Source organism: Pezoporus flaviventris, unplaced genomic scaffold (assembly GCF_033815535.1).
Source record: "Pezoporus flaviventris isolate CSIRO_AGI_PZ_B2104156 unplaced genomic scaffold, CSIRO_AGI_Pfla_v1 ptg000007l, whole genome shotgun sequence".
Lineage (NCBI taxonomy): Eukaryota > Metazoa > Chordata > Aves > Psittaciformes > Psittacidae > Pezoporus > Pezoporus flaviventris.
This window is the reverse complement of record NW_026892555.1, coordinates 95,477,188-95,549,276: the sequence shown is the minus strand read 5'-3', so window position 1 is coordinate 95,549,276 and position 72,089 is coordinate 95,477,188. Positions and strand designations below refer to the sequence as shown.

General features: G+C 39.3%; 1 long non-coding RNA gene across 2 annotated transcripts; it reads right to left on the bottom strand.

The window, feature by feature from the left end:
* Window positions 1-24,059: 24,059 nt before the first annotated feature.
* LOC133267343 (uncharacterized) lies at window positions 24,060-56,633 on the bottom strand. Of its 2 annotated transcripts, XR_009742751.1 has the most exons (4): window positions 56,402-56,633; window positions 56,175-56,273; window positions 26,611-26,825; window positions 24,060-25,009 (listed from the first exon to the last, which is right to left on the bottom strand). It is a non-coding gene; the product is annotated as an uncharacterized LOC133267343 (long non-coding RNA). The 2 variants fall into 2 exon arrangements; XR_009742750.1 differs by lacking the exon at window positions 56,402-56,633 and having other exon boundaries at window positions 56,175-56,342.
* Between the last annotated feature and the right edge of the window lie 15,456 nt (window positions 56,634-72,089).

Sequence of the window (72,089 nt, the reverse complement as noted above, 5' to 3'; positions counted from 1 at the left end):
TTCCAGAGATTGACTGGACTGGCAAGTCACTTTTCTTCAGTGACTTACCAGCCAAATGACGTTCAGGGCAGGCATAGAAAAAAGGACACTTTTTCCCAGTGAGCTTTAAACTGTTCCTTTGCTTGTCCTGGATTCACTTTTACTTTGGAAATTTTTACGCAAGAAATGTCTATTTTCACAAGAACTTTGAAAGGCTGAGCTTGATTAGTCCCCATCATAAACACTGAAATATTTGGCAGAGAAAGATGGCAATGTGATAGTTTAGAATAATTCAGCCAAAAAGAAAAAGATAATAAAAGAACATCACACAGAAACAGCTTTTCTGTTTTTTTTTTTTTTTAATATGTAAAGGAAAAATGTGAAATGTCTTTCTGTTTAAGAAACTATTACATTTTTCCCCCCCGCAGGTATGCTTGATTTTTTGCATCAGATGTGTTATTATTAAATTATTTCTACTTACTGAATAATTATGATATTTGATATTTACATTATTCATCATAGCACTCAGAGGCTTCAATTAGTTTCAAGGTGCCATGTAACTTAATGGCTTAGTAAGCTTTTAGGCTCCCAGTATTGGACCTTTTTACAACACTGACAATAAAAGGTAATTTGAAGAACAGGGGTTACAAAAGCCTTTTCAAGTACATAGAGAAAGCAAGAGATACTGAATCTGAATATTTACTTAAGGGTTGCTTTATATTTGTTTTAAAATTATGTCTGACTCATCTCTGTCATGCTACGAACAAAAATATTATAGTAAGGGATAGATACCTGCCCTAAGACTGGATCAGCATTACTCTAGCATTTGAAAACACACAAAACCCCTGAGACACTATCTCCTCCCCAAAGAGTGTACAGATAGTTGTGCAAACAGGGGCACAGGAGAGAAAAAGAGAAGATTGAATGGCAGATACAAAGCATATCTGGGGCCGAATCCAAGTCCTTTAGTCATAGGCCCTACTCATTTTGCTCCTGCTGTCTCTCCTTGCTTCATGAGGAGACAGCACGACAGGAGCAGTCGTTAGTGTGAGATGTAATCAAACAGGTCATTGTAGGAGGGTGAAATTATGCTGCTTCTCTTAGTATGGGAGCACCATGTAAATGATTATGTCTAGTGTGGCAAAAAGACAGGAGTTAGTGTCATACAATAGAATATTTCTGATGCTTTAAACAAACAAAACCTTTTACATCTACATTTTTCTCCTTTATCACCCTTATAACAGTGTAAATTACCCATTGATATTCATGCTATTGTCAGAATATAAATTCACCATGAAAACGAATGTTTTTATACAGCTACACTTCTTTGAGATGTGACTTCATCAGCATAATTGGATGGCATTTTTATGTGCTGTATCTGAACTGTACGGTGTCATGTAGTCTTTTGAAGGAACAGAATCATTTACTTGTTTTATTTCCTGAGGGTAAAGTTTTTGAAAATATATGTGAATCCCAACACATGCATCCTCACTGGAGGTGAAGGCATTTATCTGGGATCTAAACTGATGTGGTCTTTCTGTGCAAACATGCTCCATCACTGGCTTACAACCTGCTCCAGTGAAACCTCCAAATCAGGGTTTGGCTTCAGCAGAGCAAGCTATCCCCTTGGACCAATGTTAAACTGCTGGCTCTCTGCATGTGTAGTGGTGCGGCTCCTGCGGCTTCAAGAGAAACTCACACACTTCTCTTAATACCTCTTTTAGGTAAGGAAATACTATCAGTGATTTCATAAAAGGGAAAAAGAAGGCACAGGATATATAATCTTAATTCCATGACTATTTACACATTCGTAATTCTCTTAAATAATGTCAATATCTACTAAAAAACTCAGTTTGTGGTGGGAAAACAATGGTATCAGGAAATGCATATATCAGACTTGTGTGGATCTGTACTGCTTAATAGATCCCAGGCCAGCATTCTGCAGGTACTGCCTAATCCTTCACATGCTTTCATATGCTTGTGAATAGCAGTAAAATTCTCCTCTTCCTCAGCTGATGTACATCTTTCATATTAGAATTATTGGACACCTTTTTTAATGTTTTGAAGTAGCTTAGATGTCACAGCTGGTAAAAACAGATGAAGCTTCACTGATTTCAAATCTACTAGAAAGCTGGTCCAATGCTCAAGTCCATTCTTCCATTAAGTTCATTCACAGGACCTGCCCTATCTCAATAACTGCTCATGAAGACATCAGTGTTGTGCAGGGTAAATAATTTAAATAGCCAATATGAAATATATACTTAGTTCTAGAATATGGGAGAAAATGGCAATTTCTTCCTTTACAAATTAAAGTGAAATATACCATGTTATCTACATTTTAAATTTTGTTTCTTGTGGTAGTAAATGAATAAATTGGGAAACACTCAAAGAATGTTGTGGCATTTATTACACTTTTTAATGCTGCAGAAAAAGCGGCATTATAAAGGAGCATTGTTTTGTCTGTAAACTTGAGCATCGCAAAGTTAAAAGTGCTTGAAAATGTGTACTATTTTATTTTAGCCCCTTACATACGATAGTCCTTAATTACCTACGTGAACTTCACACTGACAGACATTCCCCACCTCACTCAGAGCAGTGAACAGTCCTGAGTAAGTCAGGCTGGGTGGAGAAAGGGGCACTAACAGCTTGATCTCTGCACCACTATTCTAGAAGTTGGAAGATTTGCATGCATTATATGGTTTTCAGATGTGAATGTCTTTGGGTGCATCTAGGCTTAGAAATTTTGTCTTTTATTCATGGTGGTGAGGAAGGGAACAGGGCAGAGGAGGTAATTGAGTGCTGCTTGGAAATTTAGACATTTTCTTGCTCCTGCTGCAGAGTTTCTAACAACTCAAGCCACTTCCATGGTCACTAAGAAGAAGTTTTTCACGTGTGACTTGCGAGGTTTGGGATCCTAGGCAATATCATACTATGCCATACACAGAAATGCCAAGTTGCACACCTATGGCTGAAATCAGTGGGACTGCTAGTCCATGAAAAGCCCATGAAGGGCTAAACATATTCTTTTAACGTGCAGCATTACATAAATGAAAGTCTTATGTTTTTGAACTAAGCACTGAAAATTACTGGCTATTCATCTCTGTTTTGTTAACACTTTTCTAATACATTATGCTGGTAAGACTTTCAGAGTCAGCTCACACAGTGGCCTATGCAGTTGTGACTTTTGAGTGCAGGCAGGTGGGTTGTGCAAGGAGCTTTGCTGGAAGGGCTGGGGCATCCTGAAGGCCCCACAGTGCTTCTGGTGTGGTCTCCAAAGTGCCATACTGCTGGCAATGGACTTGTGAGGGTAAGGAAGCTGATAAACAACTTGCTAAAGAGGAACACATGGGTCCTTCGCCAAAATGCTCTCTCAATGTTTGCTAATCCGTCTGTTGTTATATGAAAGACCCACCACAACTAACAGCTTCTACAGTTTACAGTATGTCTTAATCACTGTCTAACGAAATTGCATGGCATTCCAGAGGAAAATAAGTAACACACAACAAATGCATTTGTAGGTGAAGAGGTGTGGACCTAAGAAAATAACTCATCCAAAGCAGGAAAACCTCCTGAGCAGCAACTGGAAAATGTTCAGGAAAGAACTTCTTGCGAGAGAATGTAAAGCTAAGAAGTGGAAGTAAAATTAGCACAAAACAGTTTTCTAGTAAGGCAAAGCCACAAACTGGTTTTACAGAATAAAATCTGTGGAAAAAGCAAACAAGTCATCTAACAAGACAAATAAATCATAGAATCATAGAATCATAGAATGGTTAGGGTTGGAAAGGACCTTTAGATCATCTAGGTCCAACCCCACTGCCATGGGCAAGGACACCGCACACTAAACCATATCACCCAAGGCCTCGTCCAACCTGGTCTTGAACACTGCCAGGGATGGAGCATTCACAACCTCCCTGGGCAACCTATTCCAGTGCCTCACCACCCTAACAGGAAAGAATGCCTTCCAGGAGAATGTGCTCCAAGATTTTGCCAGGCACAGAGGTGAGTCTGACTGGTCTGTAATTCCCCAGGTCATCCATTTTCCCCTTCTTGAAAATGGGGGTTATATTTCTCTTTTTCCAGTCATCAGGAACTTCACCTGACTGCCATGATTTCTCAAACATGATGGCCAGCGGCTTCACAACTTCATTTGCCAGTTCCTTCAGGACCTGTGGATGGATCTCATCAGGACCCACGGACTTGTGCACGTTCAGGTTCTTAAGATGATATCAGACCAGATCCTCTCCTACAGTGGGCCCAAGGTCTTCATTCTCACAGTCCCTGCATCTGCCTTCCAAGGCTTGGGTGGTTTGGTCAGAGCCTTTGCCAGTGAAGACAGAGCCAAAGAAGTCATTCAGAACCTCAGCCTTCTCCAAATCCTGTGTAGCCAGTTCTCCCGAGAGCTTCCTGAGGGGGCCTACGTTCTCCCTAGTCTGTTTTTTATTTGCTATGTACCTGTAGAATCCCTTCCTGGTATCTTTAATACCTGTAGCTAAGTTTAATTCTAACTGGGCCTTAGCTTTCCTAACCTGGTCCATAGCTTCCCGGACAACATCCCTGTACCCTTCCCATGCCACCTGTCCTTGATTCCACTTATTATAAGCCTCTTTTTTCCTTTGCATTTTCCTCAGGAGCTCCTTATCCATCCAAGGAGGTCTCCTGGCCCTCCTGCTGAACTTCCTTCTGGTTGGGATGCAACACTCCTGAGCTTGCAGCAGGTGATCCTTGAATATCAACCAACAGTCTTGGGCTGTATCCCCTGGAACCTTACTAAGCAGGTTCCTGAAGAGGCCAAAGTCTGCTCTTTTGAAGTCCAGGGCAGTGAACTTTCTGCACGCTCTTGTCACTGTCCTGAGGATCTCAAATTCGAGCATCTCATGATCGCTGCATCCAAGGCTGCCCTGGAAAGTCACATTTCCAATGAGCCCTTCCCTGTTGGTGAGCACGAGGTCAAGCACGGCACCTCTCCTTGTCGGCTCCTCTGTTACTTCCAGAAGGAAGTTGTCTTCCACACAATTGAGGAACCTCCTGGATTGCTTGTGCCGGGCCGTACTGTCGCTCCAAGAGATGTCAGGGTGGTTGAAGTCACCCATGAGAACACCCTGTGAGCATGAGGCTTTTCCTATCTGTCTATGGAGTGCTTCACCCACAGGTTCTCCTTGATCAGGTGATCTGTAACAGATCCCCACAGTAATGTCTCTAACGTTTACTTTTTTTTTACATTACACAGTAATGTCTCTAATGTTTACTTTTTACACACTTATCGCACTATTGTGTGTTAAGGTAAAAGAAACATTTGAACAATACCAATCTCACTGAAGAAATTCCAAAATTATGCACTGAATATTTTGGACTGGGAAGTCAGATGCGTAGAATTCGGAGATCAAGAACCCAGAACTGAGAAGACAGCCAAAAGGTCGTGACTTGAATTTGAAAACCAGTAGAATTTGCAAAACCAGTAGAATTTGCAAAGATGAAGAGCATAGCCTAGAGGAGGTTTGAAGTTTTGGATTGGAAACACGACAGGCAGAAAGGTCAGCAAACCGTAAGAGCAAGCACAAAGAAACTTGCAGGAAGTTTCTAATTAAAAAACTACAAACAGTGTTGATGCAGGCCAGGGCCTCAGGAGTGCCTTACCTTTGGATACATTATTTGTCATGTTTGACAAAACTGTTCTGCAAATATTTTTAGAAAAAAAAAAATATTGCTAAAAAGAAGACATATATACCTGCATGTTGCAAAGAAAAGTCGTAAAAACCCTTCAGGATACAATGACTGAAGCGTTAGCTTGAACAAAGAAGAAAATATAACTTCTGGGTGCTAGGGGCAGACAAACTTGAAGCAAAGGGTTTGAAGAGAAACTGTAGCCAAGCTGGTTAATACCAGCAAGTAAAACTCAAAACACAATGAGGAACTAATTTCCACTCTGGATAAATGCTAAGTAGGTATAAAGTTTTTTTTGTTTTATTTTGGTTTTGGTTGTTTTTTTTAACATAAATCTTTTAATTTTAGAGATAGCTTATGTAATAAAGGATGTCAGAGAATAAGTCTCAATAAGAGAGTTTATATTGCAGGAAAGCAGAATAATCAATAAAGATATGAAGCAAATTGTGGATAAAGAAAAAATGAAAAAATGTGTTAGGAGAAAAAAATAAAATTTGTGTTTTCAATCAAAAGAGACATGCCATAAATAACATATTATTAATGAAGAAGCAGGACAAAAAGAAATGAGAACAAAGGCTGGAGTGAGATTTTGTTTCTGTAAATATGTTCAAGAAATAATTCAGTGCTATGTTCCTGTGGCAAATAGTCAAGATTCCCATTGACATGACCAAATTACAATATCACTGAAACATTCCATCTGCTCAAGTGTTAATAAATAGTTGGAACTAAAGCTTATACAAATGATGATGCTAAAACAAGAGGCACTGTAAGTTGTTATTCATATAACAATAAATAAAAGCAGAAAAACTGTGATAGAAGATCCTACAGCTTAAAGCCTTTATGCCAAAAGTCAGTATATATTGGAAAAACAGGAACAGCTCATTAAGTTGCTCCTCATGCCTACAAGATGGGGATTCAGCAAAGGCAAACCTATGAGAGAAATGGGATATGGTTGCGGTTTTCCTTTTAAAAGCTGTTTCTCCTTATTTTAGTTAATGTACCTGTTGTTACCCTAAACCCAGAGCTTTCCTTAATCACCGCACAACACAGTGATGTTAATATCTACCCTCTTTCACTGGTTTACCTATTGCACATACATCTTCGGACCTATAATCAGTAGGATGATTTGTCCCCCCTGTTCTACAAGAAAGCCGCTGTAGGTTCTCACTCATCTGTTTAGAAACTTTCTTTTAATTTCCTGCTAACGATTTTTTTCCACAGTCAATTTAGCCTGTCTGTTTTTATGCCAACAATGTTTTCTTGTGTACATTGCTCTTCCCCCTATCTCCAATCTTTTCCTTTGTGTGGTTTATAGATATATTTTGATTTAGTCATTTATGTTTAATGTTGTAACCACAATAAATTTTAAAATAAATAATCTAGCATCTAAACATCTGTTCCCAGCACAAAGGTCTTTCCCAGATTCAGGACACAAAACTCCAGCTTCAGCACTGGAGTTGTGACAGGAACAATTCAATCACAGTGGGGTTTTTATGTGACTGTTATTTTTTCCCATTTGCTGTAACTGAAACAACTAACCTTTTTAGTAAGTTGCCTGCGTAAACCAGCTAAAAGATAATTCCAATGTCAACTCACCCATCTAGAACATGATACGCATTGCACAGCATTTCCTTCATGGGAGTCCCACAATAAAAATCAAGCACATTGCGTGTCAGTGGGTAGATCTCTGTAATAGATCCTCTGCTCCAATATAATGAAAGTAATCCCAAACCCTAATTGCTGCAGGCCAATATCTGCTGTGCTGAATGCATAGCATCTTATTTATGTTTAGGCATGCTAACATTATACTGATAATGTATGAGACTTGAGAAAAATGAATATGTGTTTTCATTCACATTAGGATGTAAACTGCTTTCCCTTCTATGGCATTAGCGGCACACTTATAACATGCTGGAAAAGTGGCTTTGGTGTGTACTCTTCATCTTCCTTGATACTGGAACATGGTGTCTGAAGGAAAACCATATTGTATTACCAACATGATCATGATATTTGTGCATATCTGTAGATAAACTGCAACTCAAAAATGATATTAGAGGAACAGCTTTAAGCAAACTTCCTAGCAGTAATTTTCTGTGGGTTAGCAAATTGCAGAATGCGGAAGGGATGGCACTGGAACAGCCATCTTCACTTCTGTCCCCAGTATGCCAGTGTCCACTTATTAAAATGAGATCTTCAGAAAGACCTCTGTTTCTTGGTCACAGTGTTGTAAGTTTTGTTTACTTCCATAAAGCTCTGCGCATTGATGTCCAGGATGGCAAATAAAAGGTGCTAGTCACATAAAACATTTTCTTATCAGGGTTCGCAAAACAGTCCTTTTTCTCATGTGACTAGTTAGATTTAGACCATTCAGAATCTTGCTTTTCCTCATCTGCATGCAGATTAGCTTCTCATATACACTGTTCGTCCAGTCCCCTCGCTAGCCCTGTAGGACAGCTTATTATGGTACTTTTAATGCAAGTGTTATCATGTGCCGGTTTCATCTAAAATCCATCCTCTATTCTTGTCCTCCTCTTTCTGCCATTCCCCAAGACGAGCTCATCTACAAAAGTGTAGATTGCATTTTAAAAGATAAATGGAAAGCTGTGTGTGTCCAGGGCAGCCAACTTCATCTATAGGAATGTGATTAGACTCAGCCAGTGGAAAGTGCAACTACTTAATGCTTTCTAACCTATGAAAGGATAGGGAGCTCCTAGGAGACGTCAATCATGTTTAGAAGAGGTAAAAAAAAAGATTACAATTCAAAGAGTTAAAACAAAGTTGACTTCTGAATACTTCTTTCTTCTTTTACCCTGGGTTAATGACAAAGGGGACTATATATGTTATGACTTATGGCATCACTTCAGCTTGTTTTCACAGTCTGCCAGCGGCCAGGAAAGTGTAGAGCAATAATATTGCAGTATTTATTCGAAGACAATAAGCAGTCATTGCTGAGCTAGGGAAGCCAGGCCATGTTTATCTTCATGGATTTAGTCAGCTGGGAGATGAATAAGAGCCAAACTTGAACAAGCAAACATTTGCCTTCTTCTTCACAATGCAGCTATTTCACTTTGCATGGCTGAAGACATAAATCTTTTTTCGGTGGCAAGCAAACAGCTTCAGATACATGGCACTAGCTAGGCGTCACAGGACATCAGCTGAATACTTGTGACCCTGAGTGCTCATGAAAACAATCACAATCCATCTTAAAACAAAAAATGGCAACAATTTTAAAATGCTTCAGCAGCAAATGATAAAAAGCTGTAATTCTTTCTGTGAATGGGTCTCTGACTAAAAATCAGCTGTAAAAATAACTTCTCTATTTTTCTGCTTACAAAAGGAATTATAGGAAATTATTGATTGTAGCAACCAATTGTTGCAGTTCAAATATAGAAATAAAGGTTCCAAGCAGGTATAAAGCAGTTTAAATTCTATTGATGCCTTCATGGGGTGACAGGGGATGTTTAAAAAAACAACCAACAAACCACCCATATAGACTAAACATATAATGATTTCATTGATATTTTCTTGGTGCAGGAATTAAAAATTCTGTACCTCCTTGGATAGGCCGGGTGTCTCATGTCATAAAGGATGGGAGTAGGGAATAGCATTCTGGGACCTTGATATTTTGAGTTATTGGGCAGTATCATTCAGGGAGCGTAAAGCTGCTGCATTTCCACGTGCAGCTCCTTGCTCCTGGAGTCATAGCAAGATGATATGAGCATTCACCTGTTTTAGTCCTAATATTTCCTAACAGTCTATCATACAGAGCTCTAAGCACAACTGAACAGCAATGCCTCCCTTGGTGTGCTTACTGCATGAATCAACAATTTGGCAAGAACTGAAGCAGACTTTAACCTCTTGCGTATTAGCTCTGGTCAGTATGTACGTGGTACTTGAGCATCATTTGCCCAGTCTAGCCTGGGCACTCATCTCTGTGACTCACCTCCCAAATTCTGTGGGAAAGAAAATTTGGTGTATGAGTCAGAAATGAAACTATGACCCCAGCAGTGTGTCCCCTAGTGTAGGTTATGTGTATACCAACCAGTCAGTCCATTTTCCCGGGAATTAAAATCCTGGGCCATGTAATGCTGCTTGACTGGAGCTGCACATGAGGAGGAAAGGGAAGAAAGCAGACCTCTCAATATTATTACTACTGCAAAGCCTTGTGGTGGTCTGCATTCATGTGTAGGTAAGCAGGTCTTGTGCTCCCCTAGATATTTTTTTCCGCAACAGGAGATGTGAATGGCAGGATGCAGTTTCTGAATGACAGTATGGAGAAGTCACTGAGTGGTGCATTGAACATAAGTGAGCCTTACATGGGGGTGTCATCACCAAGCTTCTCTGTAAAGCTGTGAGGACAGATAAATATGCATACTTGGTTTGAGGGACTCAAAGCAGCCAGAGAGATCTCTTATTAAAACTGACAATTCAGGCATTGTTCTTCTCACTGAATGGACATTTCAACTCCTGTGTTAGTGAATCCCTACTGCTGATGGCAATGGGGGAAAAGAGGGGGAAGAGCTGAGGAGGTGGAGGAAATGAGGACCCGGCTGTGAGCAAGTCTAAGAAGAAGAGACATTGTCACTGTGTTTCTTGTGGGAGTCAGCTGTATGCCTCACCACCTTGCCCAGTTTTAGAAAGAGAAGAGGTGAAGTCATAAACCCAGATGCATTCGAAACACACCAGGAATCACAATTCACTTTTTTTTTTTTTTCCTCAAAGTGGAAACTATTTGGTAACCATGCAGAAACATTTCAACCAGAAAAGGATTGTTTCTGCTTCTCGCTCCTTTTAACTTTCACTTATTTACAAGACATTCATTGCAAAGGATCCGCTTTAAGCAGCCAGACCCTGTGTTGTTGTAAATAGTCGGCTGCAAAAATGTCCAGGAGGAGAAGGCAGATGGTACGTCCAGGAGTATAACACAATATATACTGTGATCTGCCTACTGTGTCTACCCGAACTGTAGGTGAGATATTGTGTGAGCAGCTGTTAGAGATGTGGGAGGGGAGACAGCATGAAATGAAATGGATTAATAAAAACACAGAGAAAAGTACACAGAAATGTTTTCTAGTAATGAGAGTATAAAATCCTCAGCAGCTCCCCTGTACCAAACATAATGCTCCCCCTCATAATCACAGTACATAAAATAGCTCTCCCCAGCCTGTGGGGCTGCCAAATACACAAGCTAAAGTGCTGCGCTTTCACATCAGGAAAGAATAAGTGGCCTGGAGCCATCACTGTGCTGTTGAATTCAGGCTGGCATATATGTTAGGGCATACACTCCTTCTGTATTTTCAAGTGTATCTGCTAGATAAAGCAAGCTCTTTCCCTCAGACTGTATTTTAAAGGAAGTGAAGGGTAGTTCTCATCCTTCCACCATCTTCTCCATTGAGAAAAAAAGCATCCTTCTTTGCAGCTTCTTAATTGCTTAAGTAACATAGGCAGTCTCAGTCTTTTATCTGGAAATGCTACTGGTTCTGAATTGCATCAAGCAGCATTCACCTGAAACAGAAAGAGGTTCTGGATGAAAATCATATCTCCTAATCACAACTATCTGTTGGGAGTTTGGACCCATGTGAATGACAGAGCTGAAACCTATGTGGTCTTGAAAGGTAAAAAGGAAAAAAAAAAAGAAGCCCCTGGCCTCACTTTCAGTATAAAAAATACTGCTTATCTTAAAGTGCAACTCCGGGAAAGCAATTCTACCAGTGTAATTATTGGCATTATAGGATTACACATGTACAGAGCTTCATTGCATTACCCTAAACCCAGAGCCAGATTATTGCCAGCTCTGGGTTTAGGGTAACATTTGCACTTTTTTAAAGTCCTGCTTTCATTTGTGCAGGTACTTCAGTACAGGTTGGTCCTAACAATTCCCAGTATCCAAAGGCAATGCCCCATGATCTTAGAGAAGACATGAGTCTGGCTGTTCTTTGTCCCGCATATACTAAGATAGCACAGATATTTGAAATCTTTATTCAAGATAAGACTTTCTTGTTCCTGACATATGCACCTTCACCTGTGGGATCAAAGAACTCAGATGCTATAAGTGCAATATTTTGGTTGTCTAATTTAAGTTATTTCTAGTTCTATCAACCTTATCAGCTTTAGTGCACAAGTTTTATCTGAAAAGTAATTACATCAGATAGACAAGATTACCTTCCCTCCCCACCTCTTTTCTTCAGTAGGTGTCTGCTTACATTAGAAATTTTCTGGCCTGTTTCATGCAAGTGGTCAGGCTTGGTTATTGTGAACACCTTCTGAGTTCAAAACAGCTCTAAAGCATGTACAAGGAAAGTAGCTTTTCTTATACATATTTAATTATTTTTTTTAACATGCTAACTAAACAAAATCAAGGTTACACAAACCAGACACGGAGTCTACTCCACTTCAGTGTCTGGTGAGAAGGCCAGATACAGTAGGCAGGATGAGATCTGTGAGGAACAATATAGATTCATTACACATCGGCATAGATTCACTCAAGACACACCAATTAAGACCCAGTGAAGTGAGTTCTGCTTCAATATATTTATTTATTTCATCACTATTATTGAGTAGTTATAGGGGAGAAAATTAATGGTTTTTAAAAAAACACTCACGCTCTGACCAGGCAGCCATTCAATACTTCCCAGACCACACAGCCTCTATGGGGAGTGATGTTGGGCCAATTAATACTGGCAGTGCTGGGATGGAAATGGCAGCAGCACTGGAAGAGAGCTCAGGTGGAAAGCAGTAACCTTCACCCATAAAACTACATGAGGAATGACAGAGGAGACAAACGAATAGAAGTGGGACTCAATATGACTTCAGCAGGCCATTTGCTATAAAATAAAATAATGGAACAAGTATGAACACAGGATTAGGAACAAGGAGGAAAAGGGTGAGGATAATGGTCGGAAAGCAGTCAGCCTCAGAAGTGTGTTAGAGGGTGGTGGAACAAGTGTACAGAGGTACTACTTCCTAAAGCAGATGGAAGATGTTGGAGAAACCATGCGTGTGATTAAGATTAAGGGAAGACAACTATTTTGTTGCTGAAACAAAGTTACATGTGGAGAAGGTAAACACCTTTAGATAATCCTACCTGCTGAAGAACTATCTTATTGTATTGTATTTCAAAACATTTGTCAAGGTATTTTGAACACATTACTAAAAATATTTCAACTGGTCCATTTCTTGGTTTTGAATCATAGGATAAAAACATGGTAAAATTCCCACTGACATTAATTGTGCTGGAATTTTCCTTGTGACTGTTTCCCACCTACACATAGAATCACAGAATCATAGAATCGTTAGGGTTGGAAAGGACCTTAAGATCATCTAGTTCCAACCCCCCTGCTGTGGGCAGGGACACCTTACGCTAAATCGTATCATCCAAGGCCTCGTCCACCCTGGCCTTGAACACTGCCAGGGATGAAGCATTCACAACCTTCCTGGGCAACCTATTCCAGTGCCTCACCACCCTAACAGGAAAGAATTTCCTTCTTATATCCAACCTAAACTTCCCTCTACCCCTGTCCATCAGTTCTATAGCCCAATCATAGAAGGCCACCAAATTGGTCAGGCAGGATTTCCCCTTAGTGAAGCCATGCTGGCTGTCACCAAGCCACTCTCAGTTCAGTTACCACACACTTACATGTTGTCCATGAATATGTTATTAAAAAAAAAAAAAGAAGTACAGATAGAGCATCTTTACAGAACTCGAATTTTGTAAACATGTAAGTGCATCTTAATTCTACTTCCAGAAGTAGTAAAAACTATAAAATCAATTAACTACTATTAGTGAAGACAAGTACATCCAGGTAAAAGTGTTTGTATGACTGGGGTGTAATTATGTAATTGCTTTATCTGATGCAATATCACTGCATACCTTAAGATCAGGTTACACGTATTTTGTCTGTCTGAATGATCAAAGCTTGTGCAATTTAACTCCTAACTTGGGTGCAATTCTCAGCAACAGCAGTTACACAAATGCTTTTTATCAACTTCCTCAGCTTTCTGTTTCCCCGTGAAGATTTCTGCTGTGCCATTGGAAACATGTGAGATATTTCAAAGGTAGGATTTCTGCCAGCTCTTGATTTATTCCATTGATTACATTGTCATGTAATGGGAAGAGGCAAACCATTTTAACTGCTAACATAAACTGCAGTGGTGAGCTGGATTCTTATTTAATACAATAAATTTAGTTTTGTACAAGTTGTCTGATTCACTCCATGCATTACTACTACAGTACATTATATTAACTTTGGTTCCATACATTGTGTTTGTACCACAATGGTGACCACTAACTTGTGTCTGTCTAAATAATGAAAAGGGAGGAAAACGTGCAATTCGCTGCTGATTCTGTTTATCTATCATGATTTGATGCCAATTAGATACTTTGCATACTTCAATCTTGTGTTAAACAAGTTGTGCTTTTTGATGGTTACTTCTTCCGGTTCTCAGTTACTTAGATTTTAGTAAATCCTAAAATAAGTCTTTTCTAAACAATGTTATCCAGTTATCCAGTAATTAGCTCTGTGCTGATCCACATACTGTATAATAATACATTGTATTTATTACATTATGCTGATTTCACAGAATGTGTGTCATCTAAACATCTTTGTACATCTAAATGCAGGTTTCAGAAGGACGGTTCTGGAAGGCCCATTAAGGTGGGGAGTGTGAAATTAATAACAAAACCCCAGAATATTTAATTTTGTTCTTCTAAAATTTAAGATTCTGTGAGGCCAAGATAAGTCACCATGACCTCTGATCAACATGAGCTATTATAAGGAGGAAAATTACAAGCTACCAAATTACCAACCTGTCAGTTTAACTCTTACATGAATGCTTTTACCTTGTCTCTTTTTATAAAGTAAAACAGTTTAATTCACTGAGACACAATGAGAAACTCTACCTGCTTCAGAGCAAAAGCCCCTAAACAGTCCAGGAAAATGTGTGACCCAAACCCTAAAAACTAGAGTAGTCTTGAAACTTTGAACTCTACTTTCTAACAACAATCTTTGTTGTTACCACAGATTTCCTTAAACTCTAGAAGTGTTTGTACCAGGAGCTTTAAATCAAAATTTGCTTTTGATACTGGAAAGTGTCAAGAAAGAAGAAAATAGCAGGCTCTGTGCTTTTACCAGTCTTTCTTTTGCAGTTTTCTAAAGAAATTCCCTGTCCCATCACTTTTATTGATTCAGAGAAGGGAGCCTTGCGGGACTGCAGCATATACCTAGGTTCTTCTAAAGGAAAAAAATATAATGGAAAAAAAGTAAGACAGAAAAGAACAAGAAAACCCTCCCCCAAACTTTAAAACCTAAAGTAGTCTTCTTATTCTTTGGCACAACTCCCCTGGTGTTGACCCTACGAAAGGTTGGGGATCTGGAGTCAGAGTCAGGGACCAGCCAACCTTGAGTATGCTTGGTTTCAGATGCTTTTTTAAATCTAAACAAGGCAATTTCCCTCCTCCTCCCTTTTGTCAGATACTTTACTGCACATTACATTATTTAGAAAAATGTCACTGGAGGAACACTCTGTGTGGTCTCATAAAATATTAACGACTCCTGAAAAAAAACTTGAAATCAAGATGCTCTTTCATGCTGGGGTATGTACTCTCTTTTGTTAGCTTTTTTTCTTTCTTTCCCTTCATGGAATTTGAATTGCTTGGCTGTCTTTCCCTTGATATGAGCAGCTTCTTACATTTATCATATTCCCCTGAAAGAAAAAGGGGACTGCAGGGAACAAATGGTGTGATGCTGATGGTAACCAAGAAGTGACCTGTCTCTGCAGCAACAGCTTCTGCAGATCCTAAACTGAAGTCTTGTGCAGTCATTTATTTTTCAGGTTAATGCTGATGAACAAGAAAAGTGAAGGAGGGGAAAGAAATAAAAAGCCAGAACAAGCTGATTTCTCAATCAAACACAGATTTCTGGCAATGACTGATTTACTGTTCTAAAACATACCTGAAAACACAACAACTGGTTGTAATTCTTTTGAAGAATAGGAAAAAAGGGAAAAAGTACCCACCAAGAAAACCCCCATGTAAATTGAAAAGCAGTCTGCATGGGGGAAAAATAATCTAACTGAAAACTAAAGGAAAGTAAATCTTCACATAGTAAAGGCCTATAAATTTAGAGGTGGACAGCAGTCCTGAGTAAAGAATACCGACATTTTAAGTGAAACATTTGCTGGCAAAGTGGCCGTCGAAAGTGGTTATTGAACGTCTTGCAAGAGAGCAAATTGCGGACTAGAGGTCTTTCTTATATTTTGTAGCAAAGCCAACTTCCATTGATACCACCTCGATGTCAGCCCCTTTCTGCAGCCATTTGTAAAAAGGCTTGTGATGTGAGATTGACGACTTAAATACTTCATCAATCAATGCTTTAGCCAATGTGTTGTTCAGTGATTGGTGGAAAATTCAAGTAATCCATCTTACCCCATCACCCTTGTTCTTTATTCTCTTCAGGTATTTTCATTTTTCCCCTCCCTGCTTTATTTGTTCACTTTCACTACAGCCTGAAAGAGAAGCTGGGCTGGGAGGGAAGGGCCTGCTGCTATCTTTGAAAACCTAATCACTGCAGTAAAACTCTTCGGTGCAAAGTGCTACTGAATTAACTGAACTTTTAATGATCCTAGAGGTGGTCCTGGTGCATGTGGGCTAGCAAAATGCTGGGGAAAGCTGCAATTTGTGCCATTCTGTCAAATTAAATATGTCAAACATCCTGAATCATTTATATAATCAACAATAAGGCGCTTATTTCTGCTGAATTAATCTGCTAAGTAGCTTTAAGGAAAGAAATAGGTATGACACAAAGCTAAACAGTGAGTGTAAAGAAACAAAAAAGGGTTTAGGTTATTCATTTTGGCATAATGGAAGGACATCTTTTGCTCAGAGAAAGAATATCCTTTGCTTGCAAGTGAATATTTATGTTGATATCTGGTATTCCTAATTTTAATCTCAATACGGATTTAAAATCTTAAATGCCTACTTGAAATTTTAGTATAGATTATACAGCCACAGCATAAGCTTTATAGCAATCTAGGTGAATAGGCTTAACAGGCTTTATTCATCTAGATTTTACTTTTGCATGTAATAGAAAATGTTTATAACATAAAGGAACAACATTTTTTATTATTGTTTTTGAGATAAAGGTGATGGTATTCTTAATATATTATTTTCATATAGACAAATAGAAAATCAAATAAATACAGGTTTAGTGGCGTATGTTTTTAAAGGTGTCAGGTGGCAAAGCATTAATGCATCCACTTAGCTTCAGGCATATGGGTAGATCATTTCTGTTTTCTTGATCTATTAGAAGTGTATGACTTTTGAGTTAGTTTTTCAGGAGAGAAAAAATAAGCTATCTTTAGGACACACCTGTCATAAATTTATTGATTTGTAGTGAAAAGAGTTTATAAATGTTTTATAAAAAATATATTTGTCTTCAAATGTGTAAAAATAGTAACAGACATCTCAAAAACCTGCCATTTCAGTGGGAAATTTTAGCTCACATTTTTAAAGAATTTTTCACTAGATGTTAATTCAGATGCTGGCCAATATAAAGACAGCTATAAGCTTCTAAAGTTGGTCTTTGATTTATTCTAAGTTTCATGCATAGATTTTTATCGAACATAATCAGGACAGTTTGAATCAGGACTGTTGTCAAAAAGGAGAGAGCAAGTGAGCAAGAATCCACACTACCCTGGCTACTGCAGAGGACCAGGCAATCCACTCATTCCTCATTATGCGGTTTTAAAAATCAACATAAGAAAGTCTCCAGAGAGTAAATTGAATTTTATAACACCACTGTTTTCTTTCTAGTAGTTTAATTATTTTCCACTTTCAGGAAATTGGGTCTCCAAGGTATATGGGTATGTCAGTTTGGAATATTTTTATTCTGCAAAATCCCAGATAGACGTTATGATCTGGGCAAAATACCCTTTATGTTTGTCTAGCAGCAAAAAAATTAGTGCGAAGATAACTTGGAGCTATCTTATGACCATGTTTGTTCCGTGATTTAGTTTTACACAAGGCACACCTAAGTCTACAAAACAAATTTAACATTGTTCTGCACAGATTGTGCATAAAAGAATTAAGGGGGAGGAGGGGAAGAGGAAGACAACTACTAAAGAAGTAATAACTACAAAATCAGAATTGTGTGAGAACTAACAGACAAAACTTTTTATCTGAATCCACACTAAAATGATGTAGGGACTCAGTATCCAGCAAGTCATTATTGCATTATTAAGCATCCCGATTTTTTGGAGGTTTTAGTATTGGAATACTGAATAAGTCCAAAACGTTCAAAACAAAATAATCTGAATAAGTATTTTAAAGTCTTGCCTTGACCCATTATCAGGACTGTAACAAAAATAGGGCCAGTAGGGAAGCAGCTAATTTTATCCATACATTTCAGCTTTCATTTCGAAGCTCCCAATGCAGTGTATTGCTAAGTTGATATTAAGGGATATCCGATACTCTTTGACCTGAATAAAAGCAGATTTCTTTGTGTGCATGTGTGTGCTCATAAATGAGCTGGTTGGTGAATCATTCTTGTCATTAGAAGGTAGATAAACTGCAGGGAGGGAACAAAGTCATCATTTCTACCTCTGTGAAAATGATGGGGGTTTTTTAATTATTAAAATGCAATTATTTCCATTATTGATGAGCATGATACTCAGGACAGCATCAATACAAACTGTCCAGGACACACACTCACTTGGATCTCAGGCTGGTCTGCCTGCAATAGAGTATTGATGCCAGTGTTTGTTTCACTTCTAATTCAGATAATGGATGAGGACTTAAATACAATCCATGGCAAATTAGTACCTAGGAGATTGGGTTTATTAATTTATTTATTTATTTAATGTGTTTATTTTTGTTACGTGTGAGCCATTCCATGATGCTATAGTAGGAGACTTTCTGTATTAAGGCAATTGAAGAGTACTAGAATTTGAAACATAAAAGCTGATTAATATTTGAGGTACATTATCTAGGCTCTAAGAAACAAGCCACCAGTACAGGTGTCAAGTTGCTTTCTATCCTTTTTATTTTGAGCATTCTTTAATTTTTCCATATAGTACATGCATAGATACGTATTTGCATGCATGCATTCATTGATATGCCCATGCACTTCTGAATATATATATAAAAAGGAATTATTTTCATTTTCCAGGATTGTCTTGCTGCTTCTTTCACATGCTTGCTAATCACACTGACAGACATTATTCATGTTTTGGCTTTGGGAAGGGAGATGTCACTTTATTTTTTTGTACCTGGTGCATGAAGGCTTGTGGCTCTTAAATGTACCGAGGCTGAGGATGTTGGAGAGTTTCTGAGTGGTTATAGGTGGAAGCAGAAGGGAAGCTGGTGTCCTCTGTTGCCTCTCTCCACTTGGTCAATACCTCCCCAGAGCCTGTCCTGTCCCTGCTGCTCTCCGCTTAAACATTAACAGTTTGAAATGAAATGCCCATAAATGTCATTTACCCCATGGGCCTGCAGTTCATTACATGGGCATTGCAGTCTTTTGCAAATATGCAAATGCCTCACATGTTTGGATGTCCTTTGGAAAACATCCATGCCCTGTGTAGCAAGAGACCCAGGTCAAATGCTTGCAGGAAGCCTACACCTGACCTGAGAGCTCATGGTCTACACTGTGATAGTTACCGTGGTGGGTGAGACCTGAGAATGCCATCGTTTCCAGCCTCCTTTGCTTTGTTTCCACAGGAATCAAAACCCAGGCTCTTAGGGCAGCAAAAGGACTGATCCAAAACTACCCTTCCTAAACACACGGTGAGGCACAGGCCCTCTCATTTTGTGACAAAGATTAGCCCCCCTTCTAATAATTTTTTAAAACTGTAAACCCTTCCCCAAGATATTAGACAATGACACATGTAGGGCCTCAGTATAACCACACTTACTCTTATCAAAAGCAGCTAAAACTACATCTTCCAATAAAGCAAAGTCCATTTTTCCTCTATCTGTACCACAGATCTCATATAGGTCTTCCCTTTCGTGCTTTCTGCTGAAAGTTGAAAGCCTTTTCTGTACAAAAGCAATGACAAAAGCTGCATTTGACCAAAACCCTGATGCAGGCAGGTTTTGTTGTAGACAGGGGATTTGGTTAAATGCACAAAAGCAACTGTGCAAAGCAACCAGTACAATACTGTATATCAAGAGTAATTAAAAGCCTTCATTAAAAATGTGACAACCAAACCATTTTATATTAGACAGAGAAACCCCTATCGACATTTGAAAATAATGAATAAACAGAATGCCAATTCACAAACATTTGCTATTTAGACTTTGATGCATACTCTTAGCTCTAAAATCTGCTCCTGGATACACACAGGAAACTCCTATTGAAGTCAGTTGGAGTTGTTTATGTGTAGTTGGCAGCGAATTTTGGCCCTCAGACATTTTTTAGTGTTCATTTAAGAGAGAACAGGCTAGCATAACCCCCAGTTTAACCCTCCGATTGAAGGCATTGCTCTCAATAGATTCAAATGTGATGGCTATGGACAGTTATCTTAGAAAGACCGTACTAATTCTTACACAGCTTCGGTAAAAGCAGTTGCTGAATTTACTTGTATAGGAATTTACTGCTGATATAGACAGATAAGCTAGAATGGGATGAATTTTTACCCTCTCTTATTACATAATCTGATCCTAGTATTAAGCAAAACACAATATAATTGTTATGGCAGCCTTTAAGGTCCCCTGTCATAAACGACACTGTCATACATGTAGCAGAGGCATGGTATCTCACTTATGACAGAACAGCTCAAATAAGGATGAGGTAGGTGTTGGAGTAGGTGAAGCAGATCTAGAACTGATGCAGATGTGCAATGAGTGCATTTTCTGTACATCTTTCCAGATCTCTTAGATCCCATCTCTGCCCTTTGCTTTCCATCTTCCTAGCCCAGCTCCTTTCCTTTCTCTTGCAGTCAGGTGGGTACACCAGTGACAGTGGAGTAGTTAGTGGTGGTTGGATGACATGACTTTTGCTCTTGGCTCTGCTGCTCACCCCTCCGCTGCACACACAGAGCAGAGCCAGGGAATGGCAGGGCTGTCTCAGAGTGACAAGCGGCTCTCCTGAGCAATGTGTAACACTAGAGCTCCAGGATTTTGGGCGCAGGTCTGCTCCTTGGAAAGCTTTTCCTCTTGGTGCATCCATCCTGACTGACAGCTAGAAAGCAATGGCAGTGCCTGCAGATTGGAAGGATTCTTCATTATTACTGTAAAAGATCAAAATAATGCAGTGGGTAGAAAAAGAATTGCAGTCCTATACTGACATGGGAGCAAGGAAGCCAGCCAACAGTGGGTAGTGTTTAGTTCTGCCTGTCCTCTGTGTTCCTCTCACTTGCAATGGTGCTTAGGTTTTTCCACCTTGAGTACATTTAGTATTACACGTTTTCCTTTACACTTCCTGCTGCTGCATTTCCAGCGAACACAAGTGCATTGTGCTTGGCAGAGTGAAAAGCTAGGAAACCAGCTGGATAGTTTTGTGCACAATCAGCAATCATCACTTTTCCTTATGAATCAATAGGGATTTTCCCAGCCAGGAAACCCACAGGCATTTTTTTTTTTTCTGTGTTTGTAAGCCTTGGTTTAACGAAGCCTCCCACATCTGATATTTGATGTTGATGAGCCATAACCAGTGCAAGCATATGTGCATGGTTCACAGCATGCCTGAGCATCAGTGAAGTGCAAAGTGATACAGCTCTTGGAGCACTGTTGGATGTGAAAAGACTAAACAGAAAGTGAGGGCTACTTCATGTTTGCTTCTGTGGCAGCCCTTGAGTGCTTTTCCTACTTCAGCTGCAGCCCAAGGTTTTACACAAGCAAGGGAATAATGATTTGCTCACTAAAATTAGTGTTGTGATTGTAATGAAAAGGGTTAATACCATTTTTTATAAATGGTTTTAACTTCAGCCTCACTTTTAGGCATGAAAAGGAGCTCTGCTTCTCTCTATATGTCATCCTAAATATTGAGTTTATTTTAAATAATTCTGTGGCATAAAATCATATCACTTTCCTTACAGTACTTCCATTGGTGTTAATTGCTATATACTTATAGTAGCCCCCAAAATACAATTTAAATGCTCATTTTTTATGCTTTCATCTATTTTTTAATTCCTGTATTTTAGCAAGTACTAGCCAACAATAGTTTTGCCATTAGATTTAACAGTTAAATTTACAGTTTTAAACCATTTTTATGACATCCAGCTGCATCAAGGTGACAAGTCTACTGGTAAAACAACAATTTAAGTACATTTACAGTCAAAAACATTTTTTGTCACTCCTAAATTGACAATTTTCAATTGCTCCTTATTGTTAAAAACAATTTTTAAAATTACACAGTGAGAACATAACAGTCTCTGTCACTGTGTAATTAAGTCCCTTGAACTGTTTGCTATATATAGAAATACTGTATTATAAAGTGTTAGTTACAGTAAGAAAAAAAAAACCAAACAAAACAATTACATTTATAGTGAAAACCATTAAATTGATTTACAGCAAAACAGTTAATTCACTGTGTTTGTGCATAAAACTACTACTAATGTGACACAAAGTGTAGTTTTCATTTTGAACTCTGCAAACTTAGGAAAATTATAAACAGGAAGATACAATAAAGCTAATGAACATCTGAAATGCTTATATTCAATAAATAGCTTTATATTTAGAAAATACTTCTGCTGGAGAGACAGTTTGCTTGTTTCCAGTACAGTGCAATTCTTCAGTGTAATGAGAAATTTGGAAAAGAATTAAGAAGGGCCTGACACTTCCTTTAAGAGTCCAGCTTAATTGTAGGCTGAAATACATCTTTATTTCAACTTAATTTCAAGCATATTCCAGTGTTTTGCTGATCTTAGTCTCTTGAGTGTGGAAGCTAGGTGGCATATATCAGTGTTAAATATATTTACTATCATCATGTTTTATTTTTTACTGCGTCTTCTTTTGTAGCTAGTAATGAATATGTACATTTCTCAGCGTTAATCCTATTGCCCATTTTTAGGTGTCACTATTAGGTACACAAATGTTATTTTAAGGTTCAGTTGAAACATAAATGATTTATTTTCCATTTTATCTATTTTCAATATACTTTAATAACCCAGTACGTATTTGCCAGTTTGCCTATACTGTATACACAGAAACAAAACTAAGCAACATGCCATATAATTTTTAACCATGGCAAAATGACAATGAGTGTCATGGAACAAAAATACTACTATATATTAGCAAAGGAAAACCATACTTCCCTTCATCATAAGTATTTTGTTTTCTGCTAGACGCCTTCATCCCGTAGTAATCCATTAGACAATACATTAGCAGCAGCTTTTTGGAGAGTTTTTTTACTTAGAAAGAGAGACTCCTAAACCTTGTTGGTGAAATCAAACCCTTGTTACAGTCGAGGGAAAAGATACCTTTAATTTAGTCTGACCCATAGTGATTCGAAACTCTTATGTTCCTGAAATGCACTATTTTGTAGCTGCTCTTCTATTAGTTAAAAACATGTATGAATTAGCAGAAAAGTGAACTTGTGGGTGACTGTACATTTTTTTTTTTAACAGACATTTTACCCATTGCTTACAGTGATGACAACTTGCTTCCTTACAAGAAGGAAGAGGAATGTTCCCCTTCTCTAATCAGAATATAGTAGGACTCAATATTTGCAGCCACAGTAGCTGAAGACCTGATATTGAGATGATAGAATAATGTGCAAGAAGTAAATACTTGGCTGCTTTTATGCAAACATTGAGGAGCATTGAAGAGGTATTACCAGTGTACTCACATTCTAACTTTAAAAGGGCACTTTAATTTTTAAAGCATTTGCCCACTATAAACTAAACTTGCAGAAGAAAATCCAAATAATTCACCAGAATGAGAGAAAAACCTTGATGATATACTTGTTTCCCTTTTAATTTCATATCTGGCATTGTTTTACCTACATAACAATAGATGCCAATTAATAAAATTGATTAAAGACCACCCTGTAGATGCAACATCTGCTTGCGAATCACTGGTATAAAGAGCATGAATGAGGAGGGAAAAAAATATCAGGATTCTGTCCTACACTGGTAATGTATATAACAAACTGTTGAGCACAAAGCACAGACATGCTGGCAGTTATCAGCTCTTTCTCAAACAGCAAAGACACAGACTGCCCACTGTTCTAGGCTGCTGCTGTCCTACAGGAAAATTGAGACAAAGGTAAGTGATTCATTTGAAATCCAGATATTTCTCAACAAAACCTTTGATACTCTAGGACAGAAAGGGCAATTATGGGGAGAGTGATAGGGGCTAACAAGACCAATACTCCAGCTCATCTACTTTGGCATTGTCCAGTTTTCAAAACCCGAGTACCATTATGCTCGATTGTTCTAAGGAAAACAGGTTGTGGTGAATTTGTGTGAATGGTAACTTTTTGTTATCAGCCATTTTCCCTTAAGTATGAGATAGGTTATATATGCTATGTTTAACATCTGATCGTTAATAAATTAAGCTGGTTGAAAGTGTCTATACAAAGATGAAAGAAAAATACTATGCTCAATTAGAAGAAAAGATTAAACCCCACAGAAAATGCAAATTATTACTTTCAGACAAAATTTAGAATGAATTTTACTAGCTCTAGAACCATGCCGCATTCAGAATTTTAATAAAAATGAAATTAAGTAATTTCACCTACTTTAAAACACTGAGACTGGCAGTAATATAAAACCAATACGAAAAGAGTATGTTGGCCTCAGCTTAGATTGTGCCTATTTTAAAGGGTAAAAATTAATAATGATGCATGAGACATGGTCATTTTTCTTCTGTAAATCATCTGCTACAGACATCTGATTGCAACTCAATGAACAATATAGCCTGTTTCTCCTACATTGTTTAAGTTCAAACTATAATTTAAAAAATATTTTACTTTTTAGCAAAAGCAGGACAACCCCCTGATAATTATTTTTTCGGAAATGCATTTTTCACATAGTCTTATTTTTAAGGTATGAATCAGTCACTGGCTTAAATGGGGTATGTAGTTCTAATAATATAACTTAAAATCACTGTCTCTAAATATATGAAGTATGGAAAGGGTTACATTTCAGCAGGCTCTGTCATATCAACTAATGATCCTTTTCATGCCTTCTTAGTTCTTATTTTACTATAAAATTTTAAGCTAGAAATCACTGTGACAAGTTAATGACCTCACGTTTAATGTTTAAACTGGGATGTTACTTAGGTCACAGCATGAATGAAAACAAAAATCTTTTTATAAACTTCCTCTCTTTCAGGGCATGCAGCCTTTGCCATTCTGTCCCTCTGTGGGTGTCAACTGGTCCTTGGCAGTAGAAGACATGTTCTTGCATTCTCGGACTCCATGGTTGTCACCTATAGTGAGCACAACAGTTAATACAGTACAGCAGCACTGAGTTCTTCAAAAGTTACCCAGATTTGTTGATATGCTGCCCTGACAGACTTGCGGACTCACTCATTAGTTACACAGTAAAAAATTGGAATCCTTTCAACCACTACAAATGCCAGCTCCAACAGAAGCACAAGAGCTTCAGAGTGGATCAAACTAACTTTTCTGGTGCTTGGTATTGCTCACAAAATTCCTGATTTGTATATGTATGAATAAGCACAAAACTGAAAGACACAAGACTAAACAAAAGAATTTAACCTCTGGTTTCAGTGAGGGGAAAAAAAAAGGTGGCTGAAAAGCTAAATATCCCATGCGGACCAAAAATCCAGAGTCTCAGAGCCCCATGAATGCAAAGATGTTCACCTGAATGCCTAGCTTTCTTTTGAATATGTTTTTAAAATGGCAATTTTGATGAAACAAGGAGTTTTTCTCTCCCTAATATTTGAATTCTGCAAGAATGCCATAGGTTTAAAATGAGATTGCTGACCAGTCTTTTTCTTTCTTTTAGTACAAGTTGGAGCATCAGTGACACGGTATCCTCTTCAGATACTGGTGTGTTTATTAGCTTTGGCTCATGCTGCTGTGCCTTGGATGATATCTCCCCATGCTCTCTGAGCTGTAGCTGTTAGCTCCTGACCCTTGGCTGGGAATGCCTGGTAGACCAAGAGGCAGCCCTGAAGCCCTGCACATGTCCTCTCACTGAATCCGTGTGAATGGAGGAAGTAGGGAAAGGGATCTGCACAACATCACTTCTGAGAAATCACTTCCTCCCACGCTTTCCGAGCCTGAACACAAACGAGGGGGATGCTCCAGTCACACCGATTTCTACACGTCAATGCCTTTTCCTTTACCCATGCTGACTAGCTCCTTTTTGATCTTCGTGCATTTTACTTGCAATCTAGTATGTCACATAATATTAACAGACTTAATTAACTGAAGGAGTAGATCCTGCTCTCATTCAAGTCAAGAGGAGTTTGGCTTTGAGTGGAAAGGGGAGGGCTAAGATGAGGTAGGGTCAGAGGTCACCCAGTTTAAAGAAATTTATGTAGGCTCACTTTAAAAACCACATAAATCTTTCTCTCTTTGCATTGCAGATAGACAGCTAGAGGAAGTGAAAAGCATGGCAAAAGATTTGCAGGCAGCTTGTCATTTGGAGGCAAAGTTAAAAGAGCGGAAGCCCCCTATTGTAAGGTTTTTCCCGTTGCCATTGCTCTTTGTTTTTCTCTTCCCCTGTAGGGTGTAGAAGTGAGAAAAAACAGCCCATATTCACACTAAGATTATTGCAAACATGCAAAGTTCAGAGACGCCCAGAGATGTCATTCAGTGAGGACCCTCTTGGCTTGTATATCACAATCATGTAATGAGATTCTCATTCATCACATACCCAAAATCAGGTGTCTGCAGTTCATGTGCCAAGTGCCCATAACAAGGGTGCACCTACATTTCAGAGAAGTTATTGTGGCAGATATATCCCCACTACCATCAACAGAGAAGGTACAGGCTGTATCAACACTCCACTCCTATCATGTGGATGGAAGCACAACTACCACAAAAGGAGAGAACCTACCTTTTTATGGTACAACAGATGTACGTTTGGCCAAATAAAGGAGGGGAAAAACCACACATCCCTAAAGGCTACAGTACAGAATAAGCTTCTGAAAATGTTGCCTTGTATAGAATCTAGTCAATAGTGGAGAAAAAAGAAGCATGTGGAGTGTTGTCCAGCAATCTGGATTCAGACTGCAGGCTGGGGTGTGGTCACTCTTGGAGTAGCTTGATCAGCTATAATCATAGAATCATAGAATCACAGAATAGTTTGGGTTGGAAAGGACCTTAAGATCATCTAGTTCCAACCACCCTGCCATGGGCAGGGACACCTCACACTAAACCATGTCACTCAAGGCTCTGTCCAACCTGGCCTTGAACACCACCAGGGATGGAGCATTCACAGCCTCCCTGGGCAACCCATTCCAGTGCCAAATCACCCTTGCAGTAAAGAACTTCTTCCTTATATCCAATACAAGCCTCCTTTATTTAAGTTTTAACCCATTGCCCCTTGTCTTATCACTACAGTCCCTAATGAGGAGTCCCTCTCCAGCATCCCTATAGGCCCCCTTCAGATACTGGAAGGCTGCTATGAGGTCTCCAGGCTGAACAGCCCCAGCTTTCTCAGCCTATCTTCATACCAGCCCCCTGATCATCCCCGTGGCCCTCCTCTGGACTTGTTCCAACAGTTCCATGTCCTTTTTATGCTGAGGACACCAGAACTGCACACAATACTCCAGGTGAGGTCTCACAAGAGCAGAGTAGAGGGGCAGGATCACCTCCTTTGACCTGCTGGTCACGTTCCTTTTGATGCAGCCCAGGATACGGTTGGCTTTCTGGGCTGCAAGCGCACACTGAAGCCGGCTCATGTTCATTTTCTCATCAACCAACACCCCCAAGTCCTTCTCTGCAGGGCTGCTCTGAATCTCTTCTCTGCCCAACCTGTAGCTGTGCCTGGGATTGCTCTGACCCAGATTGCTCTGACCTTGCACTTGGCATGGTTAAACTTCATGAGGTTGGCATCAGCCCACCTCACAAGTGTGTCAAGGTCCCTCTGGATGGCATTCCTTCCCTCCAGGGTATCAACCGAACCACATAGCTTGGTGTCATTGGCAAACTTGCTGAGGGGACACTCAATCCCCCTGTCCATGTCAGCGACGAAGATGTTAAACAAGACCGGTCCCAACACCGATCCCTGAGGGACACCACTTGTTACTGGTCTCCAGCCGGGCATTGAGCCATTGACCACAACTCTTTGCGTGCAGCCATCCAGCCAGTTCTTTATCCAACGAGCAGTCCACCATCAAATTGATGTCTCTCCTGTTCAGAGACAAGGATGCCGTGTGGGACAGTGTCAAACGCTTTGCAGAAGTGCAGGTAGATGACGTCAACTGCTCTACCCCTGTCCATCAGTTCTGTAGCCCCATCATAGAAGGCCACCAAATTGGTCAGGCAGTATTTCCCCTTAGTGAAGCCATGCTGGCTGTCTCCAAGCACCTTGTTGATTTTCATGTGCCTTAGCATGCCTTCCAGGAGAATCTGCTCCAAGATTTTGCCAGGCACAGAGGTGAGACTGACTGGTCTGTAATTCCCCAGGTCATCCGTTTTCCCCTTCTTGAAAATGGGGGTTATATTTCCCTTTTTCCAGTCATCGGGAACTTCACCAGACTGCCATGATTTTTCAAATATGCTGGCCAGGGGCTTAGCAACTTCATTCGTCAGCTCCTTCAGGACCCGTGGATGGATTTCATCAAGTCCCATGGACTTGTGTACGTTCAGGTTCTTAAGATGATATCAGACCTGATCCTCTCCTACAGTGGGCCCTAGGTCTTCATTTTCCCAGTCCTTGTGTCTGCCTTCCAAAATGTTAGGAAAAAACAAAAATGGTAATAATTGATATCTGAAAGAGAAAGGATGAAGGACTGATGAAAATGTATCTGTTTATGCACACAATCTGCTACCATAGCACAGGGTTGCTTAGCTTATATTCAGAGACAGAAATGTCATAGGAAAGGGTGATCTTTTTGTTCTTTATCCTCTACTCCCTGCACATTTCAATGTGTACACAGTTTGTGGAGGAGAAAGTTTATTATTTATATAATAATATAACATTTGTTATTTATATAATTATTTTTATTTATTCCTGAAAAATCTGTCATATTTTACTTCAACATGTACCAGCCTTCCAATGATAGAAAGCCAAAATGCAGCAGCAGCAAAGATAAAGCCCATGATGTGAATGCAGAGGACCTTTGTCTATTGAGGATTTATGAGTATGTAGTATTTGGCATTTTAAGAATCCTTTGGCACATTATTCATAGACAAACAGACACTTGAGAGACGAAAGTTAAAAAATATATGAAAAGAAGACCTGATTTTTTGCTCCAGGCTGTTTTGTGAATGCTGTTCAATTTACACCTGTTTAGTAATTTATCCAACAGCTGTGGCTACTGTGATAATATGGAATAACTACAGAAGTTTAAACTAAATTTTATCTTGTAGATATCTATGGATAATCTCATTTTGAAACAGCAAGAGCACCTAACTTACTATGACACTAATACTATGATGATTAGGATAAGACTACTATAACTTCATCACTTTGATTCTGGCTTTATGGTTAGACTAGTGTGTCTAGTGTAGCCCCTTTTCTGAAACACTTTCCTATTTGCACAAAGTTTATTTATAACTACAGGCATTTGGCAGTGCTGGTGGTCAAGGAACTGTGGAAACTGCTGCTGTCTGTGAAACTTTTCTTCAGATTTTTTTGTTACTTAAAAAAGTTTCAGCCTTGTCACGTTTTCAAGGCCACTGTAGGACAGCATCAGCATCAGTACCTACTTCTCAAGTCTGCCAGGGGAAGATGCTGATTACTGTAAAAGGGAAATGTTTCCTTGATGCGGGAGTGATGTGGAGGGGTGAGGGAGCTAAGGGTCACGGTTTAGCACTAAAATGGCTGCCAGGCTTACAATGGCAAGTACTAAGGAACTCCTGGGTATGATATAGGTGGCTGTTTTTTTCTTTTCTGACAGGATGTCTATGATATAATTACACTTTCTTGACATTAGGTCCTTTATTTATGGGAGGTTTTTGCTCTTTCTAATTTAACTAGGGAATCTTTTTCCTAACAATCATTGACAATTTTTAAAAGAAAGACTAAGTAATCTAAAAGTAAAATCTCTTTCACCAGGGAGAGTGAGTGGCTCATGTGCTGTTTCTTCATTTTCTGCCACTACATGTTTTCTGCTTCGTTCACTAAAAGACCAGGGTGGTGGAGCCAAGAAAAGACAAAAGCCCAACCCAAACAGAAAAAAGGAAATGCCTATTTATTTTTTTTCCCTGAAAGTACATATTGAAACATGCAACCTTTTTGCATCTTGGAAAGAATATACTATATTTTGTCAATATGCATTTATGAAGGAAAATAACTAACTGGCTTTATCCTTATTCTGGGAGATTCAGCTCTGAGCCAGCAGCAACACATTCTAAAATAATAACTGTTGCCACTATTTAGGTTTAGCAAGCATTCAAAATGCTACAAAACCCAACTCCTTTTATTTGTTCATTGAAACTTGGGCCTTTTATCTCACGGATATATCCTCTGGAGCTGAGATTAGGAAGAACAATCCCACTGCAGATCTGACACAAGGGAAGAATTGCCTGTGTAACGAGAGTACACAGCACTGGCGGGCAATGCCCAAGGTCTGCAATTTTAGTTTTAAATTATTTGAAAGATTTGTATTATATGCTTTGTAGTATAGGAAAAATAAAATTTCATCATCTTCAGTATATATATTGTTGCTCTAATTTCTTGAATTTGCTTTCTACTCCTTTGTTTCCTTTCTCTGCATCAAATTGTTCGATCAGCTGTTACTGGATTTGAACTCTTAGTTTTTAAAGCAACAAGTATTTCAGCCCATATTTGTTGAACAGCAACTCAGCTTGTTCACAACATATATAATGAAATACATTTCTCTTCCAAAATGCAACCAGGCTACTTAGAAGAAGAATAAACAGGAGCCTAAAATCAAGGGCAGAAGCTCAGAATATGCTTGTAATGTCAACAGCATTTGAGCTTTCCCACCTGGCAATGTAGAGTCCACTGCTGTTACAGAAATACAACACAGAACACTCCCAAAACTGGCAGGAGGGTGCTTCTGAGATAACTGTGAGCTGCTGGTAAAAGTGGCCTTGTTTTTCCTCAGCAGAGACCTAACTCCTAACCCAGGCATATGTGGTAAGAGCACATGGCAGAAATTTTGCAGGTGAAGTGGGCCAGAACTGTAAATGTAAAGCAGAAAAAGGAAGACTGTCTCTCTCACCTTTCATGAACAATGGCACTTTTGTCATTTTCCACACGCCCTAAATAGACTGGATTCAGTAGCTTTGAATTCATGACATTCCTTCTCACACCACTCTCCAGCTCATAATAAGCCAGTAGCTCAGCAGTCTTTTTTTTTTTTTTTTTTAAATTGGCTAGGAAGGCAGGCAAGCTTTACAACCAAAACAATCAATTTCAAGCTGCTGAACCCAATCAGGCTGGTTTGAGAGTGACCCTTTAAATTGAGTGTGAAATTGGGAGATGGAGCTCCCCTTTCCTACTCCAGAGCTGGTGGAGAAACCATCACTTCCTTTTGTAAGTGGGTGCATTAATAGTTGTGCTGTTCTTGCAGACATTATGTGCTAACAAAACTATGTGTGCCTGGTTCTGTAGCAGGTTACAGGGGAAAAACAAAGCAAAGGCCATCTGGCTCCACCAGTTTGTATGTATAATGTCCAGATACTAATGCTTAATGCACTTGTAAACGTAAGTTGTCTCCCTCTCAGGGTCTGATTTTAATTTGGGTAATATTCCCGTTAATAATAACATCTAATTACAACATCCATTAAAAGTTAGTAACATTAATTTAACAGGGAGAAAATCTAATAGAGTTCTTAGAGCGGTATTGGCATTTTTCCATTAAATTAATGTTACAAACTTTTAAAAGGATGTCTTAAAGAGGCATCGTTAGTGGTGGGAATATTAAACAAATTAAACTTAGGCCTTTAATATGAGGTGGGAGCCTATTTATGAATCCAAGCAAAGGTGTCTGCTGTGCCTTTCAACCCATTTAAAATGCTTGACAGGAAGCATAAGGTTGCACAAAATTTGCAGTACCTAAGTTTCCCTCTAGTAAAAGCTCAAGTGAATGACCATTTTTTTTTACAGTATCTCTTTTGCTGGCCGTGTGGTCCACACATTCCTTGCTTGGCTGCTGCTGTTTTGTCTTTTCAACAACGATGTTCTGGCCTATTAATTTTCCTCCTTTTGGTTGTTTAGGGCTTTTTTTGTTTAAAGAGGGTGGTCATGAAACAAAAGGTTTAATAGTTCCTCTTCCAGCTAGGCAGAGGTCTGGATAGTTCTGAAATAGACTCATGGGTTTGGCTGAAGAGGGGCAAATTGTATCAGGGATGTAGAGGTTTTGAAAGGCATGTACTTATCTAAATCCAGACCTCATCTGCAATAAGACAGCGTATACATTTTAAACATGAGCTTGTTCGGATGGCCAATCTGAATTGCAAAGAGATTAATTTTTTAAAGATTATTTTTGGTTTACAAGCTGACTATAGGCAGAACACTTTATAATGCAAACATTGGATTACGCAGATTATATTCCTATTGGGGTGAAGACAAAAGGAAGAGGTACATATGAGAGAAGTTAGATTCTTAATGTAATACTGGAAGACGATGAGCAAGGGACTCATGCACAACACAAGCTTCTAGCACAGTCTCTGATGAAATATTTTAATACAGATAAAAAAAAGATTAATAAAGGAACAGCGACAGAGAAATGAACAGAGGAGTGCAGCGCGGTCAGACTCGGCAAGCTTTAATAGCGCATATTCTCAAAGTTTTAGCCAGCACTTTGCTGCTCCAAGGTCTTCTAAGCAGACATCAGCTAATACACCACATTCAGAGTACCTGGAATAGATACCAGGATAGGACCAAGGCATGAGCAGCTTGTGTTTGACATGTCTGGGCTTGTGCAGTGCTTCTGACTATGTATTGTTAGAAAATTATTAAATCCCTGCGTAGAGAGGTCTGACGTAGTGTTAGAAACAGAAATAGGCTTGCGTTCAACCCTACAAATCTTCACAAATCATTGTATTCATGTTCATTAGGCAAAAGGCTAAATTTGTCTGTGAATTGTTTTATGCTTACCCTGATATATGGGCATCCTTCTCTTATTTGCATGTTTGCCTGCAACACCAGATTTCAGCCTGTGACATCCAGCTGTTGGGCAAACCATATGGACTCATTCCTGTCTCCTGTTTGGGCACCAGAAACACTTTATCCTAGTGCAATGTGCAACTAATGAAGTAGTGAGAGAACTACAGATTACCAAATAGTTTGTAATCTTGCTGAAGCATGCATGCTGGCTGCCCCCCTGACCAAAATCTACCCTACTAGCTATTAGCTCTCTCTGCCCTGGTGTAGGCAGGATATTATGATCCTTTCCCAGTGTTGGGCTGTGTTGACCCCATAGCCAGGATATTGTACCATTCTCCTCAGTCTTCGGGGCTCATTAGCACTACCTAATGGTATGTCTGCATTTTGGCCTTTTCCAGGCAGCTGCAGTGTGATCTCCTGCCTACCCCCTGGGCTGGCACAAACAGCTTCCCTGGGGGATAGCACATCCTGCCTTGGACACCCAGCCCTTAAGGAGCACACGTAGCTTTGCATCCCCATCCTGAAGGCATTTTGATTAGGAAACCCAGCCAACAAACATGAAAAAACAAGAAGAAACCCACAGCCACCTAACACTCTTAAGTGTTTATGACAAATAAATACTTGGAGGAGGGAGAGTTCCCTACAATTTGAACAGCTATTCCTGCGAATAAGTTGTCTCAGTCAGCAACAGCATTTGACTAGTTCTAATAATTAGTATTATTATTTTTATTAGATTCAAAATAGATACTTCTTATTTACTTATTTTTTCTGATCTTATTATTCAAGACCATCAAAACAATAAAAAAAAAACAGGAAAAAATCATGTTTTGATTCTGGTTTGTAAACTGAATGACAAATTGTAACAAATAAGCTTGCACAGTGAGTGTGGTGTTCTTTGGTTTGGTTTTGCTTTTTTTTAAATTCTTTTTAAAAATCCTTTTGTATCTATTTACTCACACTTTTGAGCTGAGATGAGAAAAGTGGTTTTACATTACCCAAATGCTGAAATACTCAGTGTCCAAGTAGTTTAGTGATACTGTTTGGAAGAGGAAAAAAGCCTAATATACCATTAAGCAGATCGGTTTTCCTTTTTTGTTCCACAATAAGCTGCTGTTAGTTGGGAAAACATACAGCCACTTGTATCATCCTACAGCCAGAAATATAAGCAGCAATAATATAGTGTAAATTTATAACCAATACAAGGTTACAAGCAGACTGTGGAGACGTATGTTACGTAAAGCAATTAGATTATGATTGTAGTGGTACTAGAACAAAATCATTTACAATGTTAAGATTTTTTTAACCAAGACCATTTTACTTCCAAGCTTTCTCCTAATACTCCTTAATATATTTGATTTAGAATATATTAGTTAAACTAAATCATCAGGTGAGTTTCATGCTACTAATTTTAAACACTCAAGACTAAAAAAGAAAATCATGTAGAGCCATTGTAAGGGCTGTTGTTTGCTTTTATACTTCCCCCTGTTATATCCAGACATTAACTAAAAATTATTCATCAAAGGATACCTCTATGTGCATGTTTATATACCTTCACATATGGCTTCAACATGCCTGTGAGACATAAAGAATAATGGATAAAATCCCTGAGAGCAAACAGTAAACAACCTTCGATACTGTCCTCTCTAACACACTTTTTTCACAACGAAGTAAAGGCATTCTTACAGCACCTCCACAACAGGGATTGGTTCAATCAATAGGGATAAGCTACTGTTAATTAGTCTGATCTACTTTAATAACTTTATTCAGAAGGAAGGACGGGGGGGGGAGAGGCTAGGGGAAACTTCCCTGCTGTCAGTATTATACCCTTTAGAGGAGCCTTATATCAGCAATTCAGTGGGAGGAAGTCATGTGGAAGCATTTCTGTATTGTTCCCATGAGCATTCATCTCCTAATTTGCATTAAACTAGTGGGGAGTCGACACTGGTTTGGGTCCATACCTGTAAATCTTCCATTATGAGATGAAAGTATTAAAGAGCGGCACTCAGACAAACTTGTTTCCTCCCCAGGTTGAACAAAAGCAATCTCTAATGCAAATAAGATTAGCTGCAGTATTTTTTTTTTTTTGGGGGGGGGGGGGGGGGGATGCTTTTGTGGTGTTTTTATTTTTAAACTGGGAACTTGTCTTACGCAAGATCATACATCAACCTTTGCTGTCTACCTAAAGACTTCAGTCAACTTTTGCCAAAAGAAGTCCTGAAAACACCAAAGCACCCCTTCTCAAGGCCTCCTCCCCCCCCCCCCCCCCCCAGCCCCAGTCCTGCAGCAACCACCATGTGTTAGAGGAAGAAATGCAAAGCAGCAATGCCACAGATATTTCCAAGGGATAAATTCTCCAGTTGTGTAACTCAGTGCCCTATTGATTTCCAGAGGATTACTCTCATTTACTTGACACGCAGTGCTGGCCCAAAATGTTCCCGTTAGGAAAGTTTTTAGTTTTCATGGCTGGATTTACACCTGTATATTTCTCAGAAACAGAATCAGTCAGAACAAAGCAATTAATCTTTTTCTTTGTATTTCTTGTGGTGCTATCTCCATATGTGTTTGTGCAGTTTCTATCTCTCCATCTATCTATAATTATACAACTAGAGCTTGGCTTCGAGGGCATTAGCAGTAAACTATTGTTCAAAGGAGATTGCAGATTGCTTGGAGCGGGGAACTGTCTTCTTAATTAGTCTGGAAAACATCACACACACTTATGGCACTATAGCAATAATAAATAATAATAAAAATAGTTCCTGAAAGGGGGTTCATATTGCCCAAAGGCAAAGGCTGGGCAGCTGTTGGGTAGTTGATGGTTCCCAGCAGTAAATACGAGTGGATAAAGCATTGTTTCCAGGAGGGATCTTGTCAAGCTGCAGATTCCTTCCCAGCCTGATACCTGACAGTACATCTACTTCAGGTATATTCACTGGAGATATTTTCTCTGATAGGATATAAAGTTCACTCTGCTTTTAAATGACAAGGTAAGAAGTGAGAAGTAATAAGGCAACTTCCCAGGCTGAGCCAAGCAGTCTGCTGCAGAAGTGTCCTTGGTCTGACCTTTATAGGCTTCTTTTTTTTTTATTTTTTTCCCTTTTTTTTTTCCTGTTTAAGGGAGAAGGAGTGCAAAGGCAATCCAGGGAGACTGCTCTTAGAACCAGCAATATAGTGACAGCCTTTGGAAACAGCTATGCAAGGAGACTGACAGATTCATCAGGTACAGTGTGGCTCTACTGCAGGTCTGCCTCACTGAAATGGTTTAAGCTTTTTCACAGCTGCTTAACCTAGGGGAGAAAGGGAGGGGGCAGAGAGAGGCTGGGAATTTCAGTCTCAGAGGCAGCAAGTGTCAGCTCCTCTCTCCCGTGAGAATAGTCCTAGAGTCTGATCTGTTTTGTAATGCAACAGATAGCCTGCCTATTAAGTGCAAACAAAGGCTATATTAAAAAAAAAAGAAAAAAAGGAGAAAAAAATAACCTGGCTGAATACAGGTTGTTTGGTGGAATTTACACATTTCTGTAGATGAGTTAAATTGCTGGATACTGGTGATGTATCTCAGCAAAACCCATTCACTGGAAACCAGCAACAAACATAAACTTAGAACCAAATCCTGCAGACCTTACTTAGTGACTACTTAGGCAATGCTCCTAGCAACTTAAGTGGAAGTTTTGCAAGAGTAAAAATGATTATATTTGGTTCATGAGACAGTAAAGCCCACATCCAAATATACCTTCACAGTTTCTTAGTTATTCTGTTTCTACCCAGAAGTATTCCATATGCACTTTTGAAATAAACTGTTTATTATTCAACTGAGGTAAATTCATGTAGGATCCCTTAGACCACTGCATCCATACCTGACAAACTTTGTATTTTAGGTGAAGCGTGGTGTCCATGGGTTGATATAGCAAATATTCCTTTAGCTTTAGCAAAGGCCTGAATTTTACTCTATTTCTGAAGCAGATTTGAGGAATGACTGTTTAGTGTCTGAAGTGAGCAGAGCAGGAAAGGTTGCAGTGAGCTTTGTTCTGGTCCTCTGATGCTACAAGGCTCTGATGCTGGTGGCACAAAAAAGAACAATTTTTGACAGCTCCAAGTTATCTATCTCTAATATTTCACAGACTATTGCCTACACTGCCTTTTGGCTATGGCACAAGACCATGCTCCCTAGATGCAAACTTTTATTCACCTTTGATTTAGAGACATTATTGGTCATCTGCTGCTTGCATGAATTCAAGCAAGAATTACCCAAAGTAAGCATAAGCTGGACCCATCTGTATGTCTGCCTGCCTGTCAGAGTCCACAGTTTGTCCCCCAGTGTGCTGCTGCAATGCCTCATGGCCAGGTGGAGCTGACCAGACCCAAACTTCTTGCTCGACCTTCAGAAGCTACCATGACCAGTACCAGTAACTAAAATATTGGAAGGCACACTGTGGTGAGGAAGACACAGGGTTTTGTGTGTTTTGGTTAGTTTTTTTCTTTTCCTTTACCTTTACTGTTGTTTTTCACCCATGTACATCTCTTGCCCAATGTTATGGGAACTACAGAGCCTTTATGGCAGCTGAAGATGACCTTTTGGGTCCAAATGCAAGTTCATTTTCTGTGGCTCAACAGTAATTAAGATTTAGCTCATGGTATTTTTCCTACTATTATTGACCAGCCACAAGAACTTTCAAGGACATGTGTTCAAATTCACATTTCACCAGTTCACTTTTTCCCCTTCATCTGTATCTTAATTGCTGCAGCTGCTTGTACAAGTCAAAAGTGGGGTGGGGTGGGGGTGGTGAGAGGAAAGCTCAGAACTAATATAAAGAATATAAGAATATAAACACTTTCAAGGGTCCACAGTTATTCTCCTGGAAGATGTTAGCTTAGATCCATTTCTAATCAAAAAAGGAAAAAGATACATTATTTTAACAGTCAAGATATGGAGGATGTAAAGTACACTCAAAGAAACAAGAGACTATTTCAGTAAGCAGTACATCCTGCAAACAGTATGATTATCGTCGCTGAAAAGTTTTTAACTGTTGTACAAGAAATGAAACAAGTGGCTGAAGAGATTAAAGTCTGGGACAGAGATAAAAGTTTCTTAAACTCTGGCTTTCTTGATGTGGTAAAATTTTTTTCATGTGAGATTAATCATTGGTCATAAGGCCTTTAGCTAAGCAGTTTGTATATATTTGAAGGTAAAACTACAAAGCTGCAGAGCCCCATCACTTGTATACAAAATTCTAGAAAAAATGCAAGAAATGAGATGTAAAAATTCCAAAGCCTCTGTGAAGCATGTCATTTGTTCAAGCTGCTATAGACTGCTAAAGACTGAATTCTAACAATGAAATCTAGATCAAGAGTAGCTGTACTGCATGAGTAGCTGTACTGCACATAGCTAAACCAGTAATTAATAGTTATCATGATTATTATTTTGACTGTAGCCTTTCTGTATAGAAAACTCTAATTGTTTATCTGTGCTTACATTAAGAAAGCAAAAGTCCTGTCAATCTCTCTGCCATTGTTAAGGAATCATTTCTGACAGCAGTTTCTGTAGGGTATTTTAGGAGGTAAATGTTACCTTGACAAGAAATTGATTTTGTAGTATAATAATAATAATAATAATTCTATCAGATACTGTAATTAAAGTCATAAAAGCAATAAATATAACATATTACCAGTAAAGAGAAGCCAGCAGCCTGACTGAAGACTAAGAGTGAGGTAGAGATTTTTACTTTTTTAGTACTCAAGAATGCATTTATAAAGTAAGCACTGTATTTGAATAACAGATGGACAGATACAGGGAACCACCAAGCTAGACCTACAGAGTTCAGAGTGTTAAATGAAGGCAAACTAAGATGCTTGGCAACTGCATTGTAAAATTCAGTGTATTCAGAGCTCCTTTACTAAGAATAACTCCTTCTTTGTCTGGAGAGTAAAAAAGAAAACAGAGCAGCAAAACAGATTTCTGAATCAATATTAGAAATCAGTGCTATGGGTATGATAAAAAGCTAAAATGCTAGATACTTGTTATCAGTATCTAACACTTGGTGTTTATATTTTATTTTCCAAACTGCCAGATTATTTTTCCCCATTTGCTGAAAAATCAAAACCATAACAAGTCCTCCACCTTGCCTCAAATATTACACATTTTACACATGCTATGAACTGACCACTCCCCATTTTAATGTTTTGTTTTTCAAAAGAAAGGGAATAGAGGTTACATAAATCAGATAAATATTTATTGTCATTTATATTGAAAATTATGCCTTATTATTATTTACTTTTAAGTAAAATTCCTTTTAAAATTGAGATGAAAGCTTCCCAGTTGACATCAGTGAACTGAGACTGATTTTTGCAAGAAATAATAGCAAATGTGGCGAATTTTGCGACAGTCATTAGTATTTTCCTTCTTCTATAGGAGTGTAAAGACTGGAGTGCTCTGTGGAGTGGTCTCAGAAAGGTCATTAAGGACAAGGGATGATATAAACAGTCATCTAAAAGCATGGCAAATCAATCATAATTAACACTTTGAGGTACTTCCTGAACATAAAGCCATTGAAGGAAAAGGTCATTGAGGGGGATCACTGGACAATGTGCAGATATGGGGGCAAACAAGGTTCCTCACTCCAGTTCTTCTTTTTGGTTGATCAGTTCCTGCCCCTGCTTTCAGCGCCACCCGATGCTGGAGCATATCAGGGTCCTGCTGGGAAGGAAGCAGGACAGGGCAGGGGTGACAGTGAGCTACACAGAGCTACAGTCATGATCTACAAAAGCCATTCTGAAGCTAAGTGGAAAGTCCAAGGAGAAAGTTGTGATTTAGAGACAATCTCTAAAGTATTTAGGCACAGAAGGTGAGAGGTGTAGGCATTTATTGACCACCAAAATCTACAGTCTTGAAGCATCTACAGAAGGCAACTCAGCTAGATTTTTACTTAATTCACCTGTTAATAACATTACCTGAAACAGGAAGAAGTGCAGAACAAGAAAATTAATTCCCCTTTGTCATACATTGTGTAGTGACAGTTATTTAATTAAAGAAGAAAAGGTCAACACCCCTTCTCTTCTCTCAGACCTGGTAGCAGCAAGTATGAAACAAGAACGTCTTCCGGCCTAAGCCCTGTAGTGAAATGCCCATTTTGTGTATTATCTTGGGTCTCAGAAAACAGGGAAATGTGCGCATACCTAGAGCTGTCAAGAGTTAGGTATGCCCAGAAACAGACCCTTTAACATATGGCGTATGTTTCCTGGCATTCCCAAAGTCATATGGCAGTCAGACTTGATATGAGCGGAAGACTGAATGCAAAATAAATGTTTCTTCACAGAAAAAGTGCAACCCAAATTCCTGAAATCCAAATGTTTGAATACACTATGGGCCTTCATTACAGATCATCAATGAAGATTTATTGCAGGACTAAAACCACAGACTTGATCTATTAGATGAAATCAACAGTTTCCATGTAGATCAGACTTGAGAGGAAAGTACAGCACAGACAATGCCACAGAGATACTTTTAAAGTTGTGGTAACTGTAAGTCAATTATTTAAAATATCTTTTACAGAATAAATTAATTTGTTCCTGAAACTGAACACTTAAACCCAGAAGATATAAGTGATGTGCTAGCATTACTAGTCACAGAAGACCAGGGACCTATTGCAGTAGATGTCCACCATACACTTAGTAACAACTAGTCTGTGTTTACTTCATCTTGTATTCCTGAATATTTTCATTCTAGTGACTGGTTTGGTAGTAACAGCACCTGAGCACACACACTTCACCCTCCTCAACTCAAAACCTGACTGGGATCAAACCCACCAGGATGCATATCTAAGTGGTGAACATAGAATCATAGAATAGTTAGGGTTGGAAAGGACCTTAAGATCATCTAGTTCCATTGGGCAGGGACACCTCCCACTAAACCATGTCACCCAAGGCTCTGTCCAGCCTGGCCTTGAACACTGCCAGGGATGGAGCATTCACAGCTTCCTTGGGCAGCCCATTCCAGTGCCTCACCACCCTAACAGGAAAGAATTTCCTCCTTATATCCAATCTAAACTTCCCCTGTTAAAGTTTTAATCTGTTACCCCTTGTCCTATCACTACAGTCCCTAATGAAGAGTGCCTCCCCAGCATCCCTATAGGCCCCCTTCAGATACAGGAAGGCTGCTATGAGGTCTCCACACAGCCTTCTCTTCTCCATGCTGAATAGCCCCAACTTCCTCAGCCTGTCTTCATACGGGAGGTGCTCCAGTCCCATGATCATCCTCGTGGCCCTTCTCTGGACTTGTTCCAACAGTTCCATGTCCTTTTTGTGTTGAGGACACCAGAACTGCACACAATACTCCAGGTGAGGTCTCACGAGAGCAGAGGAGAGGGGCAGGATCACCTCCTTCGACCTGCTGGTCACGCTCCTTTTGCTGCAGCCCAGGATACAGTTGGCTTTCTGGGCTGCAAGTGCACACTGAAGCCGGCTCATGTTCATTTTCTCATCAACCAACACCCCCAAGCCCTTCTCTGCAGGGCTGCTCTGAATCTCTTCTCTGCCCAACCTGTAGCTGTGCCTGGGATTGCTCCGACCCAGGGCTAGGACCTTGCACTTGGCAAGTTAAACTTGATCCTCTCCTACAGTGGGCCTAAGGTCTTCATTCTCCCAGTCCCTGCATCTGCCTTTCAAGACTTGGGTGGTGCGGTAAGTGCACTTGCCAGTGAAGACCGAGGCAAAGAAGTCATTAAGAACCTCAGCATTCTCCAGATCCAGGGTAGCCAGTTCTCCTGATAGCTTCTGGAGAGGGCCCACATTGCCCCTAGTCTGTCTTTTACTTGCAATATACCTATAGAATCCCTTCCTGTTATATTTAACATTCCTAGTGAAGTTTAATTCTAACTGGGCCTTAGCTTTCCTAACCTGGTCCATAGCTTCCCGGACAACAACCCTGTACCCTTCCCATGTCATCTGTCCTTGCTTCCACCTTTTATAAGCCTCTTTTTTCCTTTGCATTTTCCTCAGGAGCTCCTTATCCATCCAAGGAGGTCTCCTGGCCCTCCTGCTGCACTTCCTTCTGGTTGGGATGCAACACTCCTGAGCTTGCAGCAGGTGATCCTTGAATCTTAACCAACAGTCTTGGGCCCCCCTGCCCTCTAGGGCTGTATCCCCTGGAACCTTACTGAGCAGGTTCCTGAAGAGGCAAAAGCCTGCTCTCTTGAAGTCCAGGGCAGTGAGCTTGCTGCACACTCTTCTCAGTGTCCTGAGGATCTTGAACTTGACCATCTCATGATCGCATTACATTACGGGCATCCCAGCCCCTGTATCAGGACTGCTGGGCTTTCATCTTCATTTGTGAAAAAGCAGTGAGGCAAATAGTTGGGGTATCTCTCCTGCAGAAGAAAACAACAGCTGTGCCAACAGAAAGCTGGAGTTTCCTCTTCACTGACAGAGACTGTTCTGATGATGGCCAGCATTACTTCATAACTGAATTTCCACGATCTATTTCAATGTTCTCAATCTGATCAAAATTTGCATTGAATATAATTAGTTTAAAAGAGCTAAAGTAATAATGCAGTGTAGCAAATGATAAAAAAAATGTGTTTGACACAAAAGAATTAACATTCTTCACATAACAGTTATCATACTATATGCTCCTGATTCTGTGGGCACTTCTATGGCTTCACTTTGAACTCAATCACTCCGAGTCTATCTCACAAATGAAGCCTAGATCTACTTAGATTCTGAACAAAAATGCATTTACGATGTAGCAAACCCAATGCATGCATAACCAATTTAAATGCAATTTAAATACTATTATGGGGGTGAAGCATAATTAATTTTAAAATCATATTTAAGTGTTTTTTAGTTTGTGATCTCCTGCCTCATTTAACGTGAAGAGAACATCACTAAATCATTTACTTTGCACATAGGGGAGGCTTACTTTCTGCTCAAGTGTTTAGCATTTTTATTCCTTTTTGTTATGTTTTTTAAACCAGATTTTCCACTGTTGCCATGATTACATTGTAAACTGTTTAAAAGCCCCTGTTCACAAAAGAATCCTGCAGAAATGCTGAAGCTCTGACTCACTTCAATTTAGCAGCTTTGTCAAATTTCTCTAGCTTGAAACACGATGAAGCAAATTAGTGACAAACATTCAGTGTTCTGCTCTTATAAGGCCTATAAACATTTTGGTTTGTACGCATAACAGCAAATCTCAGGCAGCTGAAATAAATCCAGACAGAGCGTTTAAAGGGGCAGGTTTTCCAGAGATGAATGTAACAGATCATGGTGCACGATGGTCTCAGGTAAGTGATGATGGTAGCATTACAACATAGACACATAAGTGGAATTAACAACTGTAAACAGGTATGAGTTGAAAGGCTAAAATTACACAGATGAAGTCTTAACTTTCCTTTATTGGCCAGTGAGTACCATACACAAGCATGAAGCACGGCACCACCCTCCACTCAAGTGCTGATAGAAAGCACGTAAGTGTGTATACAACTCGCCATTTAAGCCAGGGGTCAACAATGATGGAATTAAAGTGCCAACATTAAGAAAGTTTTCTTAGCACAAGTTGTTTTCTGGTTTTTTGGGTCCCCAGGTTACTCTTTCCCTAAGGTTAAAAAGCATGGGTCAGATTAAAAGATACTTTACGTGACCAGAAGTTGCCAGTTTTTCTTGTATTGTAGTTCAGATCTCTCAAAGTTTATAATGCATGATTGTTGTCATGAAAACATCACAGTTCACCATCAGACACTGGAGATAATGTACAACTTTCTCATCCTTAGAGCAGACCTACTGGAACGAGAGCCCCACAGGGCACAGACTGTATCTTTAGGTGTATAAAATTCCTGCTCATTTTTTTCAGTTCATTTTTTAGCACAGAAGACAAGATTTAACCCCTGAAAAAAACTGGACATAGATTTTCTTTTGTCTGTAACATATGTCTTACTGGGAATATTAAGGACATTCAGAATTACTGCCTTCAACTGGTAGTACAAAATTAGACATTCAAGATCTTCATGCATGTGCACAAATATCTGCTGGTTCAGGCAGCCCACTTTCTGCTTGCATATATTGCTTTGCACAATATATATGCAACACTGAGGAAACCTCTTTGTAAATAGTCATCAATAAACACACCAAGCCTTGACCCTGCTCCAGTTCAGTCTTTTGGCACATTTCTAGGGCTTTAATAAAACCGGGGTTCCCTCCATGGTATTTCTCAAGAGCATTCACTGTAATTGTCCTATTCATCCTCTCTCTAAAAAAGAGTGTGTAAATTAGAAATGATATGGAGGGTTTAAAATGTATTTTATGCTGCCTTGTCTTACGTCCCCCTCATTTCATTCATTAAGTAGGTTTAGGCTCAGTATTTTGGTGAAACTGCCAAGAAGTCATGCTGCTGCAGGAAGCAGAGATTATTCATAAGGTAGCCCTCTTTCCTTCCCACATGTCTGAATGACAGAGCGGCAGAAGTCTGCTATTTTCCAGATGAAATACAAGTTTAAAGAAGATTCATTCCCAAAACCCTTGCAGCATGCCTCACAGTGTTAATCCTGGTGTCCTGGCCAAACTCTAGCCTGGGTGATTACACTGTATCTGTTGAAATTCTCTCTGCAGTCTCAATTGGTTATGTCACTCTTCCAGCTTCTAAAAACTATTGTGTAATGTTGTTAATGCATTTCACTGGAAGCAGTAATTTCATTTGTGTTTAAAATATCCTCCATATTTCTGGATAGCACATACTTGAAGAATTTTTCAGAATGCTATTTCATGCAGGTTATGTAGCACCTTTTCCATAGGCCTCCATGTTTATTCAGGCTAAGGTTACATGGTTGGTTGCAATACTGCATAGCTCTATTTAAGAAGCCTGCAGTCACCGGTGCTACCATATTCTCATTTCTGCCCACTAGCTCACTGCTCTGTTACATGGCACAGTAGCTGAGGGAATACATTTGCCCAAAGAGATGATTTCCTCTTCTGTAGATTGTAAGTTGGTCAAGGATTGAGCCAACAATTGTGCTGACACAGTTATAGGACTGATTAGATAGAGAATGCTTAAATCATCATTGCCGCGGGAGAAATGCTATGTAACTTGGCATAAGGCATACTCGTGCAGGAAAAAGGGAAGAGTGGTCCTCCAATGAGGGCATATGTCAGAAGCAGTAGTTTTGTAGAAAGGGTGGATTTAGATCACCGGAGAAAATAATAAAAGATTCACCATTTGAATGTTTCTAGCTGTAGCCTTCTGCATGCAGGTTTTAAAGACAAAATACATCGACTGTGACAGAAAAGGGCGCTTGCACTGATTGGAACAGTTCAGGTTAGTGTCCCTCCTTGCCCTGAGGTGGAGCAGTAACAATGTGAAGCTGTTTTCTCTCCTTATAAGGGTAAGTTGTCTGGTGGCATATATTGCTCTAGAAAAAAATATTATCTACCTAACATAATTCATAATTAAACTGAAGATACCATAGATGCTTGAAATAGTCAGCATTTGTTGACATTACAGGCTCGGACTGAACTCAGACCATAAAAATGAGAAAACCCATGTGAATGCCCTAGTGGTCTGTATTGAGTCAACGGCTTGCAGCTCAATGCATCAAACATAAGCTTTCTTTGCAAACCATCATATGGTTTGGGCCTTTGGCCAATGACTACCTAAAGACAGTATCACTTTTTTTTGAACATAGATGTTCACAAATACAAAGTCTAATTCAAACTCAATCTGTTATATTAGACTTCATTACAAGAACAATAAAATGTCATCCATCTCAGTAACTACACTCAGAATTTTATGGCAGCAGAAGTTACCTGCTTTGTAACACTGCATATTCTTGGGACACTTATATGTGAATTTACTACATTTTCCATAAAGTAATACCCTGACTTGGAATACTGTGTTAGGTTTTTATATGTCAAAACATATTGGCACCTTTTTGCAACACATTTAAATGTTAAATAGTCTCAAGAATTCATTCTGTGCTCATTACTTTTCAGTTCAAGATGGATTATCCAAATTGACCATACCACAAACACACTCATTAAAAGAGTTCAACATTTATGATGCATCATGTCAAGCAAGGTCATGATTTAATGTAAGCTGATTCATCATAAATTAAGAAGCCAAGGAAAATAACTCCTGAAGGCCAAGGAGAGCATATATTAAAGAAATAGTCAGTAGTGATCTACACAAAAAATCTATTGCTGTCCCACAGTATATGTGGATGTAAGTACAACTGTAAACTAGAAGTACATGTGGTACTTCAAAAGGGACACTTGCTGACGCTGAAAGCAGCTTTAAGTAAAATAGAATGGGAAAGGAAACACAGATATGTAATGGTTGTATAACTAGTAATTGCTTAATTATGCAATACTCTTCAAACTGCACAGTAGTGTAATCATGCAGCAAATCTGCTTCATTTAAAATTATTCCATCAAAGAAAAGGTGAGAAAGTAACATTTTAAAATATACTAGAAATGCAGGAAAGAAAGTGAGGGAGTCAAACAGTAATGGCAGTACAGCATTTATGCATTATGTAGGGTACAACAATGGAATACACTTATAGAAAGTGATGGGAAGTTTCCCAATATGAGTGCAGAAAAGGCAGAATTCTACATTACAAATGTGTATGCTTCTGTTTTTTTAAAAAGTAGTGATAGCATAATATCTAATAAACAAAGACAATATTTTCTCTTTTCCATTTTCTACATTTGTTAATGAGTTCTAACTAGAAGTAAATATTTTAAAGTTTGAGTTTCTACGCAAATTTAATCCAAAAGCCTTATAAGAATTGTCTAAGGAGCTACTAACACACCAGTAAATTTTGGCACACTTGGGAACAAGATAATCTTATCAGATTTTTAAAAAGTAAACCTGGAAGAAAAGACAAAATACTGGAAAAGATCTGGAGGTCATATTAGAGAACAGAAATATTCTCTGTTCAGCTGCATGATTCCTAGAGTAAATGCAAATCCTTAATGTAAAATACTGAGAAAGGAGAGGTGGACAAAGGTAGGCTTTAAACACAAGTAGGCAAGGGACATTACTTATGTTTTGGCAGGCCATTACCAGCATATTCTGCTAAATCCACTTCAAAAGTAGGCTGATCAATTTGAAAGGGTTCAGAAAAGAGTCATAAAAATGACTTAAGGTCTGGAAAACAAATTCAGGCTATTCCACACAGATTTTAAACAAGGATGGTTAACTAATAAAATATCTATAATCCTTGTGATGCAAGTGGGCCTTTGAATCTTCCATCAACTCAAATTGCTAGCAGTTCTCTAAATCAGTATCAGGTTAATTACTGGCACAGACGCTACTTCTGCATGCGCTGAATACGATGGATCACCCTTCACAGCCAGCTGGCACACTCAGTACAGAAATATACAGTGCTCAAGTCAAAGTAGACAGGGATGAAACTCAACCACCCTGTTACTTTTCTTTCCACAAGTAACCAATGACATTAGCTTTCTTCCCAGAATAAGGCTGTTACACAGGAATCTTGTCCTTGTTCCGGCTTGCTGAGGGCCTGGGATTTTTGGCAGGGTGAGGGAAGGTAATGAGGGGCAAGAAAGGAGCTGTGCATGCCACATTTGTGCTAATTATCTCTCTCAATTCTGTGTGTGTATATGTGGGTTAAACATCAACATACAAACAATCTCTATAGAGTAAATTGGTTTTGCATCCCCACGCACCATATTAAAATGCGTATCAAAGTATAGGTTACATGTTTTATGCAACAATACGGTTTACTCTTAGCCAGAAGATGCGCTGTCAGAAGAAAAGTCTCTGCAAAATTAGAGTGAAACTTATGCTGTAACTGAAATGCATTTTTGTATAAGCATGTGTTTTCATTGACTGGGATCTAAGAGATCATCTTCAAACACTACACTTTGAAAAATAGATCAATAAATTTAGGGATTTTCCTAAGTACATGGCATTTTCTTAGCATACAAGCCAAGTATTTATGTGGGTAATCAGCAAATACAGATTATGTGAATTTCATGAACAGTGTTCTGAAATATGCAGGTGAGATATTATTCATTTCAAAAAGAATGTGATATTCACATATGGCCCCTTTTTTCCCTTTTTTAATCTTTTCTATATCACAACAGGAAACAGATCTTTTTTTTTGTTTGTTTTTATTTTTTTTGGTGGGGAAAGTGTTAATCACATCAGAATTGCTTCAAAATTTCCCAATTTCCTCCCTTAAGTTTTATTTTCAGACTGGGAGGAGGGGGGAACTAATAGACTTCTTTTATTTATTCTGCTGTGTGAAGTTGCAGAAAATGAAACATTTGCCCTGTTCTGATTAATTATTGGCCATCTTGGAGCCCTGTTGAGTCAGGTGACAGTGTGGAATACCCATTTCTCAGGAAACCCCCATTCCTCCCTCAGAAGGGGCCACTCACTGAAAATCCCTTCACAGTCTGCTACAAAAGCTTTTCTGCTATTCTTCTTCACAATAATATATATTTTACCCTTCTGAGATGAAAAGACGAAGGGGCTCAAGCTAAGAAAAGTTGACCAGGAGGCTGGTGACAGCAGTCACTTGAGATCCTTTCAGAGATGCTCTCAAGCATAAATATTTAATCTCCTTCGTTCCCCCTAGTGTGAATAATTTTTTTCCCCTTCAAGTATCAAAACAAAGTTATTGAAATGCATATAACCCTGATATTTGATCCATGGCCTCTAAGGGTCAAATACACACTGACCAAGCTCTTAAAGCCTGCAGAACTTTCAGGTGGTCACTTTGCACACACCAGCTCATCAATCAAGCAATAATCAGCAGGACAAATGGGGGAAGATGCTGGTACAGACTACTTAAAAGGCCTGGGCAGCTGGTCCACTTCAAGAGTCCTCTTTATATGGTTTCAGCCTTTAGCCCTCAATGTTTGAAGTGAATTAAATACACTTGTTAGTTTCAATAGTTTATCCTCACATCTGTTTGCATTAGCAAACAAAACTGTTCTTGCTGCAGCATCTCTCTTCTAACATTTGGATCACTTCTTCTGAATTAAGAAATGCCCTCAAAACACATTAGCAATTTCATTTTTCGTTTAAGGTATTCCACACATCCAATCTCCCTGCCTCGTTTTGTCTTTGTAATAACTGCTTTGGTAGAAGCTGCAGACAGAAAGAGACACATTTATCCTAAGCAACTTGCCCATAACAGAAACAGATTATAATAAACTGCATTGAGATCATTGCCCCAAATTAAAAGCATTGCTGTACACATATCTTGAACTGGGTTAGTATTTATTTTCTTGGGCTTTTGATTGGTCATGTTGATGACAAGCTAGTGGCAATTCTGAAATGCTGATCACATCTGTTTATCAATTAATATGCAGTGATTATTCTTAGCTTTTCAATAGAGGAGGATAAATTGGTTGGCAAAGTATAAAATCATTCTGTCTCTCACCAAGGAACAAGCAAAACTGACAACCTCCTCCACTCCCAGTATGTCATAATTAGAAATTAGAGCTGCATCAAACTGTTCGCTACAGCTGTAAACTCTGGCAAAAGAAAAAAACCCTCAAAAACTCTCTGTCATTTACTTAATAGGCTTTCTATTTACTGTGAGCATGCTGAAATTAGGGATTGGGCTTTAACACAAGCAGAGAACAGGATATTTCCAAGAATTTCTGGAGGTTAAAAAACTGCTTTAAAGTGTCTGTCTTTCTCTAATTATTTTATTACATTTAAGAATGAAATTAAAAAAGGGTTTAAATTCTTAGAATTAAGAAATGAAAACATGGCACAATGAATGCATAACTTAGAAATGAAATCTATGAAAAGGTAAAATATAAACAGAATGGGAATATTCAAGCACCAGATCTTAGAGGAACTTTGAAAAACTATTTCCTTATGAAATTAAGTTGCTATATTCTGGGTGACTGTCACATTTGTGGGGCTTTTTTTGAAGGAAACCAGAAGAAAAGAAAAAATGACTGTTTTCCTTGAAAATGCCATTATCAGAAAAAAACACAGAATTAAAGCAGATATCCCATTAAACAAAAATAAGAAATAATAATGTGCAGATGGAAAATCAGAAGACATTAAAGCCACAGAGCTGCCAACTTAGCTTCCTCAATTGCTGTGGGGATCAACCCATAAATAAGAAAACATCATGGTCAGAGATCTGTTTTTTTGTTGTTTTGTGGTTTTTTTAAGTCTTTGAGTTTGGGTCTAGATTTTTCTTTATTGTCAACATGCAGACACAGTCTGTAAGTCCATAGACACCATAACAGTGTGACGACCGGGTGCCTATGTTCTACCCTGAGTTCAGGAGTGGCTTTGGGGAACAAAATGGCAACTATCATCAGAGAGGTGAATGTCTACCTGTGAGATTGCCAAGAGGCCTTGACACACGAGTCTTGTCTTACCTTAGTAAATTAAAATATGACAGGGAAGACTCTCAGCTATCAGACACAGATATTAATCCTTTCTTACCACAGCCTGCAAGCTTTTGGCCCAGGCTATCTAGCATGGACTTAAACCCCTCTGAAATGTAGCTTGGGAACAGCTGTGGGATAGGGACCCTTCCCGATGGCCAGATTGCACGGATCTAATCTGTTCTGCAAGCAAAGTGATTGTACTAGCAGGGACAGGTTCATCCATATACAGCTCCCACCAGTCACAGCACATGCAATAAACCCCATTTTTTGTCACTATTGAGGGTTGTTTGTTGTTGACTTCATTCTGGTGGTTTGTTTTAGAGAGAGAGAAGTAGGGAAATCTTAGGCTTCCAAAAATTTTTTGTCTATAAATTAGTTATAAGCCTGTTGAATAGCCCATCACCAAAAGTAAGTTATTTATTTAAAGGCTACAATGATTTCATTAGCTGTTTTTGTTTCCATTGTTTTGGAGAAGTGTGTTGGTTAGGATCTGAGTGAAGGGAAGAGTAAGCTGTAGCAGCAATAATACAACCATGGTAATATAAATGTTGAAGTAAGTTTGTAAGAGTGTGATTTCTGTAGTCCATACGATTCAGCATGATTAATGAAAATGTAGAGTACAAAAAGTATGAAAAATATGAAAATAGTAGGTTATAAAAAAGTTTCTCAGTGCAAGTATTTACTTCTTTTGTCATCAAGCTCTCATGTTCTGATACTCCTTGTGAAACAAAAGCAAGATAACAACCTAAGGTGTTCACAGAACACTAAATTTAGGAATAAAGAATATTAAATGCAATCTGCATTTCCACTGAATTAATCTGAAATCTGCCACAAACAAGTAATTGACCAGGCCCTGTTTTACCTTTTGGAATAAGATGGCTAAGACTTTGCTGAGCCAGTCCAGACCCATTACTGAGCGATGCCTCACAAGTTGAATAAGCTATGGAAAAGATATTTCATCATAACTGCTAGATGTAACAGGTGACCTTACATGCACAGGATGAGGTGGCAGGCGTATGAAATTAGTGTCACTGTCAAGCTGTTTGTAATTCAAGCCCTCCGCCTGGGGGCCCAGCTTTGCAAATGGGCACATAATCAAATAGAAAGGAGGCAAAGGCAGGGGGTAGGAAAAAGGGTAAATAGCCCTTTTTTCCTGTCACTTCTGCCATGGGTCCTCAGCAGCTCCTCTGCTCCCGGCTGACTGGAGTAATAGGAATCCAACATCTGTGCAATGTGAGGCAAAGCTGTACCTGTGCCACTGCTGTGCAGGGCACAGAGAATGCCAGCTGCTCAGCTGCTCTACTTCAGGTGAGCCAGGAAAAACCATGAAAAAGAGATAATCCAAAGTGTGATAAGACAGGTACTGCATGTCAGGGAAGTGGATTGTCTTGCTGGGCATTAGCTGTGCTGCATGACATGTCATTTGGTTATCTGGTGCTCTGTTGCTTGGACAAATCTTCCAGGAATCAGGGACTGTCCACCAGGCTAATTTTTTTTACTAGATATTTCATTGATCTGCTGAGAGCTGAAAAGCCCAAAAGTATTTACTCTTGTCCAAGTCATGCCATCCAAATTACACAACCTCTAGTGAAGACAAAGTAAATTGTGAGGGGGCAGATTCACTCATGATACTTCTGTTGCCTGATACTATTTGTTAATGGAGAAAATACAGCATGTCCCTGAAAAAAGTTTAAAAACAAAACTTAAAAAAAAACCCATCAGAAAATAGTTTTTCTGCTGTTTAAAGAAGCATCAAGTGTTTCCACTTCAGGCTCTGTAAATCAGAATTATGTCAGGTTTTGCATGCATGTGTATCATTTTAGATAAGGGAATGAAACATGAGTCATATCTGCAAATATCAAAAGCAAGACTGTTGCATTGGTTTAAGGCAGGCAAGCACCAGTTTAAGAGCTGTTTTAGTCCTTATTTTCTATGGTACGAACTCTGCATTTACAATCCTTCCTCCACCCTCTACTATTCATTCACACAGTAATATATTTTAGCAATATTTATCTCATTTTAAAAATTTTTAATTAGAGAAGTTTTTAGATTCTCTCTGGAATGTTCAGTTTTGGTATTTTCAGTGATGCAAGGGGAAATTGCAAGATTCAGGTCCTAAACACGCTGCTGATGTTTCTTTTTTTCAAATGACTTTCCAGAAAAGCACTTTTTTTTTCTGTATATATTTTACAACTCCCATGCCCATTGTCTTTATGGATGGAGAAGCTTGCTCTGCTGTCAGAAATACCATTGGGGCTGCATTTCCTATTGGACTTTGTTCATTCAGCAACCCCCCCCCCCCCTCCCCATCCCAGACTCCAGTAAAATACACTTCAGTGTTTGGGATTTCCCATTCATCCCGATTAAAACAAAGCCAGCAAAGTTTCCCCCACCAAACTGCTCCTGTTTTGAAGAGGCAGCAGCCACCGGCTCTGGTTTTGTTGGGGATGAAAAGAGGGCATCGCAGCTGTAAGGCAGTGCAGACGTGTGAAATGGGTTTCACACGCTGCTCAGCTACCAGTGGGGTGGCCATGTATGATTCAGTCTGGCCTAAGTCAAGAAAAGGAAAAGCCTTCAAAGCCACGCCAGCCATCACCTCTTACAAACCCTAAGTACCCCTTTTGACTGCCATCGCTTTGCTGAAAATAACACATTTAGTCATTTGTCATAATTATAAGAGTCCCAGTGACAAGGAATGCGGGCCCGCCTTTTAGCGCTGCCAGGCCTGTGATAATGCAGCCAGCGGGGGACGGCTGCTGCCAGCAAACTGCGGTCGCTGTGCCAGTGACGCTCCTGCCGAAAGGTCATGCGTGACCTCTGCAAGCAGTTCATCCCAGATGATTGATCGGCTCGCAGCAAAACTAATAATTACATAGCTCTTCATTGCCATTCATCTTCGTAACATGAAATTTATCCTGGTGTGAAGGATCCAGGCCAGGCTGGCGTAAACTGTTGAGCCAGAAGCCTACTAAAGCCCCAAAGATGCAACTCAAACTGTTTCAGCTCCACCCCCCACCCCACCCCTCTTTTAACTTCTTGTTTTCTGCAGGTATTTCCCAAAGACAATGAACAACGTAATCTTCTTCGCTCACGTGTATTATTTCAATGTTTCTATTTTGCATTTCTAAGCGTAATCTACAAAACTCAACAAAACTTACTCTGTTTGCTTTCTCCAGACACTCTCGGTGTGCACGTGTTACTGTTACAGCATGTTTCTGTGACTCACAAATCTCTATTTTTTTACCAATATCCATTTAAACACCTTTTTAACATGAAGAACGTAAATATACTTTCCCAATTGCTTTCAGTTACCTAGGATCCTCAAGTTTTTTTCAGCAAACATTGCTTTCTCACACATGGTAAAGACCTTCTGCCCCACTCAAACAGATTCAGAGCCCTTCAGAAGCGTGAGTGCAGACTCCTGCAGGGATCGCTGCACTTTCCAGAAAACCTCATCAGGAAAACATACTCACCACGTAAATATGGGGAGGCACACGTCAAGGCAGCAGAAGTGAAAACTTTCTGCTGAGGGTGTGTGTGAAGTGTACCTCTTTAACCTGGAGCTATCTCTAGATCCCCATGGAAGGAGTGAAAGACTGGAAGTGAAATAGTTTGAATTTCTACATTTCCCCACACCCCAGCCAGCAAGCGAGCCCCTATCAACAGGGGCTTTTTTTTCCAGTGAAGTATCAGTGAACATCCTGAACTTGCACTTGGGAGAGGTAACACGAGACAAAAATTGTGTATACACAAACACTCCCAGAGTTAATTCTAAACAAGGGCTTCAGGACAGAGTCACCACATGCTGAAATGCTCGGAGACCTGTTTGCTTTAAGCTGATGTCTCCTAGTCTTTTACGCCAAAGCAACAACCGACTGCCAGGGTGTTTCGTTCCTCTGCACCCTACAAAGATGTAGAAAAGATGTGTATATCCAGACTAAGGAAGAAGAGTCCTAGCAAACCCTTTCTTTGTGTTTCTGGGATGCAGCTTACATATATGTTAGCATGTCTTAATGGGGAGCCAGAAGTGTTCTGGACAGCTGAACACTTCTGACAGCCCAATTTTAGGAATCACCTCCGATCAATAAGACAGAAATTTCACATTTGAATCTTTATCTACTTGAATTATTCACATCTGAATCTCTCATTTACCAAGCAGGGAGCAGGCTCTGATGTTTGCTCTCTTATTATGGAAAATTCTTCCAACTCTATTTACAAATCTTCAGTTAGTGAAATTTGCTGGTAATAATCTAGCACTGAGTAGCATATTCTTTTGAGAATAGTCAGTTAAATTAGCCTACTTGTGAAACAATGTCTTGGTTTACACAAGTAAACATTTCGGACTTAGAAACCATGTTATTGATAACTTTGTGGCTAAATCCCTACAGCTTTACTTGTTTTTTTGTGTAGCCTATTTCTTTGTCCAATCTGCTGTTATATTCACAAGTAGCATCCTTAAAATGTCTGAAGTCAGGACCCCAGGATTTTGCCAAATGCTAGGAATATCTCTTAAGATGTTACCAGACAAGCAGCCTTGAGAAGAAACACAAAGATCAAAGAATGAGCTTTGTTCACTATAGCAAAACTGGCGTCTGCTCAGACTCTCAAAGGATCCAGCTTTACCCTCCCAAGTTTGTTTTGTTTTGCTGATTACACTACTTTCTTGTAGCTCATCTACAGTGAATAAAACTTTCTTTTAATTTAAAAAGAGGTCTCGTGCTCTATTTTTACTGCAAGGAAAACAACTGATTTCCCCTCCCCCTAGCAAAAACCAGTGCAGGAACCCAGTCCCTGGCAGCTGCTGCTGACTTTAAGCACCATATATAAGGTATTAAACCACCCACTTTATGTTCTAATAACATTAACAGTCTCACATGAACCAGGACATTCAGGTTAAAGCTAAAATTCTCTCCTTAAGTCACCACATTGTGTCTAGGTACAGTATTGCAGCACTTAATCAGGGGGCCTCAGAGCAGTGGGGGGTTCATACCATATGTGCTATAATACCTAAGCACAGCGGGGTGAGTTAAGGACAGAGTTTTAGACTTAACTCTGAATTTCTTAGGTTCTGCTAGTCCCATGCTTAATGTTGTTTTTTTTTTAAAAAAAAAGAAAAAAAAGAAAGCATTCTATGTGTCTGGGGAGTTACTTTCCTCTTTAAAAAAAACAACAAATCACCAACAGAAAACATGTTGTGAAGGACAGTGCACAAGTGAGGGTGATTTCTCAAGAAAAGATGAAAGTAGGTATCCAATGCCAACCATCTACAATGATAGCATGGGCATGTTGATATTCTACAAACATTTATGCAACTTTCAAACACATTAACTTAATCCAGGTGTCTAATAAATCTATATTAAAAATACTGTTTCCACATGAACTTTATAGTTCTTAAAGCCATTTACTTTAATTATATTGTCTTTGATTTCTTAGCATCTTCCAGGACACAGCCTAGAGTTTAGATAGTACTGCAAAATACATTCTCTAATGAGATGCTTACAGTTTAAAAATCAATACTAATTGTGCTAGATTTGTACTTCTTCTTGGCAAGCCTGTTAGCAAATATGTATTTGCTATGTATTAAACAAGTTTCAGATTAAAAATTTATCCTCATAGAAACTCCATAAAACAATCTGCAAGAAGGTGAGAAGACTAAAGTTGTCAGTGTAACACTGAATTTTCCTAGGGCAACTCTATGTAAACCTAGTGGTATTGTGGAAAGACCAAAAAACAGACCCTTTATTTCTTCTCCTGTAACAGCAGATAAAAGGTATTTAAACATACAGCACCTGCACATCGTCAAATCTAAAAAGAACAATAACCAAAGCTGAACCAAAACTGTACAGCTAGTATTAGTGTCTGGAAACAACGCTTCTACAAAGTACATCTCATCTGTGTTTAGGGTGATTTCCTATTGTTTGTTAAACATTTTTCAGTCGCATCTAGGTGCCTACTATTCGTACAGCAAAGTGGCAGAGTAAATTTCTACAGTACATCCTACTTACCTTCTCCTCAAAAGAAATTCACTGGCCTCTGAGTCAAGATCCATTTTCACAACTAGAGGGTAGATCCTTTGCTAGAATTATTTATTATGGCTGCATCATCTGCAAGTGAAATCAAATGAACATAAAATGAGCAACATCCAGGGAGTGTTACCCTTCTCTCACTAAGGCAGGCTTGGTGGAAGGTCTGATATAATATATCATACCTTGGTGAAAACCCACCAACTCACCTGATGATTTTTAATGTGGGAAAGCAGCAAGGTCTAGAGGGAATGTTTAGGACAGGCATGTGAAACATACCCTCAAGAGTAACCCCCAGTGAAAATACAAGTTCACCTCTTCAGAGAAAAGCTCATTAAAAACTGGCAGATCTCAGTGGTTTTATTGCAAACCAATCAACCTGAACCTGTAAAGGAGTCTGACCTCACCCAGATTCATGGGTCTTCTATTTTTGACTTTACCTGCTACTGATAAGAATTGATTTCAAAGGTTCTAAAATTAGCTCTGTGCATCAAAGGATGGTTATAGCATGTCTTGGCAATGTTGCAGTTTTACACGTTTTGCTGTTCTGTGTGTGTTCTCTAATTGGAAAAGTGTAACCCTTAAATCCAGGAATCGGTGACTGAGTTAACTTTCCTCTTGGAGAAGTGCTTGGAAATTGACTTCCTCATAAGTGAGGTTTTTTCCCTTGCATGCAGGTGGAAACCAGAGTATAGTTCTCATAAAGTTAACAAGGTCACTTTGCTGGGCTTAGGCCTCATGTAATTTAAGTCACCTATTGCCAATGAAGGTAGGTAACATTTTCTGCCACTACAGATCACTCCTCTGAAACCAGAGCAGTGATTGTTAGCAGTATAAACCCACCAAAACCAAATGGATTTAAAATGTCCTAAACAATCAGAAACTGAAGAAATTGAAAAAAAAAAAAAAATCTAAATGCTCATTTAGCAGTGTAATAAAATGAACGTGTATGGTAGGAAATAATTCTGTGCTTTTCCATTTAAGTGTTTTGTACTGGAAGATGTAAACACATTCATAATAACATCAACACAGGCAGGGAGTGCCAAAACCACAGACATCACACTAAGTTACCAACCCAGAAAGAAGGTACCCCTATGTCTTGTTTTTATCCTTAACACCTTTTAGCTTCTTTCCCTCACACGTCTACCCTCCCTGCTTTTAGGCTGGAAGAAGCTGTGAAGTGGTAAAAGGAGTTTGTGCTCATAAAGGTTTGATGACTCGACCATCTGGCTGGGAACTCTCATAAAAGAAGCCCTGCGGAGGTTAAGGAGGTCAGAGACTACACAAGGTGGGGTTGAGGTGGGTCCCAGAACTCCTCTAACTGGCACCCAAATTTTATCCAACCGATTGTAAGGTGCTCTCATCAACCTCCACAGAAAAGCATCTCCATGGACTGCTGACAAACATGACTTCTTTCTCTTGTTCATTCTTCTAATTCTATGGAAATTTAAAGGCAATGTCTCTGCCCGTATCCCATTGTAATCAATTCCATCCTCTCCCAGTGCTCAGCTCATTAACAAGTGACCTGAAGGCAGGGGAAAAAACCCACAACTTTTGTATAATGGAGCCTTGCTGCGTAGAGACTATAAAAGTAAACAGGCCTGGTTCACTTAAATAATAATAAAAAACAAAACAAAACCAAACCCCCAAAAAACAAACCCAAAAAAACTAAAGAGATGAAGAAAAAATACAAAATATACTCTCTTAAACACTTAAGATTCCCGATGTTAGAAATTATCTACATGACAGATATCTGTTCTTGCATTTGCAAATTATTTTTCCCTTATAGAAGTGTTATCTAGAGCTGTAACTGTTTACACAACAATTCTGTGCTATGTGCCCCCAAACCATATATTTAAAACCTGTACACACAAAGTTATAGTCTTCTGCTGTACTGACTGCCCTGGCAGCAGATAAGTACCCATCATCAGGGTTATGAATTGCAGGCTTCATTAGTCTTAAAATGGTAACAAAGGAAGATGCTCCCTAAAAAGTGTCATCCTTCATCCGAGAGGGTAGTGCCTGACACATTAGGAATCTATATGCTCAATTAACCACTGGCAGGCTCATTTTTTCTGTGCCTCTCACTCAGCTTCTCTCCCCACCCCTTCTCCTAAGCACTTCACACTTCCTTCTGACTGAATCCTTCAGCCCTGCCATAGATAGCCCTGACTGTATGCAAACTCTCAACTACAGGGCTGCTTGAGGGATTACTTTTGGCTGCTACTTGTTCTCTCTCAACCACTTTCCAGTGAACGGCCAAAGAATGTTACTGCTATATTTTGCTTTTGATTACCAAAAGGGAATACATTCAGATCCTTTGCCATTAAAAGTTAGTTCACAAATTCAGAATCTATCTTGGAAATTAACATAGTCTGGTGCTTAAATTGTAATTTGTATTCATAGCTCTTGAGAGCAAGAACACTTTCTGAAGAAGCAAAGTATGCTTCTTTTATATAAAAAATAATAGTTTTTCAGTCTATCAGCTTGTGAATCTAACATTTTAATCTGTCCATGATTTTGTTCGCTGTTTTTCTTTATTTTTTCCCCCATTACTTAAATATATCTTTAATTATATGAGTAGCCTTACTGAAATAATTTCAGCAGTCAAAATTTTGGGTGGAAGGAATAAAGAGGGGGAAAAAAAAACAAAATAAGAGGGGAAAGTTAACAGATAGAAAACACAGCCAATCAGAACAGAAAGCCAGTGTCCTAAATGGTTCATCCTCCATAACTATTAGCATACACATGATTAACAGTATAGTAGACCTGATTAAGTGTGTCTGTACATTATGCTCATCCCTGCATGTTGATTGGCAAACCTGATTAATGGTACACCAGGTTTTCTACAGCGATGGAAGGATGATGTGCTGGTCTCAAGAAAACTGTGGAAAATAAGCGAGCAGTGTGCAGCTAGTTACCCAATGCACAGCAAAAAAAAAGGGGATGAGAGGGAGAGCTTGTGCTGCTTGTGTGTGAACACAAAGTTTGAGACATGAAGTTTAAGAGAATGAAATTGCTTTACAGTTTTGCTTATTACAAAACAATTTAAGTCTGGGTTTGGATGCAGATCAGATATTTGCTTATTCTAGAATTTGTCTTTGCTTCAACCTGTGTATCTCTCAGCACACATATGCATGGGAACCTACCACAGGAAATTATAAGCAGTCTGCACTAACTGCCTGTAAAGATCTTTCCAGAAAACTGTCTAACACCAGTCTTGTGCTTCTGTATCTTGCTGAATGCACAGAGTATGTAATTTTCAACCACACTTGTAATGCAACTAATTTCAGATAGCTTTTAGGGACTGTTTCAAAGTATTTCTGAAGTCTCCAGAGGATATGAAGTCTCTAGATGAGACTTCAGCAATGTTTTTGGGACTTGGTGGTTAAGTGTTCTAAAGATAAGCACTTGAAAATGCAATTCATTGATGCCTCCACCCTGAATGCTTGTAAAAACAGATGATGTATATTTAGCTATAGCTCCTGCTTGTTATTGAGTTATTGACAATGAAAGTCAGCAGTCTTATTAAGCTGAAAGGACTTGCTAAATGGCTTCAATAGAAGCCTAATGTCTAGACAAGGAAGTTAAAACAGACCTATGCTTTGTCTCTTTCTCCACCAAACATACCCTGGTCTACATATGTAGGCATCTAGCATAAAAAAAGGTAAAAATGCACGTTCATATCAGTGTAAAAGTACAAAATGTCTAGAAAATCTGTGTACTATTGATACACACCATCTATTTTAGGTCAGGTACACAAATTTTTTTAGCCATATACATTTGTCCAGAGCAACTTTGGAGGATTAAGTCTCTGGCGTTAAAACTGCTGAATAGCTTTTCTTGAGTTGAGGTATTCATGTGAGGTCAATCTGGTTATAATGGGTCAAATTTACCAGCTGCTCTTGCATGAGGTTGGTCTGTGACAGTAAGTCCAGAATTGTTCCAACAAAATGAGGTTCCCACTAAGAAATATAGAAGAGTTGGGCTGTTAGTACTCTTCTTGTCCTTCCTTGGGTGAATTCCTTCATAACCTGTAACTGAAGACCTGTGGAAACCTGTGTTCATTGAACACTGGCAGTGTTGGTGTGAGAGACTGGCTCAGCCCTTCTGCTTTATCTCCTGATGCTAGTCATGGCATCATGTCTGTAAGCATCTGTTTTATGCAAAGATAACCAAGAGAGAATCCAAACCACTAGTGACGTGTGTGACAATGACACTGCATAGGTATTTTTAATCGGTTAAATTTTATTGAGTAAGTTAAACTGTTATTATTAATTCTTATTTAGTTTTGGTAATTAATTTTTTTTTTTTAATGATTCAAGGGATGTTTGTTTTCACTATCAGTAATAGGTTTCTAGATGATTGGGCTAGCTATATGGTAGAATAGTAATCTCCCCACAGTGAGGACAGAGCTGTCTAGACCCAGCCAATACGAAATGCTGCAGAAGTAGGTGTGTCTTAAAAAGTTCTTCCTGGCAAATGGAGACCTAACTTGGGTGGAAGTCCTTTTTTTTTCTTCCTGTGGTCTGCAGCCCAGAAACTTTAATTAAAGATATTTTTCTCTATCTGTTGGTTGCACAGAACAAGCTCATTCTTTTAAATCATGGTAACGATGGAAGGGTGGTGGTAGCATCATTTTCACTTGCATGGGCAACAGATCCTTTTAGAAAAAGTGAAATGCAATGTTCTCTTAAGATTTTTTTTTAAATCACAATTTTTTATTAAGGGTTGGGTAAGCAGCAGATGAGGGGGAAAACGGCAATTCTTTTCCTCTTTCACAAGTATTTCCCTACTTAGGCGTTTTGCCTTAGACTCTCATTAAAGTGCCATCTCAGTTAAATATTGAGATATGATCTATTTTGTGTGCTTTTGGTCAGAATCTCTTATTTAGAATAGGGCAGAGACTGGTTTGAGTCCCATCAAAGCCCAAGAAGCTTAAAGCGCACATCTTTCACCTCTTCAGGGTTTAATACTTTGTGGAGGAGTGAAAAGGAATATCTTTCCTGTGCTGTGCTATATGACTACACAGGGAGTAATACGCTGAGTCTGAGAGAAAAAGAAAAGTCATGGTCAAATGTTTTCTTCTAGGAAAGGGCTGCACTCCTGGGACCACTTTTGTACACTATCAAATGACTGCTTGACCTTAAGGTGTAAGCCAGGCACTAAGATGCCCAGGTTGTCATCACCTGGGCCTGAAGCTGAACTCCAGGCAGGTAAGAACTTTTCTGAACACCTTGAGTTCAGATGTCTCCTATTTTGACAGTAGTTGAGTATCTAGGACCTAGAAGCCTACTTCACTTTATGTTGGATGTCCAAGTCACTGTCCCTTTCTAGTAACAGAAATTCATTCAGGTCACAAAATGCAGCAAACAAAAATACATTCCCATATCTCTAAGGAATTCCCTTGTAGTGTCAGGGAAGATCTCAACTTAATTTGACTTCATACTGACTAAAGTTACCTTTGCCAGTATACCAAGCCTAGCAGGGCATGCTGTCAGTAGAACTCCCAATTCCTGTGAATTCCAGCTTCTGCTAAGTGAACTAATTGCCAATGTCTTCCAAAAATATTTAGGCTGATTAGTAGAAATATTTGATAAACAACTACTGAATTTAAGGAAACAGTATTTTTAGGCTAACATCCAGAGATGTGCAAATTCTGTTCCTTTCTCAGTTTCCTGCAAAAAAAGGTGCAACAGTTTGAAACCCTGCTGTTTGTCAGATAAAGGTGCAAAAGTTATATTTTGTTGGTTTTTTTTTTAAGGCTAGAGTTGATTTATGTCAAAGAAAAGAAGCAGATTACTCACTTAATGTGCCTCTGACATGGTTACAGAAGTTAAACTGTAATTTCCTTTGAGATGTGTGGCTTGGAACAGGCATAAATTTATTTTGAATGTGATATTCTGTTTATTAACACAGAGGAGAGTTCATGAGATAGGCATATGCATGTGATTTACCTTTATCAAAAGTTTCTATGAAGTGGCCAATGCTTTCTCTGTGTGACTTCTAGTTTTTTTATGTGTTCGAGTGGAAGCACTGCTTTGAACGGATACAGCAAGTACGGTTGATGCAGGTATGAGCAAAGGGTTCTCAGATAGTAATTTACTAAAGAAAAGTCTCCCTCTCTTTATTTGAAAAAATCCCAGGCAAGTTATTTGTTTGCAAAATGTATTCATCTACTGCTTACAGTTCTTGAATCATTACCTTTTCAAAGTCTTTGTGGTTTAATCCCAGTTACTGAAAGTTTATCTGAGTAGTAAGTAGCTTGGCACTCTTCAGTGAAGGAAGAGGCACCGACATGGTTCTGCTGCAAACAGCTCAAGGAACTGTTGTGTGTATTTTACAAATGCGCAGCTAATACTGCAAGTAATTTTCTTCCAGTATATTTGTTTCTAAACCATCAGGATTTGGCTTTGCAGTTTTTTAACTGTGGTTTTACTTGTGTTCAAGAAGGAGTTGTTTAAAGCTTAAAATCAAAGTTTTAGTTTAAAGTACTAAACCAATCACTCAGTCTGTTATCTATGCACATTTACAAGACTCCACCAGTCCTCCTGGACAACATGGTAAGCTAACAATCTTCAAGTATATCCCAAAGGAATTTCACTGGCTTCTGTATTTATGCTGTGCTTTTATCACCCAGTTACTTCTCTGCTTCTGAGGTGAAACTTTGTTTTAAAACACTTATCCTTTTGTGAACCAAGGAGAAGAAACCAAGGGATGAAAGCTCCAAAGCCAAAGATAGCTTACAAGGAATGCCTTCAGGCCAGTGCCCTACTGTTTAACCCTGGGATTCATTTGCTCAGACATTTCAGGTGACTGAGTTGTCAAACAAAAAGAATGAGGTTGGCTTTTAAGTGATTAAAACACACGCAGGTTCAATGTTAAAAAATATAGGGATAAAGCATGACAGGAAGTAGAGGATATTAATGAATGAATGCAAAGAAATACATATAAATAGAGTTATTTTGGTCCTGACCATATTCCTCCACCTCCATTTTACACAGAAAAACACTGATTCCCCTGAATCAGTGAACTAGTAAAATACAATAGTTTTCTATATATCCTGAATTCTCATGTTAATCTCTAGCCAAACTTGGAGTCCACGTAAGACTTTGAGAGAGTGTATGAAAAGAAGCTATTCCTCAGTGGTGAAAGAAATATCGAAACATAGAAACATAGAATAGTTAGGGTTGGAAAGGACCTTAAGATCATCTAGTTCCAACCCTCCTGCCATGGGCAGGGACACCTCCCACTAAACCATGTCACCCAAGGCTCTGTCCAGCCTGGCCTTGAACACCACCAGGGATGGAGCATTCACAACTTCCTTGGGCAACCCATTCCAGTGGCACACTACCCTAACAGTAAAGATTTTCTTCCTTATATCCAATCTAAACTTCCCCTGTTTAAGTTCTAACCCATTACCCCTTGTCCTATCACTACAATCCCTAATGAATAGTCCCTCCCCAGCATCCTTATCGGCCCCCTTTCAGGTATTGGAAGGCTGCTATGAGGTCTCCACACAGCCTTCTCTTCTCCGGGCTGAAAAAAAGAAGAAAGAAGAAAGTTTGAAAAGAATTTAAGTGCCATTAAACTGGCAATACTCGCTAGCAGCTGCATCTGAGACATCACGGTTTCCATTACAACTGTGAGACAGTTGTGCATGAGAACTGAGCAATGCCTGTGAACTAAAAGGTTGGGGCAGAAGGTCAGTATACAATTACCTGGATTTCATGCCCTGACCAGAGGCAAAGGTAGCCCACTGCTTGCTGGGAAGATCAAGCAGCCAACACACCAGAAGAAAATATGTCTAAGTATATTTATGGTTAGGTTAGGATATCTGTTGTTGATAGTTTAATCATGGAATCATAGAATACCAAGTTGGAGGGGACCTCAGTGTTTATCTGGTCCAATCTTTCCAGGTAAAGCATGACCTAGACAAGGTGGCCCTGTCCATCTGAATTTTAAAATTATCTGACTTTGGGGAATCCACCACTTCCCTGGGGAGATGATTCCACTGGCTGACTGCTCTCATTGTGAAAAATTTTCTCTTGTGTCCAGTTGGAATCCCTCCAGGAGTAACTTTTGCCAACTATCTCTTGTCTTTTCCATGTGACTCCTTGTAAAAAGGGAGTCTGTACCGTCTTTGTAGCCACCCTTTAAATACTGGAACATGGTGATAAAGTCTCATCTAAGCCTTCTTTTCTGAAGACTGAACACAAACCCAGTTCTCTCAGCTTTTCCTCATACAGCAGCTTTCCCAGTGCTTTGATCATCTTTGTGGCCTTTCTCTGGACCCTCTCCAGCCTGTCCTCATCTTTTTTTGTATAACAAGGACCAAAACTGCACACAGTATTCTAGGCGTGGCCTGACAAGCACTAAGTAGAGTGAGATTATGACATCTTTATCTCTCCTGGTGATGCCCTTTTTGATGTAACCCAGCATCCTCTTGGCTTCCTTTACCACAGCAGCATGCTGTTCACTCATATTGAGCTTGTTTTCCACCAGAACCCTCAGGTCCCTTTCTACAGAGCTGCTCCTCAGATGGAAGCATTTTTAAATGAAGTATTGAGACCACTTGAGAACATACATATTTCAAAGGGAGTCCAGAATTTGCTGAAGAACGGAGTATGTATTTCAGGAGTGCAGAAGGATCAGGAATCTCTAAATTTCCAGTCAGTTTTTCCTAAAAAGAACATATGTGAAAAAAGGAGAACAGTTGCATTGGCACTAATTGAGGATAATTTTCCTGCGACCAATAGAGTCACTCTTGACATGTCAGACGGATCTTGAGAGCTGAGCTTCCTGATACAGGACTGTAAGAGGTGTTTGCATGGAATTTCTGGATAGCCTCCAAGTTTGAAATGTATCGTCAGCTCTAAGGATGTTCTTTTTGGTCTGGAAAGTGCAAGGACAGGTATGCTGTTTCCTTTGCAACTTACATGCCTAATCAACTCACATGAAATCTGCCATTTCACCCTGCCAGCTTTCTCACCCTTCCTCTCCTATGTGTGCTATAACAGCAGAACAGCTGTTCAGCTCCTTTCATCTGGGATTCTGCTTTTGTTTAGCCCTGATGACCACAAATCACATCACTACAATGGCCATTCTCATTGTACCAAAGGCTGATAGAAAAACAGATCCACTTCAAGACTCCCATTCAGAAATCCTGGAGAAGGAAGTGGAGACTAGTGTTTTTCTGGTTCCTAGCCCAGGTTCTTTTCTAGCCTGTAATCCACTTTTTGCTCATACCTGACAAGGTGCTGCATTGAAACTGAAGCCCATGTGCTGGCTGTCAGTTGTGGCTAATGTGCTATGCAGGATAAAGGGCGAAAGCAGGTGGTGGTGGAGGTGTAAAAGCAGAGGCTGCAGCCATTGAAATTGTCTCTGTACTAATTGGCAGGAAAAGGACACTGATAGGCATGGATTGTCAAGATGGCTCCTCTGACCCTTCTGCTTAATCCAAATGAGTAATTAATGAGTGTGTTATGATTAGCACTGCAGTAAACTCTTCACTAGACAAATACTTTAAAGCTCTCAGGCTTTAGCTCACCAGCTGATTGCCATTTGGCTAGCAGATTTGTTTCCCTCTGAGAGGCTGAGCACACCCATCAGTTGTGCAGGGGGAGAATATGTCTAAAAAATAAAAATAAGAAACCCTACCAAAATGACACCACCTTGAGACTGGGATTGCACGTTCTCTCAGCAGAGCTGACAAAACAAGTTATAATATATAGGGCTGTTGTGTACCAGGAGCAGTTAGCAGCAGATGAAGTGAAGGAGGAATTGTGTTCTGAGCATCAAAAAATGTAAAACACGTACTTAAAGGCTTCTTTTCCTCTAAAAGAATCAGCAAAACAGGAGATAGGAGCTATTAGTTTCCCTTTTTCACCGGAATGTATCAGATGGATTTGTAATGGAAAAGTGTTTGTATCCAACATCTTTAGTGCCGGGTCTGCCAAAAATACCAGCGTCCTGAAGATGGATTTGTTTTGATACCAGCAATACCTTGTTTAATTAGGATTCCCCGTTAACTTATGGCTGCTGAGATTTTACAGGACAAGCTTGTGCATGTGTGATCGGTTCAGGGAGCAGGGTATTTTCCCCTGCTTTCTCAGTTTAATGTCAGCTGCGGCCAACAGGGCACAGAAGTTACAAGGCAGTCAGTGCAGGAAGACCAGATGCTCTTGCTTCACATCTAGGTAACTTTGAGATGAATGGTAATGGGCCAAATGGAGAGAAGTGAAGATGCACAGAAATCTAAGCAGCCTAACAGCCATGGGAGCAGCCACAGCACATTTAGGCAGACATCCACTAGTGGGAAAAATAGGAGAAGAAACCATGCACTATGCAGCTTACAGACTGTCACCTGTGTGAAAGGGAAAAAAAAAGAGCCAATTTCTGTCTCCACACTTGCCAGTCAGTCACCCTTGGCCAGCTCTGGAGTAATGCAAATTGGAAATGGAATAATTAAATATAGCAAAATAAAATAACCCATTTGCAATCACATTTCAGGCTTCCTCAGGCAAGCCTAACTACTTCATGTGCTAATTACAGAGATTATAAAGAAGGGAGACATATGACTGCCACCTATCTTTGCCACTGTCCTTAAAACAAATGTAAAGGACAATTAACAACAGATTAGCTCCATGTCCTAGTTTGCCATGTGAGGATGATCGCTGACCTTCTCATTTCATCCTCATTAGCGTCTCAGACCAACAGACCCATTGCTCTTTAATCATCACCCATCATCCTTTGCTTCAACACATGGAAACAAATGATGTGTTGCCAGGAAGGTCAGAGGTCAAATATGAGTTTTGTTGTTGCTGGAGTGCAAACTAGAGGCAATGGGGTCAACTTTGGGGCAAATCTTTGCAGCAGTCTGTTTGAGCGGAGAAGCTATTTTGAATGCATGAAGCATGACACCCACTGTGTTTTTGTTTTCTCTTTGCAGCTGGAATTTACTCAAAGATTTTTTTTTTAATTTTCTATTTTTTTTTAGTGACATGCAAAAAAAACCACCCCAAATCACAGGGAGAATCAACTGGTGACTCTCTTTCTGAGAATGAAAGGTTAAATTGCAAAAGGATGGGATAAGCGCGTCCAAGGTGTCACATGGATTTTTTTTTTGCCTTTCAAAGCTGCATGTTGTTCATAAAGTTATGAATGCTGGAAGCTTTTCAGCCTGTATCTCTTCATGCTGCTGCTACTCCAGTGCTACTTTCCAATTTGCCATGGATAGCCTCTGAAGACTGACAGGGCTGAAGGCACCCAGTGCCAGTGTAAATGAGCCCCATTCATTTCTTGCCATGGGCATATGGCATGTCATTGTCCTCGGCCACCGAGGCAGAAGTGATGCAATTTGTTGGCATGTCCTGTCACAGCACAAACTATCTACCCCACTGAGCCCCTAGAAAACAACAGAAGCCAGAAAAGGGCAGCCAAAAACTTCACAGCTTTATCACAAGAACACACATGCACACACCACCCTGGTAAAGAAAAAAAAAAATCCCTGTCCTTTTTTGATTCCATGGGATTTATATTTTTTTTCATTTCTTCAGGGTCTCAAAGGTTGTTGTCCAAACCAGTGCAAAGCTGATCCTCCTTTTATCTCTCACAAATGAGAATCAGGCCTTTTATTTATTCTAATTTAAAAATCTAACTGTAGCCTAAGACCACTGAGCAGCAGAAGTTCAGCATGTTTTCTGTGTAGTGCACTTAGTGAGAAGTCTTGAGTTGCAAAGTTACAAAGGTGGTCAAATAGGATCCCTTAAAATTGGAGATATGATATTATATACTCCCAAGAAACTTTAAAAAAAAAAATTATATCACATCCCCTGGCTGAGAAGAGACAAATTTTTTTTTGGTTGATTTTTGAATGGAGTGGTTCAGAATTCATAGCAGAACTTCAGGATTACTTAATGTTTCAGTTAAGTGAAACTGAAGAGAATGAGGGGTGGAAATCCAGCCACAATACAAAGCAACATTAAAGAAAAGGCTGAGCACAGAGAAATTCAAATGTGGGAAAGAGAGACAGGGAGAGAGGTAGGAAAAAAGCAGGGGGGTGGAGGGGTGACCAGAGAGCTTTGCAGTAAGAGCAAAACCACTGAATTCTGTCCTCTTTTGCACCTGGAAGCACAGTTGTAGATGCTACATTGAAAGCAAAGACACTGAAAAAAATAACTAAACAAAGCCAGAAGTACTGCAATGTTGAGAGGGTTTAGATCAAAATACAGCAAATATTGGACTCATCTTCCTGTCCAAAAACCAGCCACCTGTGCCAGCCCATTTTCTGGAGAGATTTCCATCCTTGGTATTTAATTCAGCATTTCCTACAGTGAGAGAAATATGCTTTCCATTTAAGTCTGTCTTGAAGAAAATGTTGGCTTAAATTAAAGAAACAAACCAAGGTTTTGACATTGAACAAGCCACTTGAAACTCCAGAGTAGTTTGAGGGTTTTCCAAAAGCCCAAATTCTAGCATGTTTCTGAATGCTGCTATATGTATTTTGCATCTGTAAGGTTTACAGCCTATTTTTGCCCTTCAGTAATAAGCTGTGCTGCAAATAAGCTGTGTGCAATAAGTAGTGCTGCAAATCAGATAATTAGAGGTGACTGTGATCAGATTTCCACTGTAAATTAAGTATGTGATAGAATGAGAGTGTGAGTTTTACAAGGGCAAATTTGTACCCATAAAATGAAGTCAGCTATGCTACAGTTTAGTGAGAGTTGGGTCCAAGGTGAAAAGTTCAAACGCAGATGAAACCAAAGTTTGCGGTATGCAATATTCAATTCTATCATTTTGATTTGAGTCCATTTCTAATTATATTACTGTGTTTCTATAAACCAAATCATATGCAACATTTAAGCTGGGATGTTCAGGCTGGTTAGATTTAGAAAACAAACTCATGTTAGATGTCAGAACTAATTTTTGTAGAGACAAAAGTATCATGCTCCATATGGTTCGCATTTCTGAGCATAGACTTTTTGTACTAACTAGGCCAAACGTAAGCCAGTGTGACATACATAATTACATGGGCTGTAATTATTCTTATTTCTATTTAGCTGAATATCTATGATACAGATTTCTCAGGTTTATTTGGCAATGCAAAAAGAGTTGTGGAACTTGTTACCATCTTCCTTCATAATCGAAAGAAAAAACAGATCTTCCCAACTCTTACTCTTTGAGATTTCAGTCTGAGCTGGTACCACCATGACATGGCGGTACCAATAATAATAATGATAAGGGAAATAACAAGGGGAGAGAATATAAAACTAAAATGGGAAAGGGAAAACCACAGCACTGCACTAGCTACTAAGATGGAAAAAAATAACTGTTACAGCTGAACCCAGGACACTCATCACAAAACTGACAAATTCAACAGTTTATGTGTCTGCTCCACCAAATGTCCCTTCTCACACTGAGTTTCCTTTTGGAAATACACAGTCCTAACAGACAAAAAGCTCTCACATCCCAAGGTGACACTTTTCATCATTGGCCAGTGGCAAAACCAGAGGACTTTTATTTTCAAAATAAGAATAAACTTTTCACGTCCCCGTTCCCCCCCCCCCCCCAAAAAAAAAAAAAAAAAGAAAAAAGGTCTGAAACCTATCCCAAGTCTGAGCTAGTTACATCTAAATCTAATTGACTTGTTCTGGGCTTCCTGTGACCACGTCTGTAAATGGAGCTTTGGAGAAAAAATAAGTAAAGGCTTTTGTAAATTTCATTTTTAATTTGTAAATGTTCAGGCAAAGAAGCACGATCACCTGCCTGAGATGGAATTAGAGTGGCAAAAATAGAAGAAACACCACCCATCAACTATAAATGAGCATGCTTTCTTTTAAGCAAAACAACTAGATCCTGTGCAAATAAATTTATAGAAAGCTTCCTGCCTCCTCATATGAATGACATATACAAAAAAATGACATTAGTGGCCACATGGCAAGTCAACAAAGACCATTAGGTAAAGGATGGATTTTGTCATTACAGTGACAGAAGTGTCTAATTCAATGACATATAGATAAAAACGCTGGCAGGGGTGGAGTTGCTCATGCTGTTTGGCCAAAGCATTGATCGTTAGTACTACAAAACATTTTGAGCAAAGCCTACAGTGTTGCATGTGCAGAACCATAAAAGAAAATAAAAACCTTCCCTTCCAAAGGTAAACTTAAAATATTTTTAAACTATTATATTTTAGTAATAATGAACTCAGCAAAGCACATTTCCTCCATTTGAATGACCAGATGGGGCTTATAGGGCACATCTGCACCTCAGTTCATTGATCCCTTCCCAGCTGGCCAGCAATACAGAGGAGGTTCTCCTGTGCTGAAGTTACTGTTCACTGGGTAATGTAATGAGGAGAAAACCCAAGTAAAAGGTGGGTAGGTAAAAGTACTAAGTGTATAAAGATGTGGTAGTGAGTCAGCATAGCATCTTCCAAGAACAGACTCAGTAGTTTACTTCTCTTGATCTACTTGTAAGACGTACTGATGAAAAAGGAACAAGACTCTATCTTCACTGTTTTGTAGCTTTCTTTAATATGATAGTGAGAGGTGAGGGCACTGTGCAATCGTATGTGATTTATCTCCTAGAGCTAAGATGGACATTACCAGAAAAAAAAGGGGATTTAAAATATAGGTAGAAAAATGTGAACAAAATTTGAAGAACAGGCTTTATCAGAAGGCAAAAAAATCTCCCAGATTCCATGGCAATCAGTATGGGAAAAGCCCATCTTATTTTAAAAATAGGGTAAAAGTGTCGACTACAACAGGATACTGTGACAAAATAGAGGAAAACCAAAAAAACCCAATGTAAATATTAGTAGAATACAGATTTTAGAATAGAAAATAAGGATGCTGGGGACTAAGGAGTGGATGAAACGGTGAAGAAGTGAAAACTAGTGAGGATGAATGCTCTAAAGTTCACCAGAAAGAAATCCTAGCAAAGAAGTGGTATTATTATTTCACAGTGACATAATTTTTAATTTAAATTATGAACATTGGTGCTGTTTACATAAACATCAAGATAAATTGTGTCACATGAGTCTGATGCATTAGGAAGTAATACATTAGTAAATAAGTTAGAAGGACACAAAATATTACTTGCAAAAAGAAGTTTTTAAGTTGATGGACTTGATCACAGAATCATAGAATCAAGTAGGTTGGAAAGGGCCTTTATGTCATCAAGTCCAACCATCACCCCAGGATTGCCAAGACCACCACTAAACCATGTCACTGAGGGCCTCATCTACATGGTTTTGAACACTTTCAGGGATGGTGATCCACCACTTCCCTGGGCAGCCTGTTCCAATGCCTGATCCCCCTCCCTGTGAAGAAATTTTTCTTAATATCCAATCTAAACCTCCCCTGGTGCAGCTTGAGGCTGCTTCCTCTTGTCCTATCACTTGTTACTTGGGAGAAGAGACCAACCCCCACCTCACTAGTACAGCTTCCTTTCAGGTAGTTGCAGGAGCGATAAGGTCCCCCCTAAGCCTCCTCTTCTCCAGACTAAACAATCCTAGCTGCCTCAGCCATTCCTCATCAGACTTGTGCTCCAGACCCTTCACCAGCTTTGTTGCCCATTTCTGGATCCGCTCCAGCACCTCAGCGTCTTTCTTGTAGTGAGGGGCCCAGAACTGAACACGGGATTCCAGGTGTGGCCTCACCAGTGCCCTGTACAGACAGATAATCACTACCCTGGTCCTTCTGGCTACACTGTTGCTGATACAGGCCAGGATGCTGTTGGTCTTGGCTCCCTGGGCAAAACCTGGCTCATGTTCAGCTCCGCCAATCAGCACCCCCCAGGTACTTTTCCACCAAACAGCTTTCCAGCTACTCTTCCCCGAGCCTGTAGTGTTGCATGGGGTTGTTGTGACCCAAGTGCAGGACCCAGCACTTTGCC